General features: G+C 41.9%; 1 protein-coding gene across 1 annotated transcript; it reads right to left on the bottom strand.

The window, feature by feature from the left end:
* Positions 1 to 14,197: 14,197 nt before the first annotated feature.
* On the bottom strand, positions 14,198 to 44,559 carry RFC2 (replication factor C 2). Its single transcript, XM_087661133.1, has 7 exons — positions 44,206 to 44,559; positions 43,431 to 43,537; positions 42,889 to 42,990; positions 42,596 to 42,791; positions 15,505 to 15,633; positions 15,130 to 15,324; positions 14,198 to 15,042 (listed from the first exon to the last, which is right to left on the bottom strand). The coding sequence occupies exons 1-7, from the start codon at positions 44,377 to 44,379 to the stop codon at positions 14,935 to 14,937; spliced, it is 1,011 nt and encodes a 336-aa protein (XP_087517259.1). The 5' UTR covers positions 44,380 to 44,559; the 3' UTR covers positions 14,198 to 14,934.
* Between the last annotated feature and the right edge of the window lie 27,530 nt (positions 44,560 to 72,089).

Here is a 72,089-nt window from a genome sequence, read left to right as displayed (position 1 = left end):
AGGCTTAGCTCGCTCTTTGGGAAGCTGAAAGGGTATCATTCTGGTTTCGGGTTTGGATTGGGGATGAGTTACTTCTTGGCTCAAGGATTCTTCTTCTGAGGATGCATCTAAGAACGTCACATAACAAGAACCTTCTATGTTCTGTTTGAGCTGTCGGAGGTAGGGGTTGTTGGCAAGGTGCATCGTCATTATCTTCTATTAGGAAAGGTAACTTTGGGTGACAAGAGTCGATGCCGAAAGAATGCCTATTCTCCTTAATCCATTTCTTATAGAGGCTTTGCTCATGACGTGACTCATTAATCAATCCAATGGGTACCATAAATATTCTATCGAACAGAAAGGATTCTTCTGCTTCTACGGCTTCAAGAACTTCTTCCTCATCTCTACCTTCTGCAAGTAGGATAAACTCTTCTAGCTCGCTTTCATAATCTTCGTCTGCATTATCACTTTCATCCTCTTTAGAGTTTTTGCCTTTGTCGGGGCTCTGTAAGAGAAGAATAAGCTCTCTGTTATGTCTTCTGCTTCTGCTTCTGCTTCCGCTTTTGCTTTTGTTTTTGTCTCTGTCTCTGTCTCTATCTTTGCTCATGTCTTTGTTCTTGTCTCTGTCTCTATGAAGACTGCCATGTAACAGGGAGAACAGTACATCCATGCTTCTATCTCGCTATCAAAGGTGATTTTAGAAGCTTGTTCAGGTTCAGACATGAGGTATTATCCCATGGGCAAAGACTTTGCTTCCTTCAATAGTTGGCTGACAGTGCCCACTATTAGGGACTCTGCCTCTGTTTTCTTGGGAAATATCTGTTTGACTACCTCTTCGTCTCCTTATGTACCATCTATTACTTCATTGGAGGAGTCTATTATGACTTCGATGGACGTGGATCCACCATTGCCTTTTTGCAATCCATACAACTTCAACACCACTTTGTTGGGTCCTCTGCCTAGGGTTAGGGTTCCTTTGAACCAATCCGTCCTTGCTATTGCTTCAAAAAGCCAAGGTCTTCCCACCAGCAAAGGGTATGAGGTCCCGTAGGAATTTGGTTTGACCACCAAATATGTCAACCAATAATCTCTTCCTGCGAGGGCTTTCTTCACATATTGGAGAATTCCCAAAGGTTTGATTCTGCTTTGGTCTGCCAATCTGATAAGCCACTGCGTAGACTACATTCCTTGCAAGCCTAGGTCCTTTATTATCACATCTGTCATTATATTTACTGATGAGTCTCCATCAATCAATGCGTCTACTTATAAAACATCCTTCAATCCACACGCCAATCTTTGGGGTCCCCGGATCCAAGAAGGCATTAGCCACATCTACTTCCTTCACGGGTTCTGAGGCTATGTTGAACTTGGTTGCCAAGGAGGGAGCAATTCTTAGGCCTCTTCTTCTTGTCACTATGCTTTTGAATTTCTTTTGACAGCCAGAAGACAACATCAACAGTTGTCAGAATGTTAGGTTAGGTTTAGAAGTATCTAGGTCCTTCACCAAGTCATATTCTTTGATAGGATCCACAGGCTTCTCCAATCGACTAGGGAATGGGGCCACACCCACTTTTATCTTTCCTTTTTCTTCTAGGAGTGGCTACATCTTTGCTTCTTCTCCTTGAGGAGATACTTCAGCATCCTCTATCTCCCAAACCTCTGGTCCTGCTTTGCAATTGTCTCTTCTTCTCCTTGAGGAGATACTACATTATTATGTACTGCATTGTTTTCTTTTTCCCTAGGAAGGTTGAACCTCATAGTCTTGGTAGGGAATGTTCTCTTTTGGAACTATGGTTTCTCCTTTCTTTGCACGCGTTATTGTAGCTACTTTCAATTCCACCAAATTGGAAGCAGGTTCTTGGGTCTTCTGTTGGGGTATCAGAAGTAGCTTTCACAAGAGCTCGATGGACTTGGACAATATTTTGCAGTGTGGCCTTCTCCTTTGCACATCGATTTTTATTTTGAATGCAAAGATATCTTTCAAACCCAGTCAAGAAAGGGATTCGAGTATGAAGGCATTAAATGTACACATAAAAATGCTTCTCCTAAGGGAGCTATGAAAGCGATCCTAAAGGATCAAAAGTATCAAAAGCTTACAAAACAAGAGATTGAGGACTACTTAAAAGGGGATCAACTTAACCCCAAGTGATATGTAGGCCTTGTTAGATGAGATAAGTATAAATAGAAAAGCATACACATCTATTTACAAATCTCTTCAATCGAAAATAATGGAATGATTAGGCTACATGGGTCGATATTGCCAAATCCAACATCACTCAAAGGAATGCAAAAATGAATGTACAAGCTTTATAAGTCCTAGAAGCTCCATTTTATATTGAAGATAGGTACTATGGAGCAACAGGAGATGTGGTAGTTGAGAATAAATAAAATAATATATTTAACACCTTGAAGGCCTTGCAATCATACTCTATTCAATTATTTGAAGTTACTCCAAACAGATGTGACTGTATCCTAAAATTTGTAATCAAGGTTTATGAGTATTAGATTCTGAAGGATAGAAAGTGAGAATGGTTATCATCATCCGGATGAACAAGACACTCGATCCAAGAATCTCAAAGGAAAATCCAAAATGGATTAGCATCCAATGTGAGAACAATGTATTTTCTCTAAGGTCCTTTGAGATGAGCAATATATTTATATCAAAAGTTTACTTACAATGATAATGTGGCTTTATCAAACTAAGAGTGTTCCGTGCTTATAATAACTGTGCATTCTAAGTTATTCTAAGAATTTTAAAACCTTACATTATATTTTTCATCAAATAAAAATACCAAAAATTATTAGTGAGCAAAGGAATGGGAGAATCTGGGAGGTGGAAATCTTTGGGTGATATAAAGTAAAGTACCATCTAATAGGTGATCTCATGACCCTAAAATGCATGTGCAATGTTTCAAAGGGGTGCAATTCAAAGAGCCCATGTATACATTGCATGCCTAGTGCAAAGAAACTTGATAAGATGAATTGAAAAAAGGGGCCTGACAAATACCTAAAAGATCCAAATTTTAGACAACTTTAGAAATTGCATTGTCAAGAGTCCATATCTACACAATACATGGTATGTGCAGAATTACTGAGAAATTACTTTTCCTATATATTTTTTGGTTGGCCAATACAACCTAGGTCTACACAAATCAAGGCAATTGCAACACTTGAGAAGGCATTGTCAAGCATTGGTTTATATGGTGAAAATGTGAAGATTAAACAAGATGAGTAAATGTCAAAGGATGGTTGAGATATGCCAAAGAAACTTTTCATTGGAGATGTGAAAGCATGAAAATTTTTATATGCACCAACCTCATATAATAATCTTTTCAAGAAACACAATTTACTCAAAAGATTCAAAATAATATGTGGAAGTACATTCATGATGCGATTGTAAACCATGCAAATGGTGGTGGAGCACAAAGCAGTGCAACATTTGGAGGAACAAAGAAGAAAGGAGCCTTGGCATATTTCTATCGTAGCAATGGAATATATTATGAGGTGACAAACCAAACAAAGACAAGGAGAGAAAGGTTTGGATACCCATAATTGATAATTCCTCACAAGCCCATATACAATGAAATACTTAATGAGTTTTATAGAAAACTTGACACAATGGAACACTTGTCAATTTTTGTAAAGATCCTTACATGATAAAATACATTTATTTGTTTTGAAAAACATTGTTCCTAAGTAAAGTGACAATACAATGGTCAAAGCTCACTCCTCTACTCGTGGCCTCTTTGAATATGGCCTAGCCTCATCATGTAATTACTTTACTGATTGTTGCTTTAATTCTTCTAAGAAATGTTGATCAATTATTGGAATTGATCTAAATCTAAGTAGGTGCCTTTTTCCATATTTTGCAAGCAAATTTGGATCTATGATCCTATATATTAAACCAAAATATGCATATGCTAAATGGCATCTACATCATGCATGGAAACCCAGGCCTTGATCCCAAATTCATAAAGCTTCTTGCTTCTCCAACAATGCTATCTTCTCTACATTCCATCTAATGGGATATCCTCTAAGATACCTTGATAGGGTTTCAATGTAAAAAGAGGGAACTCCACATTGTCCCTTAACAACTTGTGATGGAAAGCAACAAACTTTGGAAAGGTGAGGTTTTTCATGTAATATCCCAATGCATAGTCTTTGCCCAAACCTCCTTCCATTTGCTAGCTATATAACCAATGAATCCATTGTTATATACAACAAACTGAAAAATAGCAACATACTTACTAAACTATAGCAAAATTCTTATGAAAATCAATATGCTATCCAAATGAACATTGCTTGAAAAAACCTTGTGATTTTCATTTGAAACTAGCAACTCCTTGCTCTAAATTTGAATGCTTTAAAAGCATATTTTCAATGACTTGGGAGTCAAGTCCTTGTTTAATCTTCCCAATTGAGATACATTTAGGTTTTTTTTTTTCAAATTGTTCTCCCAAAGAAAGCATTGCCTCATATCAGAGCACATCCTTGTAGATCATGGTCAAAGTCTATGCTTAAAGAGTAGTATTATGTATCCTTGACATTTGAATCCACTATGAGATACTTATTCTAATATGGAATAACAAAATCAAAATCTTCTTCAAGATTTTGTGCTATAAGTCCTCCTCTAATGTCAAAAAGGGCTTGGATATCAATCACAAGGACATATTTCATTTTTCCAATAGGGAAGGTGAGGAGCAAAGCAATAGGAACTTTGCCATTTGTCCACCTTAGTTACTTACACACCAGCCAAAATCACCTTTGTGTTCTCCCTTATCAAAGCCTTAATATCCAATTGAGCACTTTCTCCCTCTTGCTTGCCACATCTAATGGGGCTAGGATACCTCTCATAACTCATCACTGTCTACTTCAATATCGTGTCGTGTATCTTTTCTATCCTAGATATGCCATTTCCCTTCATCCCCTAGCAACAAATACAAAAAGAAAACCATCCTGTGAAAGTACTCCATGATACTACACCTTTGATTGTCTTCAAGGCACTAAAGGTCTCCCTTCTTCATGTTTTTAGAAATCGTCAAAAGTTCTTAATTAAAGTTCTTTCTTAGGGGCTTTCCAACCAATACATCATTGATATGCACACATCAGACCTCTATATAAACCTCTCTATCATATGTATGCTCCAAGAAAGTGATCTATTTCTCCTCAAGGTAACTTCTAAAGCCCTTATCCGTTCCTCCACAAAGGCAGTGATAAAAAAACACTTAGGACACCTACCATTGCATATGTTGTTGTCCCACTCAAGAAAGGAAATCTTGAAGCATATTATTAGGAGTGCCTTCACTCCTCCTAGGTTATTGACCCTCCTCCATAAATTGTACCTCAATAGAATCCATGTGAAAACATATAACTATATTCATCTCTATAATCACTAGGCTCCTCAAAATGCCCCTTGGGGGGGGGCGGGGGGGGGGGGGGGGGGGGGGGGGGGGGGGGGGAGTAATAATTGTGTGCAGGGCAACACAATGCAAGGGGAGGCCCTCAAGAATTTTGAAGAGTTTCATCTCACATTATGCAAGTCCAAGTCTTGCACAACAGAAGGGGAAGCTTGGAGATTTTTAGGGGTTCCTACCATTGCATTATATGGGTTCTAGACCCATACAATGTGAGTGATGCTCAAATGAACATGGTACACGCACATGAGCTATGCACATGGTGGACTAAACATGTCTAGTCATGCTAACCTTTTGATATAGCAAGGTAGCAATTTAGATTTTGTGATATTACATTGGATGGGTAAAAATGTACTAGAAACACCTTGCTTAAGAGGGGATGTTGAGAACGTAAGCTTCAATTTTCTTGCATGAAAGCACTCTTAGGTATGAGAAATTGTATGGTGTGTGGACATAGATGTGAGATCTGGAGAGAATTGTGCCACATAGGTGCACACATGTAAAGTGTGAGTAGTACTATATCACATGGGGATATACATCAAAAGTGTGAGGCTACATATAATAGGTCTCATCTCCTCTATATATGTAACCATTGTATGTAATGCAAAAAGAGAGAAATATGTCTAATTGTGAAATATATTTACCCTCTTCCATCTTTATCCATGGACTTCCTTGTTTATTATAATCCACCATGATTGTGTGACATCTTTGTTACACACCATGATTAGCCCCTCCATTTGATTTGCTAACATAGAATCTAAAAGTATGCCCATCATGTTCTACATGCTTCCAAATTGAGAAGATGTAGGGAAAGAAATCCTGCTTGGAAGAATTTTCATGTAGCAATCAAATGTGAAGTAGGTTATGGACCAAACCAAAGTTATTGTATCCTACTAAGCATCAAGATAATCACTACTTTCAACAAAAGCACTCTTGCTACTTATCAAGGAAGGGGCAAGAAGTATGTCTCTAATTCGAGCAAAAACCTAGGAAGGAATACCTATGAAGCTATGAACAAACTAATCAAGATGGAAGCAAAGAAAAGGAAACCGCTTAGTCAATGTCCTCCTAGCACAAAAATGACGATTCCAGGTAATAAGAGCCACACAATAACTACAAAAACTATCAAGAAAAGGCCACCACATAGAAGAATGTTAAAATATTGGGAATATCATCACAAACATAAATGGAGAGTCAACAGCACACCACGATGGCTCTCCAAGGTGCTACTACATGCTTAAGCGTTCTATGTGAGAAATCGATGGATCTGGATGCCAAAAACCCACTTGCACCAGCCACCTTCACTGATCACATCCCCCAAAACTTTCCCACAATTAAGAAAAGAAGAAAAATACCAAATGGTAGATCAAGGTCAAAGACCAAAACTAAGGAGACCAAACCAACCAAGATAGAAACTAGAAATTCAAACCTTGCCTATCAACAAAAGACATTTGAGCTCACCATGACTATAAGGTACAATTAGTTGCTCAACACAGTTTGTCAATTCTAAGGTAAGAACTGTGTCTAATGAGCCATCAATTCAAAAAGAGAAAATGAAACAACACCCTCATGACAATACGCAATCCAAGAAGGAAAGCTTTAAAAAAGAGGAAGTATAGCCATCTAAAGATAGGCAACAATCTAAGGCAATTATCAATGCTTTATAAGAGAGTCAATGGTTTTCAAAAAGCCAATGAGGTACTTAGGAAGTAGCATTCTCCCAATGATGTTGCTCAAGCTAAGGAAGAAAGTCCACAAAAAGAGACAAAATCCCCACCTATAGTTTCCAAGCAATAGCCCAAGGTAGTTGCTAGTACATCTAAGCATTTGAAATTTTCTTGAACCAAAACATCTACATCACCTTTTTTTAAAAATGGGAAGTGTAGCCAGCAACCTAGTATACTTATTCAATCTAGGGACATAGATCCCAAAGGGACAACCAAGGATCCTACCGTCATGGACCAACAATCCCTCTCTAAGCACGTAAAGAAAGATATCTAGGAAGTTCAAGCTATCATCTCCTTGACATGAGAGACAAAACCCCCAAGTTCAAACCTTACCATGAAATTTAATTGAGAAAATTGAGACAAGAATATGGTAGAAATATCAATGAGTGAAAAACAATAGCTAATCACTATCTCCTAGTTTAGTCAAATCCACCAAAGTCTCCTAAGTCAAAGCCTTCATCATTAAAACAAAAACGGGATATGTAGTAGCAATAGCCTCGTGTCATTGCTCAAGCTATCAAAAAATATCCTAAAGGAAAACAAGCATTCAATAGAAAGAAAGCAAAAATATTACCAAAGGTACATCAAAAACTACTGAGTCTGTAAAAGTAATTCCAAATTATCCAAGATCCAACTATGCAATTTGGGGAGCAATGACAATATGGGATTCAAGGGATGATTTAACATATGTCTCTCCCACAACTATGCAAGTACTCATAACTATACAAATGTTGAACAACCAGAACTAGATCAAAATCACACTCTGTTGAATAAACTTCTCATAGAGGGGGAACTACACATTGCCAACCAAATGGACCAAGGGAATGTGGTAGTCAATGTCATCACTTATATACTATTATTTGAAAAAGTCCCTCAATTCTTAAATGCTTATGCACCGCATTCCAATAGAATCTCAAATTTTACACATGGATTCTCCCTAGGCAAAGTAACATTGTATCATAGCTCAATAAGTTGTATATGAATAAACAATCCATTTCAATTGTCATAGATAAATAAAGTTTAACTAGAAAAAATTATGCACACCACAAGAGCAATACCCTTACAACACCCAAAACCATTGCAATATTTTCATGCATAGGAAGGAACAAGTTATGAATCAACAAATCATGGCACAGAAAATGTGGTGAAATTTTCATTCTTTTTTCTTTTCTTTTTGAAAGTAGAATCAACTTCATGTGCTCTCAAATTTTATCAAGTGAATGCCGAATATACAAGTAACACGTGGTAAGCTCAAACTTAAAAGACATCAATAGAAGCAAAGTAAACAATCCCCAGCAAGCTCAAAAATGCAAAAAATATTGAAGGCACAAGAAAGTGCAGAAGCCTAAAGTTACCCTAAAGACATACAAGATGATAACCAACATCAAGTAGTCGACTTTTCAAGCAAAATCTACTTTAATGTCCATGTCAAAGGTCATCATAATACCCTAATGATGTATAATTTGCTCCTCCAAAAGCTCCAAGCCTCATCACTAATTATTATTCTTCATCAGCAACAATGGCCTCTACATCAAGGATTGTGTTCTAATCTTCCTAGCTCAACACTTGACCTATCAATACATCGATAACATCACAAACTAGAATCATTCTCATGATCAACCTCTTGATCTCTAACATTTTATGCTCACTTTTGTTGCAAGCATTAGAGAATCTATTGTTCTAATCATTTCTCTTAGATATAACAGTTCAAGATTCCTTGCTTCATCAATAAACATGACCTTGAAAAACCAATGTAGCTATCTTCTAAACACCTAAGTGCGCATGCACACTCATATACTATTTGCAGAACCTATATATGATTTAGGTTCTCAAGTGTGGAACAACACTCCAAGCTCACTTGGAGTTTAATCCATCCCCCAAACCACTAAACATACATGTTCTACACACGAAAATGAAATCTAGCATCTACCAAAGATCTCATAAGACCAACTTTTTGATCAACAATAGCATCATCACCTACATACATTACTCCTCCATCATGACTCCTTCAATCAATCGTCCCAACATCCTATGTCCTTGGTGCAAGCCATAGCCTACTATCATTAACATGCATGCCACTAACACTCATTAAGGAAGAGAGAATGTTAGCACAAATGGTAAAGAAGGATCAAGTCTAACAAAAACATAATGTACCAAATACATTTTGAAAGGATTAATCCTTTGTGCTACATTTATTTAATTTATGTGCATCCATCCATAATATGCAATTATAATATATTAGAATTTATTATTACAATTGCATGATTATTTTTGTAATATTATTCAAGAGCTACCCTCACTTCCATGCAAATTTAGCATCTCCAAGTTAGATAAGAAGACACAACTAAATGAGTTTGTACTCGTTGAACTTTTGTTTGCTTTTAATTGAATTGATTCTACTAGCCCAACATGTATACATAAATCAAAAGAGGATTGATTAAAGACAAAAAGATGGGGAGGTTACCCCACTTTTGAAGAGAGCCCTAAACTCAAAACCTTAGATATAAAAACTAAAAAGCAAATAGAGGAGCTCATTCTTATGTGCACCAAATTAAAGAGTTCTTACCTCTGCATTATCCATTGAGCACTGAGAGAGAGAGAGAGAGAGAGAGAGAGAGAGAGAGAGAGAGAGAGAGAGAGAGAGAGAGAGAGAGAGAGAGAGAGAGAGAGAGAGAGAGTATATTAACGTCTCTAAAAGGCCAATGTGGCCTATGAGACCAAAGCAGTACATACAATGATGGTGTGTTTCTCATCTGGAATGAGAAAAAAGATGAAAAACATGCCTATAAGACTGAAAAAGAAATGAAATAGTGTCCTATAAAAGGGAAACATGTCAGTGATCTGAAAGTGAGAGTAGAGAAAGGAAAACTCTCCATCAATGATATGTCTGTTCTCTAGGGAGGTGTATCTCTGCATGGCTGAGGCGTCTCGGCATCTGTCTCTTGTGGCACTCAATGATGGCTTTAATTTGTCTGTGGTGTGGATGTCTAGGCCTTCGTCCGAGTAGACGTGGGCGCCTAGACCGGCTAAGTGCCACTGCTCTATCCAAAGGGACACCTATATAGAGGATGAGGTCCAATGATGATGTACTCCTGTAGGCCGTGTGGCAGTAGTAGTGGTATCTGCCATACTCTGTCGTGTATCAGTGAAAAAGTCAGTGACTACTCTCTGTTTATGTGAGCTGAGCTGTGGGGGCCTCCTACTCCATAGAATTGTTGCTCTGCGCCTCTGGAGCTCCAAGAGGAAAAATCCCAAGCATCTCTGATCCTCAAACTGCATGATCCGTCTCAGGGGTCCAAAACCCTCTCGAAACAGATAGTGGTATCTACCTCGTATGTCATAATATACAGTGCATCGACAGATGTAGTGTTCCTCTGTCTCTAGCTCTCTATCGCATAGTGGGCATATGCGTTCTTCTGTCCGTATACCCTCCCATCTGCCTATCTCAATCCTCAGGTGGTGGGATGAGGTGCGGATCTAACCAATAACTGTGCGTAGTCCATGAGGCAACTGTGTGTCCATGTAATTGGGTCGGGTGATGAAACCATCGTCAAATACCTGAAGGAAGTGGGTCTGGTAGTGTGCCATCCTCGTGCCATTGGGGGGGGGGGGGGGGGGGGGGGTCGGATCCAGGTCTTCTCTGTATCTAACTTCAGTCAGTCTGCTCTGATCACATGGTTTAGCTCTGATCGGCTTAGGTCAAGTGTAGGGCAATCCAGGCTATAGTCGAAGGGGGGTAGTCTGTCAATCTGCAGCCCATGTAGACTCATCCATGTACTCATCTGAGCGTACCAACAGTGTCTGTCACCATCTGCTGCTAGTTGTCTAGAAGAGGCCAGGGCTAGCCGTGGGTATCTATCTTGGGGGAGCTCCCATAGTCTATGTATGAAAGTCACTGCCTGGACCAAGGCCTCAGCCACCATGGGTGATGCTCCCAACTCAGCTCTGATAATCTCATGTGGGGTCGAGCTCTTCGCTCGTATCATGCGTGAGATCATCATGACCAGTGGTCTTTCCATATGCTCCCATCCGTCATAGTATTTCTTCTATGGTCCATCCTGGTCCCCCAAAGGTTGTCTCCTCGTGTGAAAGAGACTCGGACCCCAAATAGCTGCCCCATATAGGAGTGTGGGTGTAATCAGGGTGTCAAAAAGCCACAGTTTGGTGCGCGGCTCATGAAATTGTATGTGAGCACATTGCCTCTCCAATGCACCTAAGGCTGCATATGCTTTTGCCAGACGAGCCTCTGATGTCTCTCTCCAAGAGAACCATGGTCCTTTCAATGTGACCCCCAAATAAACATACTGCCTAACCATCTCCACTGGCTCTCCGTCAAAAGTAAACTGGTGCTCAGCTCTTGTCACCCAAGCAGCTGAAGTGTTAAATACCATAACTTTAGTTTTCCCAAGGTTCACCTTAAGATCTCTATCTCTGCAAAAAGCTGATAATGCATCCAAGTGTCTATTTAGTCCCTCAGGTGAGTCAGATATAAGTACAATATCATCGGCATAAAGTAGTAATGGTATCAGCACTCCAGCTAGGCTGGCTCCGGCCCCACCATTCCTATCCACATATTCTGAAATTTCATCTATATACAGCCCAAAAAGTGTCGGTGAAAGTGGACAGCCTTGTTTCACCCCAATGGTGCTATTGACTGTATTTGAGATGCCCTCAGGTGTTCGTACTCTGCCTGTCACTGTCTCATACAGGGCATAGATACTCCAATGTATCTCTACGGGCACATCAATGTTTTGCATTCTTCTCATGAGTCTAGCATGTGGCACTGTGTCAAAGGCCTTGCGAAAGTCCACAAAACAGCAATAGATCTTTTTCTTGAATGCCTTGCCTTCTTCGATGATTGCCCTCAATGTAAAGATATGGTCTAGAGTTGTATATCCCCTCCTGAAGCCAGCTTGGCCTTTTGACCTCAAGCCATGCATCTCGGCCCATTCACTCAATGCTTATTCCACGATAGAGCCATATATCTTGGCCAGCATGTGTCCAATCATGATAGTTCGGTAGTTACTAGGTAGCGCGGGGTCTCCACTCTTAAAGAGCGGCACAATAATATGGTCTGACCAACAGGTTGGAAATCCCTCAAAACTGCCCTATTAAAGATGTGAGCCAGCGTTGGTGCCAAAATATCACAGGCATGCGTGAAGTGTTCAACCACTAAACCCTCATGGTCTTGGCCTCTTCCATTTTTCAGTTTCCATATGGCATTCCTCACTTTTTTTCCTGTGAAAAATCTGCAATTTGCTGGTCTTGAGGTTGAGGGGAGTGGCATAGGCTCTTGGCCAGGAATATCATAGAGTGTGCAAGCATATCCATGCCAATCATCCGGTCTAGTAATTTGTAGGGGTGGATGGTTCTCGTGCATCTTTTTCCATGCTCTCTTGCTGTCCTGCCCCAAGAACATGGAATACATTTCTGTTTCTAGTCTGCTTAGGTATTCCTGCTTCTTTTTGCGTACCAACCGTCTGAAGAGTGTTCGAGCATGCTTATGTGTACATATGCCAAGTGCCATCTCTCGATGAAAACGTGCTCGTGTCTCTCTGCACTCATCATCATACCAGCCATTCTGTGGAGCATTACCTCGTGGAGGTTTATCTAACGGTGTAGTGTGTGGGAAAGCATATGCTGCTAAAGTGTGTATTATCTCGGCCAACTATCCTGTAAACTCATCCAGAGAGGCTTGTGTGTCTAGCTCCCTCAATGCATCTCGCACAGTAATGCTGTATATGTGTGAGGTCGCTTCCACAAAATCATAGCGTGGTAATTTTGGTATGTGTGACTGTGCTTTGTGTATATGCCCATATTGCATTGTGAAAGCTAGAATAGCATGGTCTGCTACTAATCCAATTGGTCTATCTGAGATTTCAAAACTTTTTATGTCAGGTAGCAAGTTGGGTGATCCAATCAAATAGTCCACTGTGCTTGACGTGTGTGTGTGTGTGTGTGTGTGTGTGTGTGTGTGTGTGTGTGTGTGTGTGTGTGTGTGTGTGTGTACCTGCACGCATGCAAGGGACCATTGGAGAAGCTCTTCTTCATTTGCTCATGCTATTTTCTTCTCCTCTTCCTTTGGAATAGCTTGAAGTATGTAGATTACATTGGAGTTTAGAGTAGTAAATGAAGATGTGTCACATTCAAATCATGGGGCTACCTATGAGCTAGCGAACAAAAACACTACCACAAGATAGGTGAGTGGGGTAAGCTCTCTACACCCTACATCTAATCTTATATTTATCCTCTTGGTGGATTTATGAGTGCCAGATCAAATAAAATGTAGTATTACTACTAAATGAGATAATGTAGCTATCATACTTAAAACTCTTAAATCAATAAGAGTTTCTGCCCCAATCTTGTCATTGAGCAAAAAGCCCAACATACTGCATAATTTGGAACGCACACCATATAACAAGTGCCCTTGGTTGGCTGACATACATGCATGCCATTACAAATATAGAGTTAAGGCTCTTATTGGAATGAACTCCCTCCCCTTCACAAACTACATGCCATCCTAATTTGCAAGGCAACTTCTATAATTAAGGTCATCTAAACCATGACAATCATGGCATTAGGAAGCTAGAAGCATTGCCAATAACCATGTTTGATTGAGAAAGAAGCTGGAATTTAAGAATCCATTGTGATAACATTACGACTTTGCAAAGTCAAAAGATCATGAGATCAAAGGAGAATATTTATGCTGTCACGAGTCTTTTACCTCAGATTTGTAGGAAACTTGTTGCAAGCATGTACATAATAGCAAGAATTATGATTTGATATGAAGTTAAAATCACGAATTTCTAGCATCTAGTGAATGAAGATCAGATGTTCCAATATTGCACATCATTTGCAACATTCTAAGATCTCTACAAGAAAGAGTAGAGCAATTTAGAAGGTTCACTCAATTATAGAGAGCCTTTGCTATTGCTCACTACATCCAAAACCAATATTGATAAGAGGCAAGGCTGAAAGCTTCCGAGTCAAGGTGCTTTACAAACATAGAATCAACTTAAATGACATGTCTTTCACAGTACAACTTTATGAGTCCTATCGTGCAAATAAATCGATCGTAGTTAAGTTAATCCTTTCCATGAGCATTTCTCCTGTCATTTTTAAATGTCATTGCCTCATCTAGGGGCGTTTCCAACCCCATCTAGCACCATTACCATCTTGTCACTAAGGATTACCATCAGCACCACCATGAACACAATGGCACCATCCCCACCTCATTGAGCAAGTCCACATCACAATGGACATGCCCACACTGGCATGGCACATAATGGCCACACTAGACATTCAGTACACCTCACCACTAACCTTGAACAGCTTCTTTACTTTGCTTGAGCATGGTCAATATGTCATTTATTGTCAACAATCAATTGCAATCACCACATGACTGCTACAATTATATTCTCTGCTTATTTGCCATGAAAAGGTGTACACAGCTGAAAATGCCTTACAGAAGACCAAGAAACTCAGTATTCTAAAATCTTCATAAATGAACTTGGTCTACATCCACATTGTAGTGCTTTTCAATGTAACCAGCTAAACAAAGCTATTGAACACGCTGTCTGTAAGCATTACAACAAGTTTTTCAGATCTTTTCAGATTCGTATATCACAGGCTTAGCTTTTCTGCTTTTCAAGGAGGTGAGGCTTCCTCAAAACCAGGGGAGGTGGCAAAAAGATAAGCCTGCAAGTCAGACTAAGGACCTAACTACCTACCTCATAAGAGCTTGAGAACTATGTATATAGCCTTACAAGTATTGTAAAAGCTGACCCCCAGGTGTTAATGTAATTGTTAAAATGCTAAGCTTTTGCCTTCTCGCGGATAATGCACAACTTTGCCAGAAGCCCAGATAGCTGTAGAAGGGTCCCAACACCATCAGCAATACGCATATGTGCAAAGCCAATTTCCTGAAATGTCATTTATTTCTCAACACAGTTAATCTTAAGATAGTCCATGTCAATAGTCATGAAACATCCTAGAGCAGATATGCTTGCCTTTATGTACTCCAGTTTGAGATATTCAGGCATTTCATAGTTCTTCACAACACGAAAAAGGGTGGTTATTATGTCTGAAGCAGAGTAACCAAGATCATACAACTGCTTCAGCCCAGAATAAGCTTCATCAATGTTGCCCCCTGTGGTGTGACGAATGATGTTGATGACATGGAGAGGATGTGGTTGATCACAAACCTGCACATCAAGTACAGATTCAGGAACACTATACTCTTACTTACACCAGGATAAGAAAGGTGCTCTGTCACAATTGAAAATCAGCACAGTAAAAGTGAACAGGACATAGGTAGATATCAATGTAAAGATTATGAGTCTGCAGCAGTTGCTCATAGTAATTCGACAAACAAGCTTGCTCACCTTGAAAACATTTTCTTGATTAACGAAATGAAAGCCACTGTATGTTGCCTGAAGATTGTTCAAAGCCTGTCGCATGTCTCCATCTGCAGTGAAGACCACTGCCTCCAATCCTTCAGGTACATATGGCACCTACAGAACAAATCAACAAGTTTGAGCAGTCCCAAAATTCATTGTAAGCCTAATGGACATCAGCCTCCCTTGAAGTGTTTGAAGAATACATAAATAGTCTGGAGTCCCAGAGAACATTTTGCTAATCATTCAGACTACTTTCTTTCAGGTATTCAGCATCACAGGCATGTGAAAATGCTCAGGGATACAAGTTACAACACAATACAGATCACACATCCACTACCTCCCCAACCCCAGGCCAGGATCCTAAGAGGACAAACACAATCACCCAGGTCAAGAATAGCCAAAACACATCAGTGACTAACTTTTTCTTTTTGTTTTGGAGTGACCCAGCCCACCGGAGTGGTGGTAGTGGTGTTGGGGAGGGCTGGGGCGTGGGGACAGTTTTCTTCTTTGAATTATTCCTTCCGTGTTAAAATGTAATCCACATGGCCTCATAAACCTCGAGAGGTTGATGTGAAAGTCTCTTTCCCATCCTCTGTTAACAAAGCCCTCTTTTGCTATTCTTGAGTTAGCTAGTAGCAGCTGAAAGCTACCAAAAGATTAGCAATAGACCGTAAAGAGTCAGTGAAAAGCTAAGAAAGATCAAACAAGCTCAGGATGAAACAATATCGGCCAAAGTTCTGGCTTCACAAGATTAGCAACCAAGAATCCCCCATTTCAGCAAGCTTAAAAAACAAGATGAAGCATACAGTGCATTGCCGGTCACCTGTATCTCAACTTTGCAGGGGGAATATGAATGAAGTGTCACAAGAAGAAAAGCGGGAGTACAACATAGGCCATCAAGGAAATCCAGATAGAAAAGGATAAATTTGATACTAATCAGCATACAAGAGATTGAACACACTGAAATAAAGAATAGTAAAGACCTGTGATACGAGCGTGTGATAGTAATTTAGTAATTCCGGAAGGACACTCAGCCCTGAAGGATGCCAATGGATTACCAAGTATCTTCTGAAATCTCGCCTTTCATAATACTCATTGATCCTCTTCCAGCTCATCCAGTTCTGGTGATCTTCAAGATCTAGTTCATCTGATGGCTCCCCCACATATCTCTTCAATAAACTCATCATGAATCTACCAATGGTTGTCAATGCCAACTATAGACCATTTCACTAATTCTCTGCAAAACACAATGCCCATAATCTCTGTTTGAAGTTTACATATCAGTTTTCTTTTCCAATCAACCATTTGAAGTCATCAAAAGGCTATCACAACCCATCCCACAGTCAAAACCTCCATGTTTGCTGAAATCAAACCTTCATTTGGCCAAAGCAAAGCCATCCAAGCATTATCAGAAGTAGCCCAAGTTCATCTGTTTTCATTGCCATCATCAACAGACCTTTCACATCAATTTTCTTTTGTGCCGAGTGACACTTCCCAGCTTGATTTTTGACAGGAGGCCAATCTACTCCACTTGCATGACTGCAGGCATGATGGGCTGATTGTTTGAAGGCAGTTTCTTTCCAAGAATTGTTCAAAAGGTGAACTATGCATTCTCAGCCATCTAGAGTAGTACTTCCTAATTTCTTTTAAGCATGTCGTTTTCTGGCAGGTGTTAAAATGACACTGATTTACTTGGACTATGTTAGATGTTGATCAGCTCCTGTATAGTTGTTTAGGGCAGTTGATCAGTTCCTGAGCAGGGTGGCCAGTTATTTGGTGCCGCATTTTACTTAATTATTTTTTTATTTTGTGTAGCGGTTTGGCCCATTTTTCAGGTCCGACCTGATTCTGGGATTGCTGTATTTATGGCCTGTAGTCATGTGTTTCAGCCAGGCAATCAGTGTGAGGTTCTCTGAGAGAGATACTGCCATACAACCTTTTACATATTCTGCCTTTGTTTAATCAGTATTCAACATTCACTTTCTGAGTTCCTCTTTTCTGTTTCAATCCATGCATCCGCTTCTGCACTGTTGCACTCTGACATGGTATCTGAGCAGTAGCAAGTTGCTACAGGACCTGTGCAGATCTGACAAGAAGCTCCTGCACATCAAAGAAGTGGCATTTCAGTGTTCAAGTGCAGGCAGAGGAGCTGCACAACTGTGGACTGTTGGAGCATGCTGAAGATCCCGTGAACAGGAGGACAAGTGCTGCATTTCCAGACCAGGAGAGCAGCCATGACCTGCATTTTGACAAGACGCTCGTGGGCCAGTGTTCTACAAAAAATCGGGAACAGCCAGGACCTGCATTTTGACAGGAGGACGTTCATGGGCTTGTGTTCTACAAAAAAACAGCAGTAGGAATGCTGAAGAATTTGCATTTACAGAAAGGACAGCAGATCTTGTGTTTTCTATCACCTCTGGTGGTGAAGAAGACATTGCGATCTATTGGCCTGCCTTATTTCAGTCTGTCATGTCTTGGTTGTGAGCTTCGTTGGAGTCTAATACACTGGCTGTCTGAGAGATCCAGCTTAGTGTGTTTCTTTTTCACTGACCAGAGGTTCTGTTCACACTGTTCACATTGGCCGACCAGTTATTTGCTGGCAACGAACATTTCCTCGGGGAAATGTGCACCAAATCCAAGTTGGCCAGCATTTTTTTCGTCATTATGATGCAGTCGGCCAGTTGCCTCTCAACTATTTATAGTCAATCCCAATCATTGGCAGTCATATTTTCTTGCAGTTTTTAGCAAGAGTGTAAAGAGTAGCCAATCTTCTCATATCGACATGGAGAATCCGTTGGGCAGCTTTGTAACTCCATTTACAACAAGGTATACTACTGTTTTTACCTAATCCTCAGCAAAACAAGACCCAGGTTATTACAGCACTACCGGCTAAGATTCTCTTTTCTCCTCTAAGCTCTCAAGCCTAGTGCACTTCCTAGAGAACTTTATCATGAAGAAAGAGATGTTTTCACAATTTCATCGCAAAAAATTCCCTTGGTTTGTAAGGGAAACAATGTGGAATTGCATGGAAACTATGCAAGACAATTATCTAAGCAATACTCCGTGAAATTGGGCTTAAAAATGGCTGTCATTTTTAGAATTTGGCAAGCTGAAGTGTTCATGTGCATTTTTGAACACTCTATAGTTGATTTGAGGCCGACATTGAAGGTGGCAAGATCATTATGCACCTATGGATCAATTGTGCTAAGTGAAATCGCTAAAATACGATCATTCTATTATGAGAAATGCATGGGAAAATTTAGAAAAATGCAAGGTAATACCTAATGGAATGTATATTGCAAGGATCCAAGCAATTGACCTTTGTTTTTGGGTATGGATTGAATGTTGGTTTGTTGTAGCAACAATGCAGATCTAAAGTGTAGATCTGAATTTGCTTGATTTAACACCAAATTGGGTATGCTAAGGTCAAGACAAAACACTGGGATTGATGCATGACCAAGGATGAGCTTCATAAAGCAGATTCGATCAGTTTGAAACCAAGTTTGGCATAAATTACGCACTGTTTATTGCACGCGGCAATGTAGGACCAAATTTGCATCTCCAATGTCACTTTTAAAATTCACTTGAACTAACGATAACATGTATTGAAATGCATTACACTTGTTAGAGAGTGAATGGACAGATCTTTATTATGCATTTGGTCAAGGTTGGTGCTAGCAATTGAGAACACAACACTGGAAACAAGTCTAGGTTGATTCAAGAGCGAATCATTGGCATCAAGAAAGCGCTAGTTTGTGACAGCAAATAACTTACGATATGTATAAGCTTGGAATAATGACAAAGAAATACCAAAAGAGACACCAACCTTTGGGGCTTGTCATGTATCATCTACCGTGCAAGAGCATTCTAGCTCTCCTGTTTAGTGAGTGCTTTATTTTTTTGCTGATGTGTAAGGTATTTTATGATCACTGCCCTATCGATGAGATCTACAAGCCAGTTTCATGGTTCCATTGCTAGGATGTTACCAACTTTTATGAATCCCGAAACACTGATGCCAGCCTCCAAAGGTGTAAAACACCAGCAAACGCAACTGGGAAAGTCGGATTTTATGCCAGACAGGAAGAAGAGAGTGTGCAGCAAATGCAGCTGTCAAGCGTGAGAAGACAGCAAACACAACCAACAGAGAAGGTAGCAACAGCTAAAGAAAAAGCACAACAGGCTGAGTGGCAGCTGGAGCCTGAAAATGCAGCAGTGTGCTGACATGACAGGCTGTATGACAGCTGGGGTAGAGCAAAGAGGTTGCCTAGCTGATGGCAACAAAAAAAGGCCAAGAAACAATCTTGAACAATGAGGAAAAGTTGAATAGCAAGCGCCTAATTATGGAAGGAGATAATGGGAGCTTCAGCTAAGGTATCCTCCATGAACGAGGTATAGACAGCAAAGCTCTATCGCATGTAATCTACAAAAATGAGATTAAGGCTGAATGAAGGGCACCGTGCCTATTTATTAAAAGTTTAGGTCCTCAACAGTCTAGAACCTCTCCCCGCTTAACTCTCTTAAATCGCTCCCCGTTTTAGGGTTTTACATTAAATAAGCATGTTTTGGGACTATTTAAGAGGTTAATCAACATGTAATTCATATTTTAGCTCAACAACCCCTCTTAGGCCCAATTTTTGCTAGAAAGGAAGGCCAACCCAACTGTTGTTTGTTTTTGTTTTTACCCCAAGGCATTCTACCCCAAAGCAACCAAGGCATCAAACAAAGGGTATGCACATCAACTGCCCATTGGCCTACCAAAACTACAAATGGCGATGGCTATCTTACCTAGGGAGTCGAAGTGGTCACCTCAAAGAGGCCAAGGTATCGAGCAAAGAGTGCTCATCAGCTGGCCAGTAGCCTACGAAGTCCTAAAAAGGCAAATGGAACCACAATGAAGTTTTTTCTTTTTTAATTGTTTGTGTAAAAAGGATGGGTACAGTCGATTAAGTAATAGACCGAAGACTAACAAAAAAGATGGTCAAACCCAAGATCTTCATAAAACAAGCGAGCTAACCCTAGCATTATTGGGTGTCAATGACAAATGAATGGGCTAAGGGTAGGTGAAGCAAATATGGTGGGCATGTGGAGAGGCAAAAAAGATAAGGAAAAGCAAGATGGACGAGTTAAGAAAGCAAAGGGAAACTACCTTAAAGAACTGCCATAGAACGTCTATGAATGTGTTGATCCAAAGTCGACCAATTAAAAGACTGAAAAGGAGTAAACACGCATAGATACATGTTTACAAGAACAAAATGCCATGCGTGGGATAATGCAAGGAAAATGCAATGATGACATGCTCAAGCAAAGTGCAATGCAAATGGTGCCACTGGACAATGCCCTCGTAGGAAATTATTCACTTGTCCAATGTCCTTTTACAATCGCATCAACTTGATAGTGTGGATGAGAATACAAAAGTACAAAGTATCAAATGTTTGAATCAAAGATTGTCAATCCATCTTGTCACCACCAAGAGAATAAAGTTGTCCCCTCTCAAACTGGAATGGAAAGGCGAAGGCCTGCACCTCTCCCCATCAAGGTGAACAAGTAGGGGTTGGTGTACCCAAGTCAATCCAAGGTAGAATATATTGCAACACCAACCGATCGACCACCTTGGTCAATATGTCTACATAGTTGTCAAATGATGACATAAACCCTTGCATATACTACCTAGCTCAACCTACTCCTTGGTGAAGTAAAAGTGAACTCCCACATAACACGTCCATGGTGTGATGATCGGATTGCCCACAAGGGCAATGGCACTCTAGTTATCACAATAGACCATGGTATGAGAGTTACATGGAAAATGAAGCGCCATCGGTAAACTCCTCAAGTAGATGGCTTCACTGGTACCATCAAATAAGGCCCACCGATACTCAACCTCGGCAATGCAAGCCACCACCATCTTGTGTTTATGGCTTGTTGACTAAGAAATGGGAGCCGTATCCAAGGTAAAGAGTTAACCACTATAGAAGCTCTAGGTATCAAGGTTTTCTGCCCAATCTAAATCAATATAGCCTTGCAAACATAAACAAAAACCATATGTCAAACCATAAGGATAGGTACACCAAACATATCTCAGAATACGCAAACAAGTAATCCAATGTGACATGTAAGGTGCAGTGAAATACTATATAACCCCAAGTGGGTGCTCCACATAGACTTCCTCCTCTAGATAACCATTCAAAAATGCACTTTTGACATCCATCTAACAGATCAGCTAACCGTGGTGAGCAACTAGTGCAACCAACAAATAAAATGATTTCAACCACACAATAGGAGCAAAGATCTCTTCATAGTCAATGCCTTGCTTCTGTCAAAACCCTTTCACTACAAGACGAGCCTTGTATTTGTCTAAAGTCCCATTAGCTTTTAGCTTGGTTCGAAAAATCCACTTTATCTTGATGACTTTCTTGTGACTCGAACAATCCACCAAGGTCCAAGTCTCATTTTGATTCATATTCTCTAGCTCCTTCTCCCTAGTCTCTCACCATTGGGAGTGCTAAAGAGCCTCTTCCAACTATTCAAAATACACTATATAAACAATTGTAAAAAGCAATACAAATGAAGCCTAATGTGCAAGCTAGCAAATCTTATAGGACCCTTCATAGTGGAGTCTGGTGAAAGAATCCTCGAATCCCACATTGTCTGTTGATACCAGCGAGGAAATGGGCCTCGCAAAGAGAGCCTAGGAGTGGAAAAATCTGAAAGTGAATCAAGAGCGAAAAGAAGTCCTAGCTCAATAGGCACTCTCTCTAATGATGTAGGATGAGGAATCTTCTTAAGAGTCCAATGCAAAATACTACACTATATTCCTCTCATCAAAAACTCTCTCTCCTAATGGTCACCTTATTTATCTAAGGATTGAACAAATGATAGGCTTTTGCTTCAAAGGAGTAATCTACAAAGATCAAGAGATCAACTTAAAAAATGAGCTTTTCTATGTGATCATCAAGAGTATACGTGTAGACACGGCACCCAAAGACTCTAAAGAGAGACACTACAAACTGAACACCAAAGAATGCCTCCTAAGAAGTCTACTAAGGGACAGTTGCGGTTGAGCATCAGTTGAGAATGTACACCGAGGTATTAACAACCTTGACCCATAGACAATCAAGGAGCTCTACTACTAGCACCATGGAGCGGGTCATGTTTATGAATGTCTAATTCCCATACTCTACAACTCCATTCTATGAGGTAGAGTTGGTAGGGATGAGCTTGCAAGAGTTGCCATGCTCCTGCAAAAACTCAGAGAACTCCTAGGAGGTAAACTCGCCACCACTATCACTCCTCATGTAACCAACGTGACATCTAATTTGTTATGAACCAATGGCACCCAAAAAGAAAAACATGTAAAAGCATTTGACTTATACTTGAGAAAGTAAGTCCATATGTATCTACAGAAATTGTCCACAATCAAAAAGAAATAAAGCATGTTTAATGCCTCAATAAATGTCGGTCCACGATGATCAATGTGAATCAATCTCAAAGGAGCCATAACTCTGTGTAGACTGCAAAGGAAATGGGATACAATGTTGTTTTCCAACTTGACAAGCTTTGCATATATCTCAAGATAGCTTCAAGTATGGAAGGATCTTTCCCATCTATCCACCTGATAGCCCATAAAGAGAAAATGCCAGAGATGCTTAGTGTCCGTAGGCTCTCGTGCATTGGCTACTTGAAAGCGATGGAACTTAAAGCCCTCAATTGCCGGCTCGAAAAGAAACTATCGTATGATACATACCATTGGACTGTGCCTCACCACAAGCAATCACTAAACCAGTTTGAGAGTCAAAGACCTTGACTACGGTCGAGGTGAAAAAGACTACTTGTCCCAACCGGTAAAAACTACTAAACAGATAACAAGTTCAATCCAAGCTAGGGACATAGTATACATCATCGAAAATAGCGCGATCCGAGTCCTAGTCACTAGAAAAACTAATGCGATCATGAGCCTAAATCTTGACCAAGGAGTTGTTCCTGACACAGACTATCCCGACTTCAAGGGCTCAAGAGATGAAAATGTCTGTAACAAGGGTCATTTAATGAGTAGCTCCACTATCCACAATCCAAGGAGTAGCTGAAGTACTCAGCTATGACGAGTGGGCCTTTGCAATCACCTTATCAAGAGACAACTTGCAGATATGGATGAGACTCACATCCTCAAATCTCTCTACAAATAGGATGTGAGCCTCTACAAACCACTCAGACAAGCCATCTAGCATTGAGAACGTTGTCGATTGTGATGGCTAACCGATTGAAGTGTGAGTCTAACCTCCCCACTACCCCTGAAATTGGTTGCTACCACCCTCTCTGCCCTACTAGAGGTTGCCTAACTAAGGAGTGGAGGTCTAGGACTTGGGTTTTGGTTGTGCGCCTCTAGCCTTTGATCAACACTTATCATCAAAATGGCTAGCCTTTTGACAATATTGACAATATCAATTTTTCTTAGGTGCATTCTACCACCCGGGTTTAGAGAGATGATTGTGTGTTTCCTTAGGTTTTACTAGATTGATTTTGAGTCTAAGTGAAATTTTGAATTTTCTTACTCTTCCCTTGCCACCCCTTTGGGGAAGAAACAACAAGAGCTCCCTCTATAGGAGATGCACTTTTACGGTGTTCGGGTATGAATGCACCCTTACACTCTTGTACTTTAAATATTATCTAAACCTAAAGCCGTCCACTCATCATTATACCAAATACTGATTGTGTCGTGCACTCACTCCTCCAACTCACTCTTCTTTCTACACTCAGATAGCATTGTACTCTATCTCAATCCTAGCAAGTGCTTACAAACTAGTATCAAAGTGGGGAACAGACGAGCTAGTCAGTTGTCACAAGCGAGTAGCTGACAGGTTGCGCAAGGAGGCAGGCAAGCAAGCAACGGCACAGTCGACACGCTGATCAGACGGAAGCAGGAGTCATAGGTCGATACGCTAGTCAAATGGAAGGCAAGAGTCACAAGCGACAGGTCAACATACAAAGTGCAGGTCAGACGGAAGGTAGGAGTCGCGGGCTGGTCAAGCAAGCAACACAAAGGTAGGTCCAACGGGAGAAGGATCTTGGTCAACACCAAGATAGGCCTTTTTTTTCTTCATTTTTCTTTAATTTCTGCAATTTTTTCCTTCTCCCCTTTGCCGAGGGTTCATATGCACAAGCATAGTGTGCAATTTTGACCCAAAATTTTGAGGCTTTTTCCAAGTTTGGGAACTTCAACGCAAGACAAGACAATTTGACTTAAAATTTGCACATTTGTTGCACATTTACCCGAGAAATTTTGGGTCTTTCACATTTTAGTGAAATTTGAAAATAGAGCTACAATGTCTTGGTGCAAAAGAAACAGGTGAAGCCCATCAAAACAAAGAGAATAAAACCAGCAAACATAGAACAAGACGAGTGGGATGACTTGGATAAGCTTGCACGCTCTACCATTGAGCTCTCAGTGTCAGACAACTTGCTCTATAACATTGAGAAGCTGAATTCAACATATGCAATGTAGCAAAAGGCTTGAAGAATTATATGCTCAGAAAAGTGCAGCCAACAAGGTTTATTGGCTGAAAAAGTTAATGAACTTTCGAATGAAAGAAGATACAGCAATGTCCATACATGTAAACGAGTTCAACTCAATTTTTAGTCAGCTGATTGCTTTGGATTTCCATATTGATGATGAGTTCAAGGCTACTTTCTTGCTATGCACTTTGCTTGAAAGTTAGGATACTTTCAAGACAGCTTTGAGTAACTCAAATGCTCAACTGTTATATTTTGATGTGGAGAGTTCTTTACAAATGGAAGAACTCAAGAAGCAAAATAATTCAACAAACAAGTCTTCTAATGCATTGCACACTGGAGGCAAATTTCAACAAAAAGGCAGTTCTGAAAATAGAGCACGGCACAACAAGTCTCGTGGCAAAAATGTGGAGTGCCATCATTGTGGCAAAAAGAGGCACTACAAATGGAATTGTTTTCAATTGAAGAAAGAAAAATGCAAAAACAAAAACACTGAAAACAACAAGGCTAAGAAAAAGGACAGCCAACCTGCAAAGAAGAGCAGTGTGAAAATAGAAGAGGTCAATGTAGTCACTCATGAGAATGACATGGATGGTGATGTACTTCTTGCTTCTTCTTTGAGTGCACATGCATTGATTGCAAATTCTAAGGATAACATGCACACTTGGATACTTGATTCAAGTGCGTCCTTTCATGTCACACCACATCATGAGTGGTTTTCTGACTACAATGGTGGTGCACATGGTGTTGTCTACTTGGGGGATAACTATGCATGTAAAATATTAGAAACATTAGTAGTATGAAACTTGAATTTCAGCATGGCTCCGTGTTTGTTTTGCATAATGTGAGACATGTACCTCAGCTCAAGAAGAGCTTGATAAGCATAGGGCAGCTAGATGATAAAGGCTATCACACCACCTTTGGGGATAGCAAAAGGGAAATATGTAAGGACTCTCGTATCGTTGCCAAGGGCTCCAAAAGTAATACTTTGTATCCTTTGCATGTATCTAGCATGTGTGACCATGTAGTCTCCATAACCGAGCAGCCAAGTATTTCTTTGTGGCATAGCCGGTTGGGACACATGAGTCAAACTGGAATAAAAGTGCTTTCTCGCTTGGGTTATTTGCCTCTTTGAGGTATGCTGATTTTGAATAGTGTGATCATTGTATTTATGGTAAACATGCTCAAACGTCACATAAGAAATCTCTATCTCTAAAGTCTTCACCCTTAGAGTTTGTACATTCAAATGTATATCAAATGCAAAGGTTATCTCTAGGAGAAAAGAAGTATTTCATTACCTTTGTTGATGATGCCACAAGAAAAATATGGGTTTATCCAATCCGTCGCAAAGACGAGGCCTTGGATAAATTTAAAAATTTCCTGACACTTGCTGAAAATCAAACCAGCAAGACATTAAAGTGTCTTTGCTCTGACAATGGTGGGAAATATGTGTCCAAAGCCTTTCAAGAATTTTGTGACAACAAAGGCATTGAAAGGGAGCTCACCGCTCCTCATAATCCACCCCAAAATGGTGTTGTAGAGTGTATGAACAAGACCATTCAAGACAAGGTTCGTACAATGTTGTCACATGATGCTTTACCTCATGGATTTTGGGCAAAGGCTGTTACGACAACTGTACGCTTGATTAATCAACCACCAAACAAGTCTTTGGGAAGGGAGTCCCTCGAGAAGCCTAGTCGAGCAAGCCACCTTCGTATGCTCACTTAAGAGTTTTCGGATACAAGACATTTGTGCACATACGCAAGGAATAACGCAACAAACTTGAGCCAAAGTCCTATAAATGTATTTTCCTAGGATATGGTGACGAAGGTGAGATGGGGTATCAATTATGGGATCCCGAGAAAAGAAAATAGTACGCAACAATGATGTTATCTTCTGGGAAAATCGCATGCACAAACAAACCGAAAAGACAGAGGAGGTTAGAAGAGTTGTATTCCAAGAGGATGTATCGATTGGGACAGCAAAGAATGCCCGTTAGACAGTAGCAAGTGCTTGTTGTAAATGTTACTGAAAATGCAGGGAATAATGCTAAAAATGATCAACAAGATCTTGCCCATAATGTACCACAAATTCAATAAGAACAAATGCCTTTGGAACAACCAAAACCAACTGCACAACATGCTGAACTTGAAGAACAGCAAGCTGTTAATGCAAATTTGCAAGCTGAACAACCAACAAATCTTGACCATTGGGTCCGTAGGTTGACCAGAGTGCAAAGACAGCCAAATAGGTTTGTTCCTAATGGTAACCATGTGATTGATTATGTCATGTTGATAGATTGTGGTGAGTCTGTTGGAAGAGAGAGGGAGAGAGACAATGTAATGGAGCAGCAACCTAACCTTCAGGTCGTTCATCATCTTCCATTATTTTATAGACTACTAACATAACATAAGTGTATACAATAGTACTAAGGTCCGTAGGACCATTCACACTGGGTCTAAGACCACCAACTTATTTAATGTCCCACACTTGCTGATACAGCTGGACACAACTAATGTCGGTCATACATACTGACAGGAGAGTAATGGGAGCTTGATATTCTAACACTCCCCCTCAAGCTCAAATCATCTGATGAACTCCAAGTAGCTGTCTGAAACTACTAAACTTATCTTTACCCAAAGACTTGGTAAAGATATCTGCAACCTGTTCATCAATCTTCACATGCATAAAATCTACTCTCCCTGCAAGAACCATCTCTCTGATAAAATGGTAGTGTACCTCTATGTGTTTTGTCCTGGCATGGTATACTAGATTCATTGCCAGGAGTACACTACTGAGATTGTCGCATAATGTCACTGGAGCATCCACCTGAATATCCAAATTAGCCATAAGCTTGAGCAGCCATGAAATCTCGCATGTTGCCAATGCAACACCCCTATACTCTGCCTCAGTACTAGACAATGCAACAGTTGGTTGCTTCTTGTTGCTCCAGCTGATCATGCCACTTCCAAAGCCAAAAGCATAACCACTCGTAGATCTGCAATCATATGAGCATCCTGCCCAATCCACATCTATGTATCCAACCAGTTTCAAGGGCTTATCTCTCACATAGAACAGCCCATAATCTACAGTGAACTTAACATATCTCATAATCCGCCTAACAGTATCCAAATGTGGCTTCTTGGGCTTCTGCATAAACTGACTTATGAGCCCAACTGCATAACTCAAGTCTGGCCTAGTGATGGTCAAGTAGATGAGACTTCCAACCATCTGCCTGTACATAGTCACATCCTAAATTTCAGCTCCAGTGTTAATGTCCAGCTTGACATTCTGATCAAGAGGTGTATCCAATGGTTTACAATCAACCATGCCATATTTCTTCAGCATTTCCATGGCATAATGTTCCTGCATCAGCCATAAACCATTTTCAGCCTTGATCACCTCAATACCCAAAAAGTACTTCAATTCACCTAGATCTTTCATGTCAAATTCAGATTTCAGCATCTGCATAACATGCTCTATCCCCAAATCATCATCACCTATGATTATCAGGTCATCAACATAGATGACCAACACTACCAAGCCTTTGTCTGTCTTTTTCGTAAACAGACTATGATCAGCCCTGCCAACAACAAATCCTAAACTCTGCAAGTAATTACTGATCCTTGCATGCCAGGCTCTCGGAGCCCCATACAATGCTTTTTTCAGCTTACATACATAATGCTGAAAATCAGGGTGAACATACCCTTCAAGCTGAACCATATAAACATCCTCTACTAAGTCACCATTAAGAAAGGCATTCTTCACATCCATCTGCTGCAATTTCCAACCTTTAGCAACAGCCAAAGCAATCATAGTGCGTATGGTTGCCATCTTGGCAACAGGGCTGAATGTTTCCTCATAATCAAGTCCATACTATTGGGCATACCCCTTAGCAACCAACCTGGCTTTGTATCTTTCCACACCGCCATCCGACTTGCATTTGATCTTGTAGACCCATTTGCAGCCAATGGTCTTTTTCCCTTCAGGAAGTGGTACAAGATCCCATGTCTTATTTTCAGCCAAGGCATTCATTTCTTCATCCATAGCTGCACACCAGTTCTCATCTTTCACTGCTTCAGCATATGTACCTGGTTCTTTAATCTCCATCACTTTTGTCATGTAAGCATGATGCTTTGCAGAGTAGCCACTGTACGTCAACCTGTCAACAGGGTATCCGACCCTCTGTGAGCGTCTAGGCTATGGTGCACTACTCGATTCCCCTCTCTCATGAGGCAGAATGTACCTACTCTGCCTTGTGCCAGGCGTATAGACAGTCGGAATACCAAGTTCACTGTCTAAAGTGTCAACAGACTCATATCCAGAAGTCATTCTACCAGGTATCATCATACCAGATGCATCCTCGGTAGCTTTCTCTTTTCCTTTGTTGTCCAAGACATCATATCTCCCCCTCACTGACATACCGGTGTCAATGGACGGTGAGCTCCTCAATCTCCCTGTCCATGGGGATACTGTCTGACCACTAGGACCTGTCATAGCAGTGCTCTGTTGCGAGTCAACTATAGATACATGAGTAGAAGGCATATCCAATGGCACTGCAGCCGGTGATACATACCAAGAACCCATCTCATCAAAGATAACATCCTTGCTTACCAAAGTCTCCCTGGTAGAGGGATCATAGCATTTGTATACCTTCTTCTCCTGCAAATATCCAATGAAAACACATTTATGCGCTTTTGGATCCAGCTTCTTCCTTTTCTCATCTAGAATGTGCACATAGGCAAGACAGCCAAAGACTTTCATGTGACTTACATCCGGCTTATAGCCGTACAGCCTCTCAAACGGTGTCATCTCATGAATACCTGCAGTGGGAGTCCGATTCAAGGTATACATGGCTGTCGTAACAGCCTTAGCCTAATAATAGAGCAACATCTTCTTCTCATTCATCATGGCACGAGCAACTTCCATCAAGACCCTGTTCTTTCTTTCAACTACCCCATTCTGCTGAGGAGTGTAGCTGCAAGTAAGCTGCCTGCGTATGCCATTTTCAACCAAAAATTTATCAAACTCATTTGACACATACTCCCCACCGCTATCTGATCTCAAGCAAGAGATATAGCAGTCAAATTCCTTTTCAACCTGCTTTTTAAACTCCTGAAAAACAGCAACCACCTCATCCTTTGTCTTCAGAATATAGACCCAAGTATAGCGACTGAAGTCATCAATGAATGTCACATAATACTTCGAGCCTCCCCCAAACATCAGAGTGCACTAACTGCAATGGACGTGTACTCTGCCTGGCAACTTGGATTGCTTACCAAACTGACAAGCATCGCATACATGACCAATATCTGAGTATTGGAACTTGGGTAAACCTGTAACGAGCTGTTTTTTCTGCATAATTTGCAGCCTTTGCAAATTTACATGTCCCACTCTCTTGTGCCAAATTTCCAAATCTCTGATAGTGCCAGAACCATGGGCAAACATAGCTGAATTCAGCTTTGGCAAAGTAGCATCAAGAGTAAACATTCTGCCATTCCTGTGACCGCGAGCTATCAACTTGCATCCATTTTCAAACTCTTCAATAAAGCAACCATGCTTATTGAATCTAACCTGTAAGTTCTGCTCCGTCATCTAACCGACAAACAGTAAGTTCTTCGTAATCGATGAAACATGCAATACACCATGCTAATTTTTCTTTCTGCCATCACGAACCACAAGAGGCACTTTGCCTTTATGTTCAATGCTATGCTGCGTGTCATCACCTGTATAGACATAGCCATGTTTTTTAGCCACCATATCAGTGAACCAATCACCGTGAAGGGTCATGTGATTCGATGCCCTTGAATCAATATACCAAACTGCATTATCAGTGGATTTTTCAGCAGCTCTGTCTTTTACATACTGCATGGCAAACAGTCTATCTCCTGAAGTATCATCTGCCTGGCTAGACATAGCAAAGTGTCCATGTTGTTTGCCTTTCTGATTGCCCTGCTTCTTGCAGCAGTCCTTGGCAATATGGCCATACCTCCCACAGTAATGACAATCCTTATCCTTATTCGGATTGTTAGATGGACGCTGCTGTTGCCAAGAGCCTCTGCCTCTAGGGCTAGATCTCCCCCTGCCTCTAAAGTTTCCACCACCTCTTGTGTTTGATACCTGCTGGTTGTTATTGCCATAGGATGCATTCTGCTGGCCTCCTCTGCCAGATCCAAGCCTCTACCACGGCTACCACGGTCACGTTGATTGGAATAGAAAACTGCATCCTTGTTTTTAGAACTACTTGACCCTTAGCCAAGCCAAGCCAAGTTTAACCTCCTCATGGATAAGCAACGCAACCAGCTCATTAAAATCAGGCATTTCAGCCCTCACAGACACAGAAGTGTCAAAAGACTTATACTCAGGCCCCAAGCCATTCAAAGTCAGAGCAACCATGTCTTCATCTTCAACCTGTGAACCAACAAATGCCAGCTAATCTGCAATGGTCTTAACCTTCATGACATAATCATGTATAGATCTGCTCTTTCTCTCCATGTTGTTGAATTTCTGCTTCAATTGTATCTTTCTGGCACTTGTGGTTGTGCCATAGTACTTGACCAAAATGTCCCATGCATTCTTAGGAGAGCTACAGTTCATTATCTGCATTACCATGGCATCTGATATACATAGAGACAGCCAGTGCAACACCCTACGAGCTCTTTCTGTCCAAGCTCGGTGTAGTCGTCTCTGATCAGCCGTAGGTCGCTCTGGGAGCTCAGGTTCAACTTCTGCTCCAATCACCAACTCCCAGTAGCCTTTCCCTATTAAAAAGTTCTCCATGCGGAACTTCCATATGGCATACTTGTTACTGTCAAGCTTTTCCCCCACTATCTGGGTTATGTTGTCAGTCCTTTCTGCATTAGTTATATTGTACCAAACAATATCTAGTCACTCCCTAACTTCCTGCAAGCCAACAAGTCACTCTAACCAACTTCAATCCTTGACTGTTTATGACAATTTTCTGCAACTATTCTCTGCAAAAAACCAGGGTATTTCAACCCTTTACGACCTCAAAAACATCCACAAACATGTGGTATAACCCGTAGGTGCATCAGTCAATACATGGACTTTGCAGGTACTGTAACTCTGTATCATGCAAGCTTATTGCAGTAAAGAGAATACGCAGTCTGAAACCTGCAATTTTTCAGTAACCAACAGTGATTTTACTGTCAAAAAACCACTTTAAATCATGTCATATGTGCTCCAAACTTTCCCAGACATTTGCTAACGTATGTAGGAAACTAGACATAGTCATATGGGCACAAAACAGTGCATATCCAGCAAGTACAAGTGACATAAATCTACTCACAGATTGTATACAGCCAATAAACTGTCAAACCAAGATGTATTTCAGTCCAAGAGATCTTCAAGCCACTTCATACATATGCCACTGTGTGTACAGGTCAATACATGACCAAACAAGCATCCGCAGACACTCTATCTGTAAGAGGCAATGTCATATAATGCATTCACTGTTTATGACCAGCCAATACCCTGTGAATACATTTATTTCCAGATTCAGATTTCAGTTTTTAAGAGCCTTCAATGCTCATAGCATTCAACAATCATATCCCGTACCATACAACTCCCTGTAGGTAACAAATAGCATGTACTTCTTCAAGGCAATGAGTATATGATGATGACAGTTTTATGACAGTTTTCAGCCTGTCATAAAATTTGAGATCTGAATATTTTATCAGTAAAATGCAACCCAAAAGCATCAAACTCAGTACATATGCTTCCTGAATGAACCCTCACTTTAGTAGAGCTCAAAATGCTCATCAAATGGCTTCAAATCTTCAAGAGGACTCTAGTGTATGCTACCCTGTTCAATGATAGTTTCCAGCCATTAAAAAATTCCAGATTTGAATATTTTTGCCACCAAGACTTCAACTCATAAGCATACCAACCAATACATATGTCTACATAAGCATATCTATGCTTAAATCTCATGTCGGAGATACATACATGCTGTGTATTCCCTGTTTGTAACAGACCAGGACTGTATTTCAGATCTGAAGCTCGCTGTTCCAACTCATACATCAGCTCCAGACCAAGCAATGGCTTATCAAGGCATCAAAGGACCTTCCAAGAAGCATTTTCAAGCTAGAGATCAACTAGGTAGTGATTGATATCTTCATTAGCAGCAGAAAATGACCATTCAAGATCAGGCGCAAACACTCCAGCAGCCCTGGGGGTTTCAGCAACAGGTATACTCCACAAGGATAGTTGATGCTTGCTCTTGAGTGCTCAATGAAGCCTCTACAATGCTTCAAATAGGCCACGACAACCCTCTTGTATAATGACAACCCAAAATGAAAAAATGCATACCTTCACAGATACAATGGCATCCTGCACACTGTCAGCCTGCTTCTCTTCAACCACTGCCCTGAGTCTTCACGTTGCAGGTCTTTCTCACAACTTCATGCCTTCAAGAGCCCATCCATGATGGCTCTGATACCATGTTGGAAGAGAGAGGGAGAGAGACAATGTAATGGAGAAGCAACCTAACCTTCAGGTCGTTCATCATCTTCCATTATTTTATAGACTACTAACATAACATAAGTGTATACAATAGTACTAAGGTCCGTAGAACCATTCACACTGGGTCTAAGACCACCGACTTATTTAATGTCCCACACTTACTGATATAGCTAAACACAACTAATGTCGATCATACATACTGACAGGAGAGTAATGGGAGCTTGATATTCTAACAGAGTCGTCATGCTTCCAAGAAGCAATGGACAAAAAAGACGGTAAGAAATAGCATAAGGCAACGCTGTCAAAGATGGAATCTCTCATGAAAAATGACACTTGGGATTTGGCGTATTTGCCTAGCAAACAAAAAGTGCTACCATGCACATGGGTTTACAAAATGAAAGTCACTTCTGGTTCTCTACCAAAGTACAAGGCACACCTGATTGCTAAAGGGTACAAGTAAAAACTTGGAATTGATTTTGATAAAATCTTATCTCCTATAGTCAAAATAACTACTTTGCAAACCATCTTGGGCTTGGTTACATCTAAAGATATGGGGCTCATAGAGATGGATGTAAAAACCGCTTTCTTACATGGTTATTTGCATGAGGAGATCTATATGCAACAACCTAAGGGTTTTGCTGCAAAGGGGAAAGAGCACATGGTATGTAAACTCAACAAGAGTTTGTATGGGCTGAAGCAAGCACCACGAGAATGGTATCATAAATTTGAAACATTTATACAATCTCACGGATTTCATCGCTCTCAAGTTTATCACTGCTTATACACCAAGAAGGCAACAGATAGCAGCCATATTCTCTTGGTTTTATATGTGGATGACATGCTGATTGCAAGCAAGGATGTTCATGCCTTGGACTCCTTGAAGCAAAGCTTACACAATAGCTTTGATATGAAGGATCTGGGTGAAGCCAATCACATTCTTGGTATGTGTATACTCAGAGAAGATCAATGGGTCTTCTTTATCTGTCACAGCAAGAGTATGTCACTAAGGTTTTGCAATATTTCAATATGGAGGGGAGGAAAGCCATTGGTGTACCATTGCCTCCATATTGAAACTTAGTGTAGATGACAACTCTACATCTGATGATGGAAAGGCTGAAATGGCCAAGATACCTTATGCTTCAATTGTTGGTAGCTTGATGTACACTGTGGTTACTACACGTCCTAACATTGCATTTGCAATGGGAGTGGTTAGCAAATATATGGCATATCCTGGCAAAAAGCATTGGGAAGCAGTGAAGGGTATCATGAGATACCTTAAGGGCACAAAGGATTTGTGTATCTGCTTTGGTAAGCAGAAGTCATCTGTTGTTGGCTTCATGGATGCAAACTATGCTGGTCATCTTGACTACAAGAAGTATACTTCAAGATATGTGTTCACATTCACAGGTGGAGCAATCTCTTGGATATCCATGCTTCAAAAGAGTGTTGCATTGTCTACTACAGAGACAAAATATGTGGCCGCCATTGAGGCATGCAAAGAGGCTTTAAGGCTTTCACATCTGGTGAGAGAGCTTAGTATTACAGAGGTTCCTATCCCCCATTGTGACAATCAAAGTGCTATCATACTAGCACAAAATCTTGTCTTTCACACAAAGACAAAGCACATATAGGTGAAGTATCATTTTTTCAAGGATGTGCTTAATAGGAAGAGCATTGAGCTTGTCAAGTTACATTCAGATGATAACCTTGCATACCTTCTCATGAAGGGTCTTCCAACAGAGCGGTTTGCTCATTGCCGGGCAGATAATGGGGGTTGGATAGTATATATGTATTTCAGCTTTGTACATACATAGACTTAGCTAATTCTTTTCTCTACCTTCAAGCACGTTGCCTTTAGGTGGGAGGTTGTTGGGAATAAACTTTAAAGGCTCACCGTGCCTTTTACAGTGTTCAGGTGTAAATACACCCTTACACTCTTATACTTTATATATTATCTATACCTAAAGTGGTACATCCATCATTGTACAAAATACTGATTGTGTCGTACACTCATTCCTTCAACTCACTCTTCCTTCTGCACTCAATTTGCATTGTACTCTGACTCGATCCTAGCAAGTGCTTACAAGTTGGAAATAAAGGCTCATTGTGCCTTTTACAATGTTCGAGTGTCTCTTGTACTTTATATATTATCTAAACCTAAAGTGGTACACCCGTCATTATACCAAATATTGATTGTGTCGTGCGCTCACTCCTTCAACTCACTCTTCTTTCTGCACTCAATCTGCATTATACTCTGTCTTGATCCTAGCAAGTGCTTACAAAAAACTGTTTGTCAAAGAGAGGCTATCACCTACCACCAAAAGGGGATCGCCTACACCAAGAAGTTGTCGCCTGTGTCAAAAAGCTATTGCCAACACCAAAAAGCTGTCACCTACAAAACGCAAATTTGCATTTGCTACAAAACATAGAAAGAAGGAATCGCCCAATACTAAGATATTATTGCCTAATCTTCTATAGAAGTCACCGAGCTGCCAGGAGATCAAACAGGCAATGAACCACCTGTACAAGCTGTATACGTAGTAAATGCAAGTTCAAAGTCTGTGTTTAATAAATCTAGGCTGCTCCTCCCCGATAAAAACCTACTCTTTTGCAAGAAATCTCCAGATTGTGTCCTCACTTAAGCAATGATACCATGAGAGTGCACAACAGAAGAAAAACGTGAACACAGAGAAACAGAGAGAGAGAGAGAGAGAGAGAGAGAGAGAGAGAGAGAGAGAGAAGAAGATGAAGGAAGAATACTACACTAACTAAAGAAAAATGCTAATACAATAGGGATGGACTAATTAGCCCCTGCGCACAGCCCAAAGTGTCAATGAGGACACCAAATCAGACTGATGATGACAATGTCAACACCAAGCATGAAGAGTTGAAGTGTCAAAGTGTGCACTTGCAAACAAAAGACTGAAGATTGAAGAGTATATGTGTTTGCCAAGTGGGGGGTGTGGCTATAAATAGCTAAAGCATCAAAAAATTGACCGACATGCTCCTGTAGGGACCATAAATGCTAGCCAAATACTGGTCACTAAAGAGAAAAATGCTAAAAATTTAGGGAGACCCTGGAAAAATCCTAGATAACAATGATAATCTTTGACAAATATAGGTAGATTGTGAAAAGCAAAAACTAGCCTACAAATGCACACAAGAAGCCAACAAATAAAGAAAATGCACCTAACCTACCAAAGCTCCTGTGCCTTTGTCAAACTCCGACAAGAAGAGCTCACAACCAAGAGATGAAGACTAACATAGGCAAGCTAACAATTCTAGCTTCTATGAGAAGCTCTCAAATCAAGGCTAAGGTTTCTCTAAGAGTACTTAGCTCTAATATCATGTAAAAAAATGCTCTAAACACAAAAAACACAAGACAATTGTACAACAAAGCACAAACTAAACACAAAACACAATTAGGGTTAGGGTCACTCGAGACAATGAATACACTCAATGAAAAAGAGAATGAATACCAAATATACAATGCTCATGCAACAAACAAACCGTGCAAGGAATGAATATTGAGCCTCAAACTCTCGTGTCTCAAGGATGTAATTAGCATGTAATGCATATTTTAGCTCAATAATATAACAATGGTAATAGGAGTGAGGGATAGTAATCGTCTCATAGAGAACACTCAACACATGGTTTTGAGTCACCAAATGCTAAAAATACTTCAAGATAGCAAGCAACAAATGTGACCGGTGAGCATGCAACTCAATCGTATGCAACTTCACAAGTCCAAGATACTCACGAAGTAAATGTATTGTTCAAGGCACAATTGGCAAGTGTTGTTATGAACTTGCAACAATTAATTCAGGAACCTTAGTTTACTAAATTTACGTACTCCATTCCCAATGTTAAAGGGACAAAGATAGCTCCACATTCTAAACAACCAATTGAGGCTCATGGGCAATCCTTTCAACCAAAAGTATTGCATTATGCATACGCTAGCATCTATAATGCCGAATGTGGAGGAAATTCTAGTTTAGCAGTATAATCATCCATTAGGAAATAATGTGCAGCATGTTCCTCATGGACAGCAAATAATTCTCCAAGCATCTATGCATCCAAGTTATTTTGGAGGAGGATCAGTGTTTCAAGCTCTGGACGCCACTGCACCCATCAATACTAGCATGCAAAATGCAGTTGGTTTACAACCATCTACTATTGAGATAACAAGCTCAACATGTGTAAACATTGATGATGAGCCGTCTAGTTAGATAGATCCACACATTTGCACTTAACACGTCAATGGTCATTATGATATTCACATGGCCACTAACTCATCACGTATTATATTTGGTTAGTTATATCTACCTATAACTAGCATATTATAACGCCAACCAATTAGTATAATCAATTATACATTGTTTAACTTAGTAGGCCACATTCCTTGATATTAAATCTTATCTACACTTTGTGTACATTGCATTATGTGAGAAAAGGGAAAAAATAAAAACTAATAAAAAAACATTTTGGCCTCCATCTCTCTTGTTGTGCTCTTGAGTGAGGTGTGTAGTGAGTGTGTTCTGTGCAATAGCTCAAGCAAGTCCTACCACCATGTGATTCGTGACATAGTATTAGAGCGAAGCCACAAGAGAGGTTGGTTTTGAAGACAAAAGTAAAGGAGAAGGAGAAAGGATTCAAGCAAGCAAGCAATTAGTAAAAAATTGTTCCATTCTCACATGTGAACTGTGTTGTAAACATTGAATGCAATTGAGACCACAGTTGCACATGTTTCTGAGAAACTACCAGGCTAGCAAAAGTTGCAAAACCACAGATTGTCCTGATTTGATTTGTGTGCAGTGAATCCTGGATACATGCATGCAGATGATGATTGAACAGTGGATGCAACCTAGGCCCACATGCAGCAACAACACCTGCAAAGTTGCCATAAAGACACAGAAACGGTTTCATCCAACCTTAAAAGGGCCAACAGATAGCTTCCAAAAAGCCACAAAAAGAAAACACTGCAGGTATTCCAGCCCCCAACACCTATGTATATAGCCAGCCAGCTCCACTATCACCAGCCTTGTCTACGAGGCCTGCCAAGTAAGGCCTCCAACAACATACAAACTTTTGAATCTAGAAAAACGCTCTGCCCAATTCAGCACACACCTGACTGTTCTAGGTCATCTATCTATGATACAGGAATGTACAATGCTCCCACTTCAGCATTCATTGCACAAAAAGCACGACTCAAGAGCATGGTTGAGCAGCAAATGCAAATGGGCAGATACATGGAAGTAAAAAATGCATATTTACTACTGTACAATACCAGTCCATACAGCCCTGGCTCTGCACATGTAGCCTGAACTACCATCTACATGAACACGGAAGAGGACACAAAAAATAAATTGAAAGTTCAGATCACCACTTGAGGTAATGTTATGCACATCAAGACAAAGAAATACAAACTCAAACTTAATTGATCCTGCAAGGTACAAGAATTTTACACCTGGACCTGTAAGAGACCTCCACAGAAAGGCACCATAGTCCATATCAAGACAAAGAAATACAAACTCAAACTTAATCAACCCTACAGAGTACAAGAAAGGCAAACTTAATTGGCACTACAGGGTACAAGAATTTTACACCTGCACCTGTAAGAGACCTGGAGATGCAATGTAAACGCAACTAGCATAACGAGACTATATGTGGCCAAAGGTAAACCATCCACAGCACAAAAGTGTGGCATCGGAACCTGTAAGAGGTCCAGAGATGTAACGTGTCCTCTTCCTATCATCCTGGACACGTCTTAGCAGTCCATCGGAAGGGATGTCTAGAAAGCTCCGCCCGGCACTCCCATGGAATGTTACGGGATTTGCGATCTAGGTCTTTCTGCGTCTACCACGTAGCGGAAGTATCCTGGCCGTTTCCACTTAGGATCGACCAGAATTAGGGTTTTCCTGACTGGTCATTAACTAACAGCAACTAGCGTCGGACCCAAGCAAACTACTTTACGCAGAAACGCCAGGTCTGAAGCGGATTCACGCTTTACTTGGGTCAAGGAGAATGGGAAACGAGAGGGATGCAAAGCTCAACCTCTCTGCCATAAAGCATAGTCCCATTCCGTTCCCCTAAAACAGCGTAAATCGGTTAAGACCTAACTCTAGGTCATTGCTTTCGTTATTCGTTTTCTTTGACGATCATCCTATTGTTCTTTGAGAAAAGTTCCCGGCTAACCGGGACCACCCAACCGCAGGACGGACCTATGGCCCATCCTCCGCACTTTCCTCGGTTTGTTTTAGTTATGTAATTATCTAACACATTAATTTGACATGTAACAAACTAATCCGTTAAACACTGGTTCCTTCACATAATCTTATCACGTGACATAGAAAAACAATATCAAACAAGTTCTTTATTAACATATCATCATTTTTATCTTTGAAATACAAGGAGTTCCGCCCGTAGGCTTGTCCATAATCTGCCCGAAGGCTATCCAGTAATCCACAGTGATCACTATTCCAAGCTTCTGCCCGTAGACTAGTATGCGGGCCTCGAGATCCAATCCCGAGTCACGTTAGCCTCTTGTGCAAGACTCGAAAGGCGAGGGATTTACGGCCAGAGCCCCCCCTGGCACCCAAACGTTCTCCTGCTCCAAGTAGAGCTCAACGAAGAGACCTCTCGCGACGGGTTCAGTCCACGTTCCCGGCGCGGTCAACAACCCCCTTAGTTAGGGTCAGGCAGGCAGTCGGGGGTAACTGAAACTGCCTCTCCCTACAGGCCTTCAACCTGAAGTATAGATATTCATTTAATTTGTAATTCATAAATCAAACAGTGCTCTAAAATCTCTAGCAAGCACAAACATTTCCATTAATCGATCTTGTTGTTGGCAAACTGCTAAGGAAGTATTCTTTCCTTTTGAGTGTATCAGCACTCGTTCCCAAGGTGTCTTGTAAATCGGCGAGATCCTTTATATTCCGGGTTAGGGCGTACCTTATTAACCCAACTAGGTCAACCCTAAAGTTCATTAGATACTTTAGTTTCCGGTTTATAACTTTCCTTATTTAGAAGGATATCCAAAAATACGTCCTTTTGCAAGATAACTTGCGTAAGGATCTGCCATCCTTGTTGAGGGTATTTACCCTTTCTCCTTGTGAATCAATCACAAGACTAAATGACTTCGTACTTACTGCGCAAGTCTTGCGAAGGAATAATCCGTTTTAGATCCTTTAAGCTGACGTATGTCGGACCTAAGGTCTCTTTTTAAGAACCTCAGGGACATACCCTAGTTCTTTATCTTTACGAATTTATTGACCCTACAATAAGGAAAGTAGTCAAGTGCTTAAGATATAAATGTTTCTTTGGTCTTTAAATCATTTCCAAGGCATATTTTTGCAGCACGGTATTTCTAAGTTTAGATTGGTTTGGTTATCTTTTGGAAGGTAATATTGATCACCTCATTATGGTTTTGTTATCCTTGTGACAATTGATTTTTCAATCGGTACAATTCAATTTTAATCTTCTTTTTTTCCTTGCAGACGAAACTCATGCCAAATAACAATCATTTCCCTTACTAAGATGTGCAATTAAATATGATAACTTCCTAGTAATTTGAGCAACGAAAGAAACCTTTCATGAATTTAATCATTTACGATGATTTGTTGCAAAAAGGAATAGGACTAATGGTGCAAGATACAATTTTTATACCTTCAAGATTTAATTGAAATATACTACTATAGTAAGTAGATAATCTTGCTCGTAATTCGTTATAATGCATGATGCTATTCGAAGGAAACTATGTTCTATACATTATCATTTATTCAATTAAACTAAACTCCTTCATTATAAATAACTCGAAAAAATATATCCTATCCCTAACAATTTCTCTTTGCATGATTGACTTAAAACCGATTTAAAGCCAAGAAGAAAAACCTGGTTTTGGGGTGAGATATCCACATCGATACCGGAAGATGAACCTCTCGCAGCTACTCCTTGGACTTTCTTAGGCGGCATCGTAGTTCGAATGTGAAGGTAGCTTTTACTCTTTCTTCTGGATTTCCACCGTCTCTCTTTCGAGACAAGGTGTCGTTAAAATGGTTGATCACGAGAAGGAATGATAGGACCTTTAGATTCTTAGATTCTTCGGAGAGAAAAGATTTACAAAGCCTAAGAAGGCCTTATAGGGTATATACTTGGCAAAAAGTTTAGGAGTGAGTGTGGTTTTGCAACCACATGAACCTTTGGAGAACTTTGGGCTTGGGGTAAAAGGTATAGAAGGAAATTATTCTCTTTCCTTGCACTTCCTCTACCTTTTTCTTCTCCTTCCCTACTCCTCCTCCTTCACTCTTTTTTTCCTCCCTTTTTACCATTCTACCTCCCTCTATTCCTTCTCTACTCTTCCTCTTTTACTCCTTTCTTACTCTTCTTTATCTTTTCCTCACGGTCTACTTCTTTCACACCACTATTTTCTTCTTCTCTCCTCTCTACTTCCCTTCCTTATCCTCTACTTCCCTTCCTTATCTTTTCCTCACGGTCTACTTTTTTCACACCACTATTTTCTTCTTCTCTACTCTCTACTTCCCTTCCTTATCCTCTACTTCCCTTCCTTATCTTTTCCTCACGGTCTACTTCTTTCACACCACTATTTTCTTCTTCTCTACTCTCTACTTCCCTTCCTTTTCTTTTCCTCACGGTCTACTTCTTTCACACCACTATTTTCTTCTTCTCTACTCTCTACTTCCCTTCCTTATCTTCTACTCCATCCTATTTTAGCATCATTCCCTTCCCTCAGCCACGCTTCGGCTGAGGGAAAAGGTAAAAAAAATTTGCATTAATTCCCATATTTATCCCTTATCCTCCTCCCAAGAGGAGGTTCCTATGAGAAATACGCGGTTTCGAAAAGCTATCTCGTATGGACTCAGTGAAGAGTGTATTAGTTTAGACTATCCCATCCCAAACCTCACTGCAACCTTATTATTTTCCTGAGACTTCACATGGCCGGAAATATTACAAGAGATGTGGCATATATACTGTTTTCAACAGTCAGCATGATGATTGCATGACTGTGGGTAACCAACAAACTTGTGAAACAGGAAACATAGCGAACACTTCCATGGCAAAACATACATACATTTTCTGCTTGTGCCACACGAAGGAGCCGATCCAATATATCCCGATCTGATAGTCTTGAAAATCTCACGATTGCACACCTGCTCTGAATAGGTTCAATGATCTTGGCAGAAGTGTTGCATGCAAGGGCAAATCTGGTAGTGTTTGAATAGATTTCCATTGTCCGTCGAAGTGCCTGTTGAGCACCACTTGTCATGCTGAAGCAAAGGTCAAAAGCACAAATCAAGGATTAAGCAGATGTAATTGAGTAAGTATAAGATACAGTTCCATGGGATGACAATGAATGCAGCAAACCTGTCTGCTTCATCTAACAAAATAATTTTATGGCGTCCAGGAGGTAGTGTGACCTTCTTCTGTGCAAACATCTTGATCTTGTTCCGCACAACATCAATTCCCCTGTAAAAAATCATGTAGTAATGTAACTTGTATCATAGAGTAACCACCACCTGAACCATGATTGCATAAACAGGGTAGCACCTTATTAACTTCTGTTTCACAATCCATAGGCCACACACAAAAAAATTAATGTGCTGTATTGCCATGTGTGAAATATCTAGAGCATGGTAAAGAAGAAGGGAATAAGAGTGTATACTCATGCTGTTACTGTTAGTGAAGAACAGGTTTCAATTTTTGGTATTTTAATCTAAGAGCTACTGCATACGCTCCCATAGTTGGCTACAATAAGCTACATTCTCCTTTCCTAATATGAAAGATTCCAAACTTGGTCATTTCAGAACCTGTGAAGGCCTTCCTCTCCTTCTAAAAGCTTCTGGTGGAAATTTTAATCACGCTTCCAGAGACTTTGGGGAATCAGATAAAGGTATTCGCTGTATTACCGATCGTCTGAAGCATTCAGTTCAAGAACTGCTTCCTTGAAATTGGTACCCAGTAGCTCATGTGCAAGGGCCAGAATACTTGTGGTTTTACCTGTCCCTGGAGGTCCCTGAGATGCGGTCAAGAAAACATGAAACACAGACTGCATAATATATCAAAACCTTTTATGATTGAGCTGTTTGAGCCTTTTAACAAAAACAGGTTGGTCCTTTGAAATGACATGCTGTGATCGCATCCTGAATGTCAAAATTTTGCTGCAATGATATTTCTATCATTGTATTCAGGGGGAAAGTGTAAGGCATGGAGTGGCAATTCCACCACTGTATTACGGCGTGCAGTAATAATTCCGCCATTGTGTTCAGGGAGAAATCTAGGCGCCAAACTGCTGAAAGTAAGTTTGCAAGATTCGAAGGGATTCAGCATTGTGACCATGCCTTGAGCATATGCATGCGGCAACGCATTGCAGAAAAAAAGTAATAAACTGACATTCTTGTCTAGTGCAGGCATACGTTTCAGTGGAGATGCACACAGACATGGGCATTTACTGCAAGAATACACAGGAGCACAATCAGAAACTTCCACAATTCAGCCACAGTAGTGTCCAAAAATGTTGCTTGTGTTTGCAATCCTATTGGCCTGATCATCAGCATCCACAAGGCTGACTTGGCTGGCCTGACCATCGGCATCCACAAGCAGGTAAAGCCAAGAGGCCTTCTTTCAAGCAGACCAGCACTGACTGTGAACAATTTTTGTGAAGCCAACAGGCAGGTAGGATACGGAAAAAATAAGGTTAGGCATGTTGCCGTCTCTGGCGATGACCATCAGTCTGGACACGGCATCTTCGTTTCCCACGATGTCAGCAATCTTGTGAGGCCTGTACTTCTCCACCCAGGGTAGGTCGTAATCCTTTGCGAGAGAGGTGGCGGGTGCGGCGGCAGCAGCTGAGGACATGGCTGCTGCCACGAGAGTGGACCTGCTACGCACAACCAATGCTCACGAATCAGCCCCGCTATTCACAGAAATTACCGAGGCACAATCGAATCCACGAGAGGAGGGGATTCTTCCTTTCGCGCCAAATGCAGCAAACCTGCAGGCTGCATTGAGGCGCAAAATGGCCAGGTTATTTTGGGCAGTCTATGCCCATAGTGCTGACTTTCACCAACAAGTTTACTTAGCATGTAAAATAGGAAAATAAAGCTCACTAAATGCATTACAAGTATAAAGACTTGCACCTTTTCAATCCTGGAAAAAGTACACTATGTGAGGTCCCAATAAAATATACAATTAAAAATTTTGAATAATGATGACTTTCTATGTCTGCCTCCCCCCATCCCCCCCAAGGTTGCTATGTAACACAGAGACTTTCTCTACGAAACTCTCTATGTCAGTGTCGGTCCTCCCCCCCCCCCCCCCCCCCCGGGAACAAGCTTCACTATGTAATGCAAAGATCAGTCCCCCTAAAGGCAAGGGGATTAACGATCTAGAATCGCTACTCGAATCCCACACAAATGCAGTGATCGAGGGATTTGAGTATCCTAAGGATGACATGTTGGTACTTTACCTCATTAATTGTGTCACTCAATTCACATGCTGATTAATCAAGGATTCAATGTGTTGCATTGAACCAGGTGTGAGGAAGTCAAAAATTTTATTACACCACATGTATGGCTTAGTCATAGTTTGAAGAATGGGGAGAGATAGTTGAGTTACTCCCCTTCCTCATGTTTACATTTTGCTTGCATGCTTATTACTCTTGCCCTCTTTGCTACTTCATCCATTGTCTTCCTACCGCCTTGCTACAGTCTGTGGAGAAGGTTCGTTACCCACTTTGTCTTCTTGCCTGGCCAAATCACCTTCTTGCATCGTCCATTGTCCTCCCCCAACCCCGTTGCAATTTGCCATGAAGGACCGCCACCTTGCCCATTCTTGCTACATCATCTTGCCGCTACCTAGTCAAGGAATGCCAACCTACCTAACCAAGGAGCCTACCAAAAAGTGTAACCGAGGAGTGCCGCAAAGAAGCCCACTGAGAAGTGGCACCCCACTGAGAAGACCATCACATTCGAATAACTAAAGCCTACTCCTCTTATTTTCGTAATCTAGTGGCTACCCTTGTGGTAAGCCACTTATTTTATTAATTTGTTGACCCGGGTTCATTGATCCAGTTCAAATCTCCCCTTTTATATTCCTATATGGAATGATCATGCAGATATAGGAATTGGCCATCCAATCACCATGTGTTCAACAACCAACTAAGCTACATACATTTGGTCAACAAAAGTCTCTCTCTCTCTCTCTCTCTCTCTCTCTCTCTCTCTCTCTCTCTCTCTCTCTCTCTCTCTCTCTCTCTCTCTCTCTCTCTCTCTCTCTCTCTCTCTCTCTCTCTCTCTCTCTCTCTCTCTCTCTCTCTCTCTCTCTCTCTCTCTCTCTCTGTCTGTGTGTGTGTGTGTGTGTGTGTGTGTGTGTGTGTGTGTGTGTGTGTGTGTGTGTGTGTGTGTGTGTGTGTGTGTGTGTGTGTGTGTGTGTGTGTGTGTGTGTGTGTGTGTGTGTGTGTGTGTGTGTGTGTGTGTGTGTGTGTTGTGATGTTGTCTTGCCAAGTCCGTTAATGCTATCATGTCCATCTTTCTCTGTGTTGTCCCATGCTTCTAGTCATCCATTGGGGAGATCGTAAGGGTTGTTGGGGTTCTTGAATTGTGCAGGGCCACCCACCGCAAAAGTGACAAATAATGGTTGTCTCTATTACTAGTCGGCAATCCTTATGGAACCCTTGGAGATGTTGTCTTGTATGTTGATGTTGTGATATCAAGTCCGTTGAATTCTCTCCTATTCATTGTGGTCATCCGTAAGAGAGATCACCAATTCATGGGATTCTTGAACCATGCAAGGGTAGCTACAAAAAATGATAAACTATGGGTGGGAAGATTGCATGTTGCAGGGGTTCTTGAACCATGCAAAGGTTACATTGGGAGACTAGATTACGTTTGGGGAGATTGTAAGTTTAGGGTTCTTAAATCATGTAGAGCTACCCATAAAAATGACAAATTATGGTTGGGGAGATTGCTAATTGCAAGGGCTCTTGAATTGTGTAGGGGTTACCTTGGGAGACCAAAACCATAGTACGATGGGTTGCAAGGTTTGCATCAAATGTCAAAGCTAAGCTTCATACATGGGAAACTATCATCCGCCTAGGGTTTCCCAACCTATCAAGGCCAAAATGACTCTTGTGGACACTGCTAAGTCGCTTTAGGTTGTAGGGGTTGCCCAATGATGCCAAGGCTAGTATTATAGTGAGGTAGCATAAGACAACTTAGAGGGATTATTGTGTTCTTATGTTAGTTTCTATTAATATTCCTTATCCACTTAGGCCTTATGTTATAGGTGTCTTGTACAAAGGATAGATTACAAATGGACCACTAAAGAGAGTGCACACTCAAAAAGGTTAGCAAGACGTGTGGTTGTCGTTTAATTCACATGGTGCTAAATTTGTTCCCATTGTGTATTTCCAGGGGTGACCATTGAGTGACAAACATATGAGTTCGACATTAAGCCCACCCATTAGGTAGGTGATGGGGCCAAGGCCTTGTCATGTAGCAATGTGACAAATACTAGTTTTCCACCAAGGAGAGTGTGCCACAGCCCATGGGGGATGCCCAAATCCATGCAATGGATGATTGTGCCAATACTAATGAGGGTGTCCTGGGTGATGCCACCATGCCACTCAGAAGTAAACTCTTTGGTTTTAAATTGCCTTTGCGAGGCAAGGGATGAATAAGTTATTTCATGCATGCTTGTGATTCAACTAGTAGGGAAAACCCATAGAAGCACACATAATTGAGAGATATTAAGGAGTGTTGGTATGGTTCAGTGACCTAATGCTAGGGTTTATTTGACCTATTCTCAAACTAAACAAAACCAACTACAATAATTACAGGCTCAAGTATCAACAATCAAATCTTTAGACTGCAAAGGAGGAACACATGTATGTCTATGATGTTATTCTTGAGCATAAGGCCTCTAATAGCTTTATCCAAACAAAGCTCTCTCACTGTCTCTCAATTGACTAAGGTACAAACATGTCATCAACTAAACAAGCATTGGTAATACTCTTTGGTTAGAAATTCCAAGAGATCTTCAAAGTGATAGACCACAAAACTTAAGACCCTAAAAGGCACCAAGGATAATGGCATTCCCCTATGAGTTTTGTTGTGTACTTTGGTTTGTTTTTTGTGATTGGATATAACCTTATCTGTTAAGAATGGTCAAGTTTTTCTCATACCGACATTTCAAGCAATGCAAATATTCGTAAAAAATTTTACCCATGTTGTTGCTAAAAGCGTCAGTACAGATGTCTTTACAAGTTCGTCACAATTAGTATCACTAATTTTGTCACTATTAGCGATGCTTTTCAACGCATATACCAACTCTGATAGTGACCCGTGCAGTAAATTAGCAATGGTTGTAGAGGGGAAAATTTTGGTCTTGCCACCCCCCAGTACCATGTGCTAAATAATATTCTATAAAGTAATAATATATTGAATACACAATCGTCATCAAGGCAAGTGCAAAAACTACATGAAACTACAAGACCGATAACTCATAAAATAAGTACAAGACTGATGATGACAATGTTGAGATATCGAGCTCCACTCGTGATATGCCAGGGTGACCGTTGTGCATTTATGTCACTGACTTGTTAGCTGCTGCTGTAGATGCGGTTGGTACACCGCCCATGAATAATAGCTAGATGACATCTATCCTTATCTACTCTAGTTCGTGGCTCAATTAGTATGCCACCTTAGCTAGTTGAGTTTGGTTTCAGACCCATATATAGTGTTCTTCTATTTCTTTGTACTTGTTCTTTTTGGCTTACACAACTAAGAAGAGGAAAATTGTTTTCAGCCTCCACCTGTGTGTGTATTCCCCCATTGTGCAACCAAGAAAGCTACAAGTGAGACTCGTTCCTTCTCTCCCACAATCTTGACATGGTATCAGAGCCTGGTTCGTGGTAAGAAGCTCAAGAAAGCAAACCAAGTTCGTGGTGTTCTGGTAAGAGACTAGTGTTGCTTTCATTTTTCGAGTTTGGGAGCAAGTCTCTGCAGGTAGCACAGCCGGAAAGTGCAAGAGTGCATTGTCTCAGATTGAGACGCCCTTCGCGGTGTAGCAAGAGGGCAGTATATGCTGCGGGAGAAGGCTTTAGCCCTTGGTTGCCTTGTTTTTTTTATTCGAGGCCATTTCAGGGCCTGTTTTGGAGGTGGAAGTTTTTCGCACGCACTCAGGAAATGGCCCTGTTTTATACTGTGCGACCACTCTTCTACAGGTCGATGAAAAGTTACTGTAGAAATTGCATCATATGCCTGTGCGCAGAGACATTGGGAGTTACAGAATCATCCTTGTTGCCTGTTGATGCAAAATCGTCACTAAGAAGTGACTGTGTGATCAAATACCACTTTCGTCAGTTTTGCAGATTTGCCCTTGTGAGGCTGAAGCTGTACTTTTTGCAGTGACAGAATTTTTTGCAGTGTTCTGTAATGGCGTCTGATTCTCTTTCATAGATTGTCACTAAAAAGCTTGACAATAACAACTTCCAAGCATGGAAGTTTAGAATGACAAATTTTCTTATGGGAAAAGGATATTGGGAATTCATTGTAGGAAATGAAGAAGAACCAATTCTTCCTGATGTTCCCAATCAACAGCAAACGCTGGCATTTAAAGGATGGCATGAGAGAGCCAGAAAAGTTATGTACTAGCTGTCTATCAGTATTTCAGACTCTATGATTGTGCATATTTAGGATGCAAGTATGCCAAAGGAGGCATGGGATACTTTGTCAAAAATGTATAGCACAAATACGCAAGCCAGGAAAATGCAGCTCAAGCAAGAGTTGCACAATGTGCAAAGAGAAAGTATGAGCATCAATGACTACCACATGAAGGTGAAAAAGATTGCAGATGCACTTGCTTCCATTGGGTCGCCAGTGGAAGATGATGATTTAGTTTCTGTGACCTTGAATGGTCTAAGAAAGGATTATGCACAGTTCTGAACATCCATTTCCGTCCGTGAAAGATTTCTTGATTTTGAGAAGTTGATTGCTCTTCTAATTTCTAAGGAGCAGAGAAATGGTGGTGCATCTTCTTCAGGAGGAACTTCAAAAGAAACTGTCTTCTACTCAAATGCTGGAAGAGGTAGAGGCAAAGGTAGAGGAGGCCGTGGTAGAAATCAGAATATGCAGCAAACTCAAGAAAACCAGTCCTATGGAGGAGGACGTGGTAACTCTAGAGGCAGAGGGAGCCAAAGAGGTCATGGTGGATGGCAAAGAGACCAAAATGCAAACAGCAATGTTGAATGCTACTACTATGGTAAAATGGGTCATATGGCTCAGGAGCCTATTATAGTGCTTGTCAAGATGTTCTTGCTCTTTCCAGGATAAGGAAAATGGCAAGTATTCTTCAAGCTGCTCTTTAGGGAATGCGCCCACGTTTGGTAGGACATAGACACGTGCGAACACTTTGAGCTTAGCATCCAACTCGGTTAAGCATTTTGCGACACTTCTATGTTCAATGAGGGCTTGCTCAGTTGCTATCTCATGCAAGGTTCTAGGAGCTTGCCTAGGCTTTAGCATAGTTGGGGGCTCAGGCCTAGATGAGCAAGATTGGTCAACTCTAGGATTGCTTATGCTCTTCGGGTTTCCATGTTTCTCCCGAGGCTTTGTTATTGCGTCATGGTTCTCCTTGGATGTGACTGGTATAAAATTGCCACCCTATTGTGATAGTGCTGTATCCACTCTTGATTGGTCAATGCGAGTTTTGTTGTCAATGGATTGAGTGTTGCAAGTAACCGTTGATGGTAACGACTCCTTTGATTTTTCAGAGCATACGAATGTGTCTGAGGTTTCACCGCTATTAGGAGAGGTGGATGAACTCGATGCTTTATATTTCAGCTCTCCAGCGCTCTTGGTGTCAATGTTCTTGGGGTCCACAACCACCTGTAACTGTTGTTGTTTTCATTGTTTTCTCCTCTTTTTCTTGGTCAGTGAAGGTGTATCTCTCAATGACTCAGGACCCTGGACTAGGTCAACCGTTGATGTGCTTGGTTGGGCCTCAGCATTCTCTTTCTCTAGTGTGTCCTTATGGGACATAGTCGTGGCGTGCTGAATAGCCTCGCTAGGTTGTGAGTGTACAACTACCTCCCTTTTTGGAGAGTCTAGCTCTTTCCTTGTGTTTAACTCCTCTAGCCTAGATTTTAGGCACTTTGGAAGTGCTGGAGTTGTCAATGAAGTTGGTTGCGACACCTCCTCCATAGGTAAACTACTAAGGACACGTTCCGCAAGGGGCATTGTCACGGCCAAGGGCTGTGACTGCTGTGATCCCTGGTTGAAAGTAGTAGCAGCTAGTTCAGTGGACTTGCTACTATTGGTGGATTGCAGTGTCAAGTCCTTAGGTCGATTGGAAGTGGTCGTGTCTTTTGTTGCCCTTAGAGCATTCACTTGCGTAGATAGAGTATCGGTTGAGCTAGCCACGATGGATTGCACAGACATATCCTTAGGTTGAGAGCTAAGGCTGGTGTCGTGTCCTGCCTCTTGGACATTTGGAAGCTCTGATGTAGGTAGAGATTGGGATTGAGTAGCCGCACTTGACGACTATTGTGCTTCTTGTGTCCGTTTAGGGGAAGAGGGTGTAGGCGACTTGGGACTCCTAAGTGGCTTTGACACTGGCTAGGAGATTTGCTCGTGGCTGTTAGATGATTTTGCTATTTGCTTTGTTGAGCATTTAACCTTGCCATGAGCAATGTTGTGCCTATGATGTTTGCTATCCTCTTGGGGAATCAAAGGCTCCTTGGGCACTAGCAGCTTTTGTGTATCTTCAACGATTACATCTGATATCTACTTGTCAAGCACGCTAGGCTGAGGATCTACCCTCTGACGAGTCCCGTTTGGTCTCTTGATTTCAACCATGAGGGGCTTGGTCACTCCACTGTTGTTGACTCGAGATTTGGTTTGTCATTTAGATCTCCTCCTACGCTTCTTTGCTCTTGATACGATCTGACCTTCAGTCGACAAGGGAGGTTTAGCAAGGGGTTTTGGCACCCAAATCCATCGGTTACCTGCATAATACCCTTGAGTATGTAGCAATGCTTTGGATATCCATTGTGGCGTTGTGCTGACCCTCCATCGATGCCTTCGTCTATAAGGCTTGGGCTTTTTCTGGGGTCTTCTACGATATTTGTAAGTCCAAAGCCCATCCTTGGCATTGTCTCTTGACCTTCTTATTTCAGGCATGGCCTCACTCACTGGTTCTCGTTGTTCGACCTGTGCTTGTATCAACTCTTCCAATAAGTCCTTGCTCTCGTTAGCAAGCTTGATTGTTATGTCAACACCCTCCTTGCCTTTCCCTCAAGGTTCGATGAGGTCACCCTTGCTAAAGGTTGTGACTATCCTCATACCCGGTAGTGTCAGGTGTATCCTTTGTGCTACATAGTTGGCCTCACACTTGGTTGCCCTTTTAAAGGGTCTTCCTAGGAGAGTTTCCTTCCCGTAATTAGCACTATTTGGAGGAACATGAAATAGGATAAGCAAGCTTTCAGTTTCAATTGTCGCAATGATTTTGCACTTTCCTATGAGTGCTTGTGGGTGTCCCCCATAAGGGCTAAGAGTTGCATTAGTCTGTGTGGGCTCTGGTTGGCCTAGTAGGGTCGATGATTCATAGGTCAATATATTAAAATCTGCTCCTTCATCAATCAGAGCATCGATAGTATGCTCTCTTTCTGCAGTGAATTTGACCCTAAGATAAGCAAATGGTACTATGTCTTCGTCTTCCGGGTCTTGGATTGTAAATTTAAGCCCTCTGACAAATGCCCTTGAGTTCCTAACTGCACGACTAGATGTGGATTCTCTGCTGATGTCTTGGATCGTCAGTGCAGTGCTATTCAAGGAGCATCTATTGTCAGGACTGTCATATCTAGTCATTCTCGCTTTTGTTGCTTTCCGCTTTGACTAGATGTAGTCCGAATGCAACACATATGTGTTTTTGCAGTGTGACCTTTTTGCCCTTGTTGGCTACATTGGCCCATTGATGCTCTAGGGTCTTTGTTTCTCTCTCTTTGGGTATGGGCTTTTGGTTGCTATTTTGCAAGTGAGAATCCATACTCGTGTAGAGCCATTACTACACTAGAGTCCAATTTGAAGGATTTGTCACGACGCGCATTTTCTCTCCAACCTACTTAGGGGAGGTGCGGAGGGGGTAGAGCCCCCTCTCTGTGGGGGTCTGGGGAGGCAATCCCCCCCGGCCTGCAGGGCCGTTACGATAAACACCATGCACAATTTGGAGGACCCTTTATAGCCAAATTTTGAACTACTTGCTCTAAGTTTCAGCCCAGTGATAGATCTATGATATGGTTTTGGTTCTATATGGTCTCTCGGTCAGTATCAGGTCTATGGGTTAAAATTTGAAAAAATCCAAATTTGGCCCAACAAGTCCAAGTTGCAGGGGCTGAATCCTCGATTCGGCCCGTCTAAGGGCCGAGTGGTAGTGGGCCGAGGGCCGATTCTGGGACTCGGCCAGGGTGGTCCAATTCTGGAAATCGTACAGGCTGGTCCGATTATGAGACTTAGATGGGCTGGTCTGATTGTGAAAATCGGACAGGGTGGTCCAATTTTGGCACTGGGTCCGATTTCTATTTTGGTCTGATTTTGAGAATCGGATCAGAAAGAGTGGTCCGATTCTCACAGTCAGACGGTCTGACTCCTGAAATTGAATGGTTTGATTTTGGGAATCGGACCACTCTGTCAGACGGTCCGACTTCCGAAATTGAATGGTCTGATTCTGAGAATCGGATCGGACAAAGTGGCCCGATTCTCGCAGTCGGACGGTCCGACTCCCAAAATTGAATGGTCCAATTCTGGGAATTGGACAAACTAGTCCGACAGCGTGGACGATGGCCCGCAAGTTGTGCGTGATGCCTCAAGGTCAACGCCTACTCCACGGAATCGTCCCATGCCTTCCAAATAGGTGCAAAATAATACAAGGAACTACCAGGCATACCTGGAATCAATGTGGCGCTCGAATCGATCGGTACTTCAACGATCTCCCCGCAACTCTCTCTCTCTCTCTCTCTCGCTCTCTCCCTGGCTCTCAAGCTCACTCTCTTCTCAGAAGGCCACATTTGACATCTAGCCTTCTGAGAAGAGAGTGAGCTCTCTCTCTCTCTCGCTCTCTCCCTGGCTCTCAAGCTCACTCTCTTCTCAGAAGGCAGGATATCAAATGTGGTATTTTCTAGTTCTCAAGCTCACTCTCTTCTAGCAGCAGAGTAGAACCCTTCTATTTTCCTTCTTTTTCCTATCCTAATCTTAACCTAATGCAACCAAAATCAAAACCAAAGATGGAGACGGATGGTCCTACTCTAATATTCAACAACAAATCAAAATACTTACTTGCTCCAAGAATCAAAACCTCCTAAATCTCCTAACTATCTCGAGCATCGGTTTCGGCTGCAAATCCTTCTTCTATGCTCAATTCAATGCACGCGGCGCTCAAGGCTCGATTCCGTTGGTCCCGGCAACGGAACCAAAATGAAGGGGAGCTACGAAGCTCTACTCCGAGACCTATGGACCTCTTATTGATCAAGCATTTCAAGCTGAGAGGCCATGACTACCTCTCACATAGCCAACACACAATGCCTACCTTACGAGTGTAGTGAGCTTACCTTGATGCTTGATCGAGTTCCCTCCTCTCTCTTGTACTTTGGTAGCTCCACAATCCTTGCAGCAAGCTCAAGCAACCTCAAGCCCTCTTCGTCGAGCTCCATCCTCCATAGCCACGCAAGAAAAGAGAAGAGAAGAGAAGAAGAGAAGATGAAGAGAGAAGATGGGGAGCTTCTTCGCCACGATCCCTCACTCTCACACACTCATTCCCTCACTCCCTCACTCAAGCACAAGCAAGAAGGTAAGAAACAAGAGAAGAAGAAGAAGAAGCTTTGGCCACACACAAGAATGAGCTTCTCATTCACTTTTCAACTTTATATATAAAACCCTTAATCCCTTTTGGGTGGTCATCCTCTTATCCCCTTTTTTCATGGCCGACCATGGCCTAGGCCATTTTTCCCATTGTTCTTCTATCTTCCTAGCTTCCTTTCCACCACCCGTCTACATTTACAAATTGCATGGGTGAGAGCTCAGTGCTCCTTAAATTAAATCATGATGCACTTGTGCTCTTTTACAAAAGTATTGACTTGCGCTTTTCCTTGTGCGCCTTTTTCCCTTATTTAGGACTTTTCTGCGCTTCTTATGTTTCTAGATTTTCTTGGCGCGCCTTCGTCTTCCGTTTCACTTTTGCCTTGGCCTTGTCTTCTACTTCAGCTTTTTCAGATTTTTCACCTTTGTTCATTTGAGGGTTAACAGACGTCCACCTGATAGATTTGAGCCCTCCATGCATTATATCTTGGTTACAGATGCAGGAGAGCCTCTCACCTATGATGAGGCTATGTGCAAGGGTGACAGTCACTCTTGGGAGAGGGCTATGCAGTCTGAGATAGGCTCCCTGCATAAGAATACGACTTGGGATTTGGTTGCACTGCTTCAGGGCAAAAAGGCTTTACCATGAAAATGGGTGTACAAGCTGAAAAGTACCCCTAGAACGAATTATAACGCAAGACTTGTAGCTAAGGGTTTTAAATAAGAACATGGAGTTGACTTTGATGAAGTCTTTTCTCATGTGGTCAAGATGACCACCCTACGCTTGGTTTTGGCCTTAGTCGCGCAACTTGACTTGGACTTGTACCAGATGGATGTCAAGACTGCATTCTTGCATGGGGATTTGCATGATGAGACATACATGGAGCAACCTAAGGGCTTTGCAGAAACCTGGTAGGGAGCACCTAGTGTGCAAGTTGAAGAAAAGTCTTTATGGCTTGAAGTAGGCACCTAGGGAGTGGTATCATAAGTTTGATGCCTTTATGCAGTCACAGGGCTACAACAGAAGTGCTATGGATCCGTGTCTTTATACGAAGAATGCTCGTGATGGCTCATTGCTTATTTTGGTACTTTATGTGGATGATATGTTGATAGCAAGGAAAGCTCATGATGAGCTGGATGCTCTTAGATCTCAGCTAACGAAGAGCTTTGAGATGAAGGATTTGGGATTGGCCTCTCACATTCTTGGTATGTGTATTAATAAGCGCAACAGGCATTAGTGACTACTCTACCTCTCACAGAGGGAGTACATTCATAAAGTCCTTGAGCATTTCTGCACACAGGACGTAAAGCCTATTGGCTGTCCATTACCTTCTTATGTGAAGGTTTCACAGGTTGATTGTCCACAGATGGATGAGCAGAGGGCCGAGATGGTCAATATCCCTTATGCGTCAGCCGTGGGCAGTTTGATGTATGCCATGATAGCCACTCGTCCAGATATTGCCTTTGCAGTTGGTGTTGTGGTATGCTATATGGTTACACCTGGCAAAAAGCATTGGGATGCCATAAAGGGTATCATAAAATACCTGAAGGGGACAACAGATATGTGTATTTGCTATGGCAGCTAGAATACAGGAGTTGTGGGCTACACAAACTCTGATTATGCAGGACATGCAGCTAGTAGAAAGTCCACTTCCGACTATGTCTTTACCTATGCTGGAGGTGTTGTTTCTTGGATGTCCAGGGTTCAAAAGTATACAGCTCTCTCTACTACTGAGGCTGAGTATATTGCGGCCATTGAGGCTTACAAGGAGGCCATATGGTTGGGCCGTTTGATTCATGACTTTGGAATTGATACTATACGTTCCCTGCATTCAGATTCTATGAGTGCTATTCAGCTAGCCAAGAATCTGATCTTCCATGCAAAGATCAAACACATTGAGGTGAGGTATCACTTTATACATGGGCTCACAAAAAGCCTCACTACTGAGCGCTTTGCCTTTCTCACGAGATTGATGGGTGTTGGATGAGATGACGTTTTTTCTCATCCTGTTGTACATGTATATATTGTACTGTCTTTTCTTTTTCTTTTCCCTCCTCACTGGGGTAGATTCGCCTTTAAGTGGGAGATTGTTGGGGGTAAAGGCGCCTCTGCCTAGCCGCCCGTATATTACTACACTGTGATAGGACCCGCCACTGCACACTGTAGGTGGCGGGCGCCCATCACCGTCACTTTATTCTTATTCTTTTAGTGACAGTTTGAATAAAGGAAGGCCCGATCACACATTGTGATTGTTGGAGTTCCCATTTGTATCTCTCTCTCTTCTTGCTCTTGCTCTCCGCCATAGCTCACTTCCAAGCAAGCTTTGATCTTTCTCACCTTTGACAAATATCCCCATCATAGTGCTCTGATCACCCCATTAAGTGTTGCACTAGGAATATTGGTCTCTAAATGGTCTCATGGCCATGCTAGATCATCATCAACACTTAAAGAAAAGTGAGTCATTAATTTATTGACATGAATTTATTAAATAGAGAATGTGTAATAAGCAGTCAATTTAGTGACATCCCTCTGGCTTCGAAACAGTTGACCTTAACTATAGAGGGGATGCATAGTCCTTAAGAAGATCTGGAAAGTCTTGTAGTTCTCTCTCAGTCATAAATTGAGCGTCCAATGGGGGATAATTCTTAAACTTAACCAGATACTTTCGTAATACCTTACCTGACCTTAGAGTATTGTTCTGATGGTGTGAAATTCTTTCAGGTATAAGGAACTCTTCCTTTTCTTCTATGTCAAGTAAATCTTCCTTGATTGGTTCTGAAAGGAAAGTGGAACCCAGGCGAAAGAAGCTTGGCGGTGAGAGCTATGGCTGATGGAGCGCAAGAGCCAAGAGAGAGAGAGAGAGACTCAAAAGTGGAAACTCCAACAATCACAATGTGTGGCCAAGCCTTTCTTTATTCAAATTGTCACTAAAAGAATAAAGAATAAGTGACTGTGACAGGCGACCGCTACCTGCAGTGTGCAATGGCGGGTACTGTCAGTGTAGTAATACATGGGCGGCTAGGAGGAGGTGCCTTTACCCCCAACAACCTCCCACTTAAAGGCGATTCTACCCCAGTGAGAGAGAAAAAATAAAAAAATAAAGTACAACATGTACACATGTACAACAGGATGATGAAAAAGATGTCATCTCATCCAATGCCCATCAATCTCCTAAGGAAGGCAAAGCGCCCGGTAGTGAGGCTCTTCGTGACCAAGTCCGCAGGATTCTGCTCAGTCGGAATCTTGACAAGGCCAATAGACCTATCCTCAACGACCTCGCGAATGAAGAGATACCTCACCTCAATATGTTTCGTCTTCACATGGAAGACCGGATTCTTGGCCAACTGAATGGCACTCATAGAATCCGAATGTAGTGTAGGCATAGCATCCGTCATACCAAGGTTTACAATCAAACGGCCTAACCAGATAGCCTCCTTGCAAGCCTCTGTAGCTGCAATATACTCGGCCTCTGTAGTAGAAAGAGCCGTACATTTATGCTCCATGGACATCCAAGAGATAGCCCCTCCAGCATAAGTGAACACATAGCTAGAAGTGGACTTTCTATTGTCTGCATGTCCTACATAATCAGAGTCAGTGTACCCCACGACTCCTGTATCTTGGCGGCCATAGCAAAGGCACATATTTGCAGAGCCCTTCAGGTACCTCATGATACCTTTCATGGCATCCCAATGTTTCTTGCCAAGTGTAGCTATATAACGTGCCACAACCCCAACTGCAAAAGCTATATCTGGATGGATGGCTATCATGGCATACATAAGACTACCCATGGCTGATGTATAGGGAATCTTGGCCATTTCAGCCCTCTGCTCATCTATCTATGAACAATCGGCCTGTGAAACCTTCACATGAGAAGGTAATGGACAACCAATAGGCTTAACATCCTGCATGTGGAAGCTCTCAAGGACTTTATGAATGTACTCCCTCTGTGAACAGATAAAGGAGTCCCTGAGATCTATCGTGCATAATGCGCATACCAAGTATATGAGAGGCCTGTTCCAAATCTTTCATCTCAAAGCTTTTCTTGAGCTGAGCCTTAAGAGCATCTAGCTCCTCATGAGTTATCTTGCTAAAAGCATTTCATTCACATAGAGTACAAAAATTAGTAAAGAACCATCACGGGCTTTCTTCATGTACAAGCACAGATCCATAGCACTGCGACTATGGCCATGTGACTGCATGAATGCATCAAATTTATGGTACCATTCCCTAGGTGTTTGCTTCAAGCCATATAGACTCTTCTTTAGCTTGCACACCTAGTCCCTACCAGGGTTTGCAAAGCCCTTAGGCTGCTCCATGTAAATCTCATCATGCAAGTCCCCTTGTAAAAAAGTCGTCTTGGCATCCATCTGATGCAAGTCCAGGTCAAGCTGTGTAACGAAGGCCAAGACTAAGCATAGGGTGGTCATCTTGACCACAGAAGAAAAGAATTCATCAAAGTCAACACCATGCTCCTGCTTAAAGCCCTTAGCAACCAATTAAGCCTTGAATGTTGGCTTGGAGTGTCCAAGGGTACTTTTCAGCTCTTGTACACCCACTTGCATGGCAAAGCCTTCTTACCTTGAGGCAAGGAAACCAAATCCCAAGTCTGATTCTTATGCAATAAGTCAAGCTCAGACTGCATAGCCCTCTCCCAAGAGTGATAATCACCCTTGTGCATAGCCTCATCATAAGTGAGGCTCTCCTACATCTGTAACTAGTACATAATCCATAGAGGATGCAAAACGATCAGGAGGTCGTCTATCTCTAGTAGAACGCCTCAACCCATGCTTTGCTGCTTGACCAACATCTTGTCTAACATCAGCATATATAGCATCTGGGCCATGAGCATCAGGTGATGCTGCACGCTGTCTAGCTGGCCGTGGAGTGGGCTGAACGGGAGCAGGTGGCTCCTCCTGAAAGATAACTCTGCGTACCTCAACCACTTTCTCAGGCTGCATATGCATTTTGTCCTCATGAAAGATGTCATCATGACTGTAGATCACTTTCTACGCCCGCAGATCCCATAGACGGTAGTCCATCTCTCCTGCATCTCCATGGCCAATGAAAATGCATTTGACAGCTCTAGAATCCAGCTTATTGCGTTTGTCATTGGGCACATGGTAGAATGCCTTACATCCAAAGACATGCAAATGATCATAAGAGGGGGGCTTGCCTGCCCATACCTCCTCTACAACTTGAAAGTCAATGTCACTGCTAGGTGACCTATTAATGAGATGCACTGCAGTAGTAACTGCCTTAGCCCAAAAGTGCTGCGGTAAGCCAGCCTGGCTAAGCATGCTACGGACCCTTTCTTGAATGGTCCTATTCATGCGTTCAGCCATATCATTCTGGGGGGTTTATAAGGGGCGGTCAACTAACGCTTAATACCCCACTCATCACAAAACTGCTCAAAAGCACGTGATACATACTCACCCCCATTATCTGACCTTATGCATTTTAGCCTTTTCCCACACTGGTTCTCTACCAATGCAAGCCAACACTGAAATGTCTCTAAGAAATTGAATTTTCTCTTTATGGGACAAGCCCAAACCTTACGCGAGTAATCATCTATGAAAGTAACAAAGTACTTTGCCCCATCAAGTGACTAATAGGGCATGGGCCTACATACATCTGAGTGCACAAGAGCCAAGGGCTCACCCATGCATTTCTTACCAGACTTTTTATGCGTATTTCTAGTATGTCTGCCATACAAAAAATGATCACAAGAATTAAAATGCGAAGAGTCAAAAGGTGGAAGATACTACAAAGCACGAAGCATTTTCATTCCTTTAAGAGACATATGCCCCAAATGAGCATGCCAAAGGGATACATGGGGAATAGAACCCACAGACAAAACATGATCCAATGTAGCTCCAGATACAAGTAAGGGATAGAGGTTGCTAGACTTGGCACCTCTTGTAAGCACAAGCCTACCATGAGTAATCTTCCATGCAGAGTCTCCAAAAGACACAAAATACCCTACATCATCAAGCTATCCAGCTGACATAAGGCTACGAGTCAACATAGATACATGGCGTACATCATGCAAAATAAAATAACTACCAGAAGGAAACTGCAGCTTGACATCTCCAATGCCCACAATGTCAAAAGACCTGTCATCGCCAAGATGCAGAGAACCAGACATGGTAGGATAGGTATGAAACGAATCTCGACAGGGTGTCACATGAAAGGACGCACCTGAATCCAAGAGCCAGTAGTGCACATACATAGAATGTATCTCAGAAGCCTGTAAGACATCGCATGAAGAAGCTGCAAGTATGCAATCATCATCAAAATCAATGACCTGCATGACATTAACCTCTTTTATCTTCACACTAGACTTTGCATGTATAATAGTGCGCTCAGAAGACTTTTCCTACACTTTTTCTTTTCCCTTTTCCTTGCACTTATCATCGCGCATTTTATGGCACCGCGGCCTAACATGTCCTGCTTTCCCACAATAATGACATATAAGATCAGACTTCCGTCCACGGGACTTATTGCAACCATGTGACTTGGACCTAGACTCCTGAGAGTCCCTGCCCTTATGATCATTATCATGCCTGCCATGTCTGCCACCTCTAACGGTCAATGCATGTAAAGAGTGGGAAGCATAATTGTTTCTCCTATTGATTTCCTCAGTCAATAAAGCACTCAACATCTTTGATTTTTAGCCCAATCCCCAATTCTAAGATTCAACTTTCCTTGGATAGGAGTAGAATTAGTTGTAAGTCCTTCAAATGCCGAACCTGATCCGATTGGTATTCCCAATTGATCCGATGGAATTTTAGCCTTTCAACAGTATCTGTTGACACAAAATTATATGTGGAACCTGGATCAAAGAGTATCAAAACTCGTTGATTGTTGACGGTCCCCCAACCCTTTAAGAGTTGTCTTTTCTTCTCATTTGAGTGAGTGTTAGCTTGCACATCCAGAATAGAAATTGAGGATGGCGGAGGAGGATCTTTAACTAGATTTGCTTCCTTCCTTTTGTGAGGACAATCAGGCTTCATATGCCCTAGCTCACCACAAAGAAAGCACCTTCCTTCCTCTTTGTACTTTTGTATCTCAGAGGGTGAGAGATACTTGTGCTTCTTCTTGTTACCCTCTAGCTTTGAATATTAGTCATGGGTAAAGGTAGGCCTTCTTTGATTAGTCCTGTCTCTTGGTTGATCATAGAGCTACTCTTGTCTAGCTCTATAAGAACTCATCTCCAACTTTTGAGATGTACCAAGTGTATGCAAACTTTCAATTATGATGGTAGACTCCATCATGCGAGATAAGGTTTCATGTGGATACACCTTCATGGCTCTGTGTAAATGAGGGAGCAGGCTAGCTTCAAACTTCCTTTTTTCCTCTTCATCGCTGATCTCCATGAAAGGAGTAATCTTGAGAAGAGTAGATCAAAACTTGTCCACATAACTAGTGACCTTCTCATGCTCTTTCTGGCCTAGCCAATTCCACTCCGTATTGACATCATTCTCAAAATCAGGAGGCAAGAACTGAGCATAAAACTTCTTCTTGAACTTTTTCCAAGTCGTGGGTTTCCTTCCCTCCAAAATGAGAGTCAACCACCAATTGCTAGCGATGTCTTTCAAGTGCATGCCTACATGCCTTAGCTTGGATTTTTTTGAAAATTACCATCAGAAAAAGCAACTTCAAATTGCCTGACAAAGGCTAACGCCTTAACAAGATCTCTCTTATCGGAGTAAGAGTCAAACTTTATGTCCTTATCCCCAGACTTGAAAGTCTTAGTCTTCTTAAGCTTGCTCCTCTTATGGTCCCTCTTTGTCCATTTGCGGATTGTACGAGACTTAGAACTAAGAGAGTAGGAACTAGAAGTTGATGAGGAGGAGGAGGAACTTGCGTAATCAGGGGAGTAGCTGGTTTGCTAAGGGAGATGACTCCATCCTTATCTGCCTCACTTGAGGTGAGGTCTTTTTACTCTTCTTGACCCGAGAGCCCTTCTTCCTTCTAGGAAGCTTCTCAACGATTGGATGCTTTGCACCTTCACCATCAATTGGTGCAATGGTGTTTCTTCCAGCATCACCATCTTTTGGAGGATTCGGTCCTTCATAAGTAGCTTCTTCCCTTGCTCTTAAGTTGTCAATCGATTGATGTACTTCAAGATTTTTCAACAAGCTACGATGCGCTGTCAATTGAGCTTGTAATTGCTCATTGTAGGCACTTCATCAATTGCCATCTTTACCTTCTTCTTGCAAGGATTGCCTTTACTTTGAGAAAAGCAATGAGACCTGCTATGATACCACTGTTATAAGATCCGAGATACATGCTTGACTTGTTAAAAAACACGAAGCTAGAGCTAGATCAGCTATGGTGGACACAAGTCAAACACACGATACATTATCAGAATGAGAAATTGTAACTCAAGTGAATTAGGTTCCAAGATAGATTAGCTTGGACTCATAAACACAATCTTGAGTGACTCAACCTGATAGTTCCATTGCATTGAAATGAGTGTTAAGTACATGCCATTATAGTTTTGTGGATAGTACCACTTTTCCTCTCTATGCTTATGGGATTTTAGACATCTACTCCTAGAGCATACATCATTATCTCTCTCTCTCATACAAAGCCACTTATGGGCAAGCCTCTTTTGGGCACACATCTAGCCTCTATGGGCATTCATGTTAAGCATCATTTGCTATTCTCAACATGTCTTTCTTATATACTTAAAGTATATATGGTGGATATTATGCTAGCAAAGAGGGAGGAGAGAGAGAGAGAGAGAGAGAGAGAGAAATTGGCAACACACTAGGGACTGGAAGATGGGCTAGTCCCCCCCCCTTGTGGAGTTTTATTATTGACAAAGAGCAAGCACCTTCGTTACACATAAGCCAGTTCTTACTTGTAGATATTGGAAACAAGATCACGGTTCCTTGCACGGTATACAACCGGCTAATACTTGCACAACTTGGAAGTTGGCACCTTTTGATCCTTCTTGAGTTTCCTTCTCTCCTACACAATATGTGTAGGGCTCTCCTCTTGGCGCTTGATTTCAACAGAGCTTCCGTAGCACTTGCACCTTCTCTTCTCCTCTTGGAACTTGATTTCAGCAGAGCTTCCATAGCACTTGCACCTTCTCTTCTCCTCTTGGATACATGCAAAGTGATGCTTCCTTTTCCTCTCTCACACCCAAGGAGGGCCTCCTCTTTTATAGGCTTTCAAGAGCTTCTTTTCTTGGAGAGAGACTTGAGTTGATCTTCATGCAAGTTGTGGTTGTTCTAGGACCTACTATGGAACACTAATTTTGAGATATCTCTCCGTGCATTGTTCAGATGAAAAAACGTCTAACACAAAAGTTGTAGATCTCGCTGTTTTCGATAACCCTAGTAGCCCGTTTTTAGAGATCATCTTTCTATCGCAAGATATTTTAAAAATGGATTCACCCTGTCTCTTTTAAAAAGAACAGCTTCTCAAACTGTACTTTTAACTTGTGGTCCATGCAACCACCTTAAGGAGAGTTCATTGAATCGCCTTGGGCTTCAACCTTCAGATTGACTTCCACACAAAAGCTTGTGTCTTTTTAGACCTTAGAAAGAGAAAATCACTTCTCTTCTCACTTTTAGATGATCATGTTTCTTGTCTTTCTTAATGAAAGAAAAGATTAAACCTTGACTTGTAAGGGAGAGGATGACCCCAAATGAATGCAATGCTCATTACACACAAGTAAACGTTCCTAGGCATCCCCGGATGCACACATAAATACCTATACACAATGCTAATGCAATTCCTCTTCTTAGAACTTAATCCATCTTCATTTATGTATAACTCCTTGGTTCTTGTGTACACTCTTACACTTGGCAGACACTTCTTTCCCCCTTCATAACTTGTACTGCATGTACCAGATATCCCCGTCACAGTGCTCTAATCACCCCATTAAGTGATGCACTAGGAATATTGGTCTCTAAATGGTCTCATGGACATGCTAGATCATCATCAACACTTAAAGAAAAGCGAGTCATTAATTTATTGACATGAATTTATTAAATAGAGAATGTGCAATAAGCAATCAATGTAGTGACATTAATCCACAATACATAATGCATCACAAAAACTAATGACTACAAACAATAAAGAGAATTGACTTACTGGATTGTTGTGTGCATACAATCTATCGATAAGTGTAGTGAGATCGTGTCTCTCTGCATACGGAGTCTCCAAACCTATAGGATCACGACTTGTGATGGAGTGTTACAAAGAAAACAAAGTAGCATTGTTAGAAATAAGATAGTTAGTAAAAGTGATATTCCAAAAAAGAAAGTGAGAATAACCAAAAGAAAAATTACAAAGTTCTCCAAATAAGTTATATGGCCACTACTCCCCAAATGATGCAGATTCCATGTTTCCAATTATTCCCTTGTTACCTCCCGCTACTGCTACCATTAACCTGGAGAGTCTGTGGCCTCCTTCTTGAGTCTCCACCAATCTTTTGTGCCCAACCACTCAGGCTTTGAGACGCCACACTTGATTGCCTCTTATCACCCTGTTTCCTTGTAGTGACATGTTGTCTTGGCACACATTGGGGCCTCATACACCCCAACTTCTCAATGAATTCCATGCCATGGGATTTAATATACTTATGCACCATCTATTTCTCCAATAACCCTAGTTGCAAAAGCACTTTGAGCGTGCACCTTTAAATTCATACACCTCTTAGCACATCACTTTGGGAAAAGTTGACACTTAAGAGGAATAATGAGACAAGAGATGAGATGAATGGGTGAGTTGAGGATCGGGAAGGATTGCATCAGATGTGAGATAGGATTTATATGTGACTCATCATACATGGCCAAGCAAGAGAGAGTTGCACGTGTGGGGGGTAGAGTGGAGTGTCATCTATCAATTTAGGGGTGAGGTTCTTAAGTGTTAAAGGATCTAAATTAATTTGATGAACCTTTGTGTGCATTCTTTGCATTTTCCCTAGCATATTAGTCAAGCTAGACATAACTTATTCAAGTGCATCCATTCTTTCAATGTGAAGACTTGTTAGCTCAATATGCATATCATGATCCCAAGTTGCATTATCCTTCTAAAACATGAGTGCTTGGAGCACGAGGTAAATCAATAGCATAGCATGTTGTCTCATAAGTGTCGATTATGGGTCGTGGAGCTAACCCTAACAATGGGTTTTAGTGTGAGATCGGGCTTTTTCCTTCCATGAATATGGATCATGAGAGCATTGAAAGAGAGTAGTCCATGGTCATTGGAGAGGTATGAAAGATGAGTGCATATATATTTATATGTGTTTACATTATGTTTTATGGGGTCTTGTATATAGAAATGTTAAGTGATTATATATATATATATATATATATATATATATATATATATATATATATATATGTATGTATGTATGTATGTATGTATGTATGTATGTATGTATATACATACATATGTATATATATATGTATATACATACATACATATACATATGTATGTATATACATACATACATATATATATATACATACATATATATATATATATATACATACATATGTATGTATATATATATATATATATATATATATATATATATATATATGTATATATCTATGTATGTATATATACATACATAGATATATACATATATGTATATATATATGTACGTATATATATATGTATGTATGTATATATACATACATATATATATATACATACATACATATATATATACATATATGTATATATATATGTATCTATATATATATATATATATATATATATCTATATATCTATGTATGTATGTATATATCTATGTATGTATGTATGTATGTATATATATATATAGTATATAGACACACACACACACACACACACACACACACACACACACACACACACACACACACACACACACACACACACATATTATGTATATGAGTGTTGGTGAGCACGAGCATGAAAGCAAGTTAAGAGTCAGACGTCAAACAATGCGCAAGATGATGATCGATCTGCTGATGATCATAGGCTGCTCCTCACAACGAAGAAGAACTGCTTCTGCTAGTAGAGGGCTCTCTGTTGCATGAGGAGACCAGACCATCTCAGTTGTGCAGGGGATGGTGGCAGTCTAGGCGAGAACTAGAAAGCTGACAAAGGCACATCCTTATGAATGTGGCCAACTGAGTGTTGACAGGAAAGTGGTGTTGAGTGTTTGTGGCGGCTTCTTCCTCAAAAAGCTGGCAGCATGCTTCAAGAGCGCACCTGAAACAAGTCGGGATTGCTGCAACTCAAGAGGAGATTGCCTTGTGGATTATTTTGCAGCTCAAAGAGAACAGAGTGGTGGTTACCTTCTTGGAGTGTTATCTAAGCTATGAAGCCTTTTGCTCTTAGACATATAAGCATGATTTTATCACCACCTAGCTATCTTCAAAGCATGCTTTTTGCTTGTGGTAATAAACAAGTCGAAGAGGAATGTCATGTTCATAGGTTGGGTGCATGCTAGAAGGGGTTGGTTGTTGTTCTCATCGAAGGGCACACTTTGGTCATACCCAATGAAAAATTATATTCTCAACTTGCATCATTATCATCAAATAGAAATAAGGTGTTTACCGCAGCACAGAAGAGCGGGAAATGGAAAAAGAGAAAAGAAGGAAAAGGCACCTTAAATGGCAACTAGACCCGGAAAAAGATTAAATGCACGGGCACGATCCTCAAGAAGTCTTGGAGTCGCCCAAGGAGAGTAAAAGAATAAAAAGCGCACCATTAAGTGCAAAAACACTTCCAAAACCTTGTAAAGAGCGCCAGGCTCACTCCTGTGCAAATTGTATGTAGTAAGTTGGGGATAGGATAGACTAGAACGGTGGGAAATGAGGAAATGGGCCTAGGCTAATGGCTGGCCATGTAAAAAAGGGGGATGACTGCCCATAGAAATTAGGGCATGTATATAAAGTTGAAAAGTGAATGGGAAGCTCATTCTTGTGTGTGGCAAAAGCTTCTTCTTCTTCTTCTCTTGTTTCTTGCCTTCTTACTTGTGCTTGAGAGAGGGATTGAGAGAGTGTGAGGGAGTGATTGTGTGAGAGCGAGGGATCTTGGAGAAGAAGCTCTCCATCTTCTCTCTTCATCTTCTCCTCCTCTCTTCTCTTCTCTTGTCTCGCGCGTGGCTATGGAGGATGAAGCTCATGGGAGAGGGATTGAGGTTGCTTGAGCTTGCTTCAAGGATCGTGGAGCTACCAGTGTGCAAGAAAGAGGAGGGTACTTGATCGAGCATCAAGGTAAGCTCACTACACCCGTAAGGTAGGCATTGCGCGTCGGCTATGTGAGAGGTAGCCATGGCCGCTCGGTTCGAAACACTTGAGCAATAAGTGGTCCGTAGGTCTCGGGGTAGAGCTTGAAGCTCCCCTCCATTTTGGTTCCGTTGCCGGGACCGACGGAATCGAGCCTTGAGCGCCGCGCGCATCAAATAGAGCATGGAAGTAGGGTTTGCAGCCTGAACCGGTGCTCGAGATAACTAGGAGATTTAGGAGGGTTTAATCCATGGAACAGGTAAGTATTTGGGTTTGATGGAAGCATTAGATTAGGACTCCTGTTCTGCATTTCTATTTTTCATATTGGCTGCACTAGATTAAGGTTAGATTAGGGAAAGAAAATAGAAAACAGAGGTTCTGGCTGTTGCTGAAACAGGAAAACAAGAAACTGGCTGTAAGGTTTTGCAGTGCTGGGAAAGGACCTTAAGAGGCATGGGAGGCCAGGACAGACGAGAGAGAGAGAGAGAGAGAGAGAGAGAGAGAGAGAGAGAGAGAGAGAGAGAGAGAGAGAGAGAGAGAGAGAGAGAGAGAGCTTCTGGTTCAGAGGACGAGGAAACGCGACCCTGATTCTAGGCGCATTTGATTCGTGCTGCTTCAGGTGAGTCCAGTGTATTCCAATAATGCTCTAATCAGATATGGAAAGTTTGTGGTGATTGAGTGCAGCGGGCATTAAGAAGGATTCAAACGCGCCGGAATCGCGCCTGCCGCCGACGCAGTCGGGACCAACCCGCAGTGGTCCAATCCCCAGAATCGGACCACCCGAGTTCTGGAGTCGAACCGTCCGACTCCCAGAATCGGACCGTCCGACTGAGAGAGAGTCGGACTAGACCGGTCCGATTCTCAAGAATCGGACGTGCCACGTGGCATAAGGACTACCATTAGAATCGAACCATTGTGGTCGGACCATTGGAGCCGGACTCAGACCAGTCTAGACCACTTCGAAAGTAGGATCATCCTCCTGGTCCGATTCCCAGAATCAGACCACCAGGGTCGGATGATTCCTAGAATCGGACCAACCCCGTCCGACTATTAGAGTCGGACCAAACCGGTCCGATTGCCAGAATCGGACCGTCTGACTCCCAGAGTCGGACCATCCCTGTCCGATTCCCAGAATCGGACCATCTTGCCAGAACAAAAAGATAAGGATCTTTTGCTGACCTTGCCACAAACCTGACCCCAGGAAGCAATCGTGAACACCCCCAAGACCCAGTTTGACCCTTAGGACCACAGAGACTAATCGAACTTAGGGTGCAGAAAGACTGTAGGATAGCCGAGAACTGAGTTGAAAACTCAAATTAGGCTAAGAACGTGGGTAGAAACAAGGTGGAGTTTGCATTAAACACTTTCTGCATCGGCATTTCACTCTTGTGCTCCACTAAACCTGCACAGCAAGGAAAGAGAAAAGCCTGTTTTCGCACCAAGCACCACGAACGCACCAAGCACAACATGTGAGTAAGGATCGCCGCTGCTTTCGAATAACAAGGAATGCATCTAGATACCTAATAACATTAAGGAACCCACTAGTAGGAAAAGACCCCAAGACTTAGACAGGTGCCTGAGCGCCCTACTAGTAGTACCTGGAGAAAACACGAAGACACGGGAAGCAACAAGATAGAGGAGTGGAAGCTGTCGGAGTTGATTGGATTCATTGACAATCTCGTGGAGCTGGAATAAGAAATTGTCGGGATCAAGAGGCGACCAAGGGGAAGACCAATTAGACTTAGGAGAATTTCCAACCTCGGTCCAGGAGAACTGGTCCACGACTACGATCTACTCACCAGGACCGTGATCCAAGGTAGACCTGTAGAGGAAGTAGTGGCTAGCCTGGAAGAAGAGAGAAGAGCTATCAAGAGAGCACTAGAAGGCATAATTGCCTACAACCATGAGCAAAGGGCTAGAAGGCTGCAGCAAGACGTGGATATGTACGAGGCTAGACGAGTACTAGACCTAGCTGGGGCAGCCAAGTCCGGACCGAACGTAGAGAGGGAACATGCAGCAGAGGCTGGCATGACATTGAGTGAACTAGTGGCAAAGCGACTCATGGACAATACATCCATGGAACAGAGTGCTACTACCCTAGCCACTGCGCTACTGTCAGGATTGGGAGTCACTCAAGGGGCTAAAGGGCAGGCTAGAATCCCCATAGTAGCAAAACAACTAGCTCGATACGAACCTAGCAGTGACCCATACAGCTTCATGGAGCAATTCAAGCAAGTATGTGAGGCAAAAAGTCTTATTGACCCTGCGCAGCGAGCTCAAGCCTTCGGTCTATGCTTAGGCGACAAGGGGAGGACCTGGTACTCTAGTCTGGATGACGCAGAACGTACAAACTTCGCTCGCCTCAAGGGCCTCTTCATCAAGAGGTTTTCGGAGGCAGGGTATTCAGATAACCTCATAGTTAGGTTGATGAATATTAGTCAAAGGGAGAAGGAGGACGTTAGGGATTACATTACTCAGATGCGCAATCTCTACAAGAGAAACCCTGCCAATGAGCGACCTATCGAGAGGGCAGTGCCTATAGTATTCATGAAGGGGATTCAGAGTGAGGAGCTCTACAATGCTTTGGCCAGTAACTCCACCTTACAACGAGATGTGCTAGCTCGAGTCTTCGAGGAGGCAATACGCGTAGATGATCAACTTAGGGAACGTAGCATGAGGACTACCAACCGAGATAGTGCAAGCCAGAGGGACCCTAAGAGATCAACCACATTAGGGGAAAAAGCAACTGCTAGTGCGCAGGACAAGGGAAAGAGTGTAGACCACGACCAAGGGATGGTAGAGATGAGAATGGAGATTGCATGGTTGCAAGAGCTCGTTAGAAAGCCTGTGAAATCGCATGTACAATTTGTGTACTGCGGCAGTAATCACCTCCCAGTGGAGTGCCAAGATCCTAGATCTCGGTCGTGCTCAAATTGCGATAGATTCGGGCATGATGCAGCACATTGTAGAATGCCGAGGAGATTCCCATACACACAGTAGTACAACCCTCCATAGTTAGGTAATAGGCCACCTAATTTCTTTGGCAGGGGAACCTAGTTAGCTCTTCCAACACCAAATGACTCAAGACCTGCCGTGCCTAGGCTGGAAATGAACCCAATTGGTATACCCAAGCCACCAGGGCCTTTTGTGACTCACCCACCTAGCGATGCTCCTGTTCACTTTGTGGAGGAGCCTAATGAGGAAGAGGCATATGTCAATCCGTATATATCCTACGACGAGGAGGGCAACCCAGTCCTAATGGACTATCGGCCAGTGCCGGTGATGGCTTTAGGAAGAGGACGAGGTAGAGGCTTTGGAGGGCCTAGCCAGGATGGACTTGCGGCCACCCAGGCCACATTTCATCGCGCTGCCCAGAGCGAGAACAAGCTAACAAAGACAAAGCGGATCTCCGATGCACAGAGTGTAGAATCACACATCTGTTTCCTGACTGTCCTAGGCAGATACCATCAATGAGTGCTGCCAACATGCCATCGGTGCCTTTGGGGCTCTTTGGAGTGGAAACTTTTGGTAGTGAGGATACACCCATCCCACTACATGTTATGACGCGAGCTCAGACGAAACAAGCAGGCATCTCCTTGCCAGGGCCAAGTAACCTTGATGCAACCTCAATAGGGAAGAAAAGTCGGAGGAGACAGAAAAAGAGAACCAATGCGAAGATAACCCTTAAAACCAAGGAAGCGACTACGCTGGTAACAGGAAAGAAGGTCACAGATGCAGAGGCAGAGACCTCGGCTCCTAAGACAGCAGAGCTAGGGAGTGCCAAGGTAGGGGAATATCCCCACCCCAAACGGCAACTCGAAGCTATAGCCAAGGTCAAGGAGTGGGTCAAGGATGCCCAAAAGCACCTCGAAGATGCTGAACCCATATTGGAAGACCCTATGGACGACTTCTCTAGTGTTAACACACCAGTCTCACCCTCAAAACCACAGGCTGGGAGCATACCTGCACCACTAGGAGCGACTCAGCAGCAAGGCCGGGGGGAAGCTTACCAGGGCAGATAGAATGCATGGTCTAGAACTGCTAGCCTTAGAGGACGATAAGGGTCCAATAGCCTTCTCACAACTTTGCTGTCCACTCCAGTAACTCTAAGCTTGGAGGATTTGCTTAGGCAAAATCACTCCTTGTGGCAGGAGTTAAAAGACTCGATCGAGGGACACGCAGGGCTTGTGGGTGCTGATCTGCAAGATCATGATGCAATTACACGAATCCCAAGTCTAACTCTACACTCAGATCCTAAGTCATTGCACATCAATGCTTTTTAGGAAGGCACTGAAATGCACGCAGTTTTGCCCATCCTAGCCTTAGGAGACATGACTCGGAAAGGAATTGTAGACATAGGTGCCGGTGTTAGTGTGCTGAACCATGCGGTTCTAGAGGCATGGGGAAACCCTCCTGTAGAGATTGCTAGATTCAATGTCACGCTAGCAAACGGAATGAAGGTGAGAC

Source organism: Lygodium microphyllum, chromosome 21 (assembly GCF_053477565.2).
Source record: "Lygodium microphyllum isolate KBCC chromosome 21, Lygodium_microphyllum_v1.1.10, whole genome shotgun sequence".
Classification (NCBI taxonomy): domain Eukaryota; kingdom Viridiplantae; phylum Streptophyta; class Polypodiopsida; order Schizaeales; family Lygodiaceae; genus Lygodium; species Lygodium microphyllum.
The sequence above is the reverse complement of the archived record's forward strand: the minus strand, read 5'-3'. Positions and strand labels throughout refer to the sequence as shown.

What these genes read in the sequence shown, in the direction of transcription:
- RFC2 (XM_087661133.1), bottom strand. Translation starts at nt 44,379, where the DNA reads ATGTCCTCAGCTGCTGCCGCCGCACCCGCCACCTCTCTCGCAAAGGAT. An exon ending in GTGTGGCACAAGCAGAAAAT is followed by an intron (nt 15,634 to 42,595) that starts GTATGTATGTTT and finishes TTTGTTCTGTAG; the next exon opens with GTGCCATATGTACCTGAAGG. An exon ending in TCAAACTGGAGTACATAAAG is followed by an intron (nt 15,043 to 15,129) that starts GCAAGCATATCT and finishes ATGACATTTCAG; the next exon opens with GAAATTGGCTTTGCACATAT.